Below are 72,089 nucleotides of genomic sequence, written 5' to 3'. Positions count from 1 at the left end.
AAGGACGATGTTAGAATTTGTATGTACGAGTTAATTTGTAATCACGGTGTTTCTTTTTCTTTTCTGTAAATTCTGTAAACTCATGTCAATTTAAATACTCTGTCCAATAGTACGAAATAAACATATATATATAATAGACATAAAAAATAGAAACACAACGATCCAAAGATTTTCATGAACTCCGACTCGGAGACGATTTTCAACCTGAGATCGTTGAAACGTGGTCGTAAGCTCCGACTCGGTGACTGCACTCGACCAGCGATCGTTGAAACACGAACGTGAGCATGAACTCCAACTCGGTGACGACGGCGACCAGACATCTTTGAAACGAGGACGTAAGCTCCGATTCGATGAAGATAATCGTCCAGATTTCTTGGCAACGCGATGGTGAACTCAATTATTCTATGACAAAATTGAACTGGGTCACACAATCCAGTACAGTGTAGAAGTGGAAAATGTCCCCCTGGAAAAAGTCTCCGTCCGTTTTGAATTCTGATGGATTGTATTATATGGTGCATAGAGGCCATGACCGTCAATAAAAGAAGATGCAAGCTGAAACCTCCGAATATCGCTTTCTTTCACTTTCAATTTACAACTATTACGTTGTATTGCAATAACAGTTTAGTGGTCGAACTGACTCTTTCCATACTCTCATTTGAAAGATGATCTCCAAAATACGGCGATCGTCATTCAAATAACAGTCTGTCTTCGACTTGCTCATAGTGTTTTTCATCTCGTCTGGCCGAGGGCACTTAGTTGAACTAAGGTATGTGACCACATCACGTTTATTAAAAGATAGTGGTGTTGCTCAGAACAAGATTACTTAGTATCCTTGGGATTTGCCTGACCAGAGTCTTTCAACCAGTCTGAAAGTCTTTCAATTTTTTTATTTAAAGACTCTTGCCTAACCAATGCTCCTTTATGGTGTCAACTAAACCTGGTCAACTATGACACCGGCTGCCCAAGGCTGCGTTTCATTACTATAATATTGGTGATCACACTATTACAATGCAGTGACAAGAGAAGAGCCAAGTAAATATGGCCAGATCTAAAATAATCCGAAATACACTTGTACTGCATGTGTAATTTCCCTCAATATACTTATTGCGACAATTATATCTCCCGGAATATCAATGAATTTATTTATGCAACACGGAAATTCCTTACGGTAGAGAGTGGAATGCTATGATGTCTGTTTCGATTTCGCGTAGATATAAGGATTTAGACAAAGATTCTAGTGTGCAAATTCCGAAAAATTAACGTAGTGAATTATTAGACATAGTAGCAGTCAGAAATATTGCATCCATAGCTGTGCCGTATCCGTCTCATCTTAGTTTCTTAATCAGCTACTGTGAGATTTGTTCGTACAGCTCAGCTTTATAAACAATATAAGTCCACCCGAGTACTTTGTTACAGAGTAAATACCTTTGCGGTCATTTGCTTACCAGTAGCGAATTTGGGCCAGGCAAATAATCTTTTATTCGCATCGACTATTAACCAATGGCTGGAGACAAAAGGGTCACGTAAGGTCATCAATAACGTATTCTTAGCTTCCACCTCGGATTCATCCAGGCATGGCCCCAATTGCAACCTAAACAGAAATAGAGCGTGATTCTTAGGATTCAGCCTAAAGCTCTCCTTAGGAGGCTTACTTAAAAATATGTTAACGAACTTCGCCCGATGAACCTCAACGACGACATTATATGATCCTAGCAAAGACAGAATTGCGGAGTCTCCCAATTTTCTGAACAAATCATCACGTAAGATAATCGACGTGGATTTATTATACTCGTACGGTTTTTCTAAGATGGTGATGGAGTGTGTTCTAGCTGATGATTTATAGAGATAACCATTCAAATCACATCGGATATCCTCTAACATGATGTCATCCATATCAGATAATAAAGCACTTTCGGCTTCAGGCATAAGAGAGTAATTTATCTCTTTTAGGCTTTTAACATACCGAAGTTTAAGAACAAACCCTATGTTTACTATTTTATACCAATTTAACCAAGACATAAACAGGTCTTTTCCCCTGTTTTTGTGCTGCTGAAATTTGCATCGAAAGGTCAACTCCAAGAAAACATTCTCACCACATGAAACCATTTTGAAATATTTGAACCTCGAATTCTTTGGACCGACGCTTTTCTCAAGTTCACCATACGGTAGAATCAACTCTCGGCAATTGCTACTTTCAATCAAATCGAATTGAAATGCTCGCAACTTTTCAGCGACATATTTCCGTCCACGACGAGTGCTAACACCTATGACATCATTGCCATATTCGCCAGCAATGTATGTGAGCTCGTTAAAATGAAAATGATACGTCAGTTTAAAATCTCCGCTGTTATCATCTTGGCTGTAGACGTAGACATTACGATAAGGACTCAAGGAGTAATGAAAAAGAGCCACTGTGACTATGACACTTAGCCCTGTGTGGTAAAATACCGATGCCGCCCACGGTGGGAACTGGCCATAGATCCTTACATCACGGTACGACCGATAGGTGCCCCTCTGCTAGTTCGGCGTGGCGGTTAAAAGTTAAGATATGACAGCTTTAAATGAAGTGGATAAAATTGTTGAAATTAGGTTTTAATACATTACATTGTGGGAGAGATGGAAGGCTGTCTCTCTCTGTTGATTAGACAATCTTCATAAGTAATGCGCTCATCTTGTTTATACAAACCCATTATTAACGTATAGGTGGATACAGCCTTTTTGGTATACCCTGTATATATTATAGACAGGTTGGCAACAATGAGCGCCACTCTGAAAATCATCCTGACGGCCAGGGCAATTAAGCGGAATCTACGAAAACTGCGGAAAACTGGGAAATATGGTAAAATTGAGCGGAAACACCCAAAAACAATGCACATGAAAAGATCGCTATAGAATATGTATATGATAATTATTTGTAAAAATTGCTACGTTTGGCCTTCTCCCCCACCACAGCCGATGTGGAAATGGTCCGAGAAGAATGATGCAGATCATTTTGTCATGCATGTTGGTTGTTTTTTTTCCGAAGTCGATGAATATATGGGTTTCAGCAAATTGATACTAATAGAACTTTTGAAATGTTTATTGCAGATTCCGCTAAATCTGAGCCTTGGCCCGTTCCGAGTCCCACTCCGACCTCATCTCCGATATTGAATTACGTACGGTTATCTAATATTCAGTTAATCGACGAACGTTTTCATTGTGCCATTCCATCTGGATTTTTCCAGTAATGTTTATAATATCAAATTGGATCAGTGCATCAGATGGCTACAACGAAGTGGTTATCCAAATTGCAGTGCACGACTTAAAATACGACTTCATTATAGACAGGTACGCCTAAAGCAGAGGTCGGTCTGAATTTGAAAGTAGTATTGTGCAGTTTCACGTAATTTATCATATATTTGTGAAAAATGTTTACCAGTTCAGTTGAATCGAAGTAATCATCAGACGACCATAATTTACCCTCAAAGTTGAAGTGTAGGTGTACACCTTATTCCTCAGTTGACTATACGCCATGCATTCGCACGAGAATTAGGTTTTTGTTTCAACAGCTGCATAAAGTTGCATATTCTAGTCACGGGCGACCAGTTAACGTCGTTGAAGAAAATTTGAGTTCTAAGAATTATGGGCGCAATGCGCGGATGATGGAGATCGTTCCATAGAACGAGTAATTCATACTAGCTGTAAATAAACCCAACACACTAAATATACTAAATATGGCTTCTTTAGCCCTGGTAGGCAACCAGTCTAGGACTAACGAAATTCCGATATCAAACAGTCCAGCGCGAGCTTGTCAGTAGGGCAAGCAACGCCGTCCTAGTGTCTAACCGGTTGCGCACGCAACAACAGCAAATTATGTCTTTATTGCAAAATAGGTTGCGAATATAAAAACCGAAATATTGGCTACCTGCTTTTTCCAAAGCCGATGTCCTGTTTTCCCGTCTCTACAAGTCCAGTAATTGGTCGCAGCATCCTTGTGAAGATGGCAGGTTTCCGTTTGATCATGGCCGTCATGGCCGTTCTTGGGGGTGGTGAAAAAGGCATCGCACATCTGAATATTCGAGCATGCCATACCACATCGAAGAATTGACTGAACTCGTAAGATTGCGAAAGTTAAATGGTTATCATTTCCGTCAATGTCCATTGTCATGAATTGAAATGAGGAAAAGACTAAACTTGCTGAAGCTCTGTCCATGTTGATCAGGACCAGCAATAATTCCCATTTAGTCATGAATTGCATTCACAGGGTTTACGAACTCAACATTTAGAATTCTTGACGACCTTCTTTCTCAAGATATTGATGGTGTTATCGCAAATTAATGCCACAGACAAAACTCTCTGTTGCAAATCTTTAAAGAAAATGGTCAAAAGGCTATATAGAATCTAAACCGTTATAGCATCTGTATAGGGTTTGTAAAGGACAACCTATATACTATAAGATGAACAAATTCTATAGGCTTTTAGTGTATTTTATGTGGTGAAAAAGGCAACACACATCTGAATATCGTCGAGCATAGCTCTCCATATCGAAGAATTGACTGAACTCGTAAGATTTTAAGGGGGAAATAGAGCAAATGTTCAGATTTGCTTCAATTCAAGACAAACATACCATTTTCAACCGGTTTTTAAGAGGTGCGAATTTCAAACTGGGTGCACCCGGGACCAAAGATTCTTGGGCACTATTCAAGACGTGTGGAATTAGAGGTTTTTAGGAGTCATTACGATACGTGCTAATTGCGAAGGGTACACTATATACACTATATACGCAGTCTCTTTAATCACCTCGATCGAAATAGGGCCTGTAGCTGGATGCAGTGCAATTATGGCAACAATGACATGGAATTCTTGCTGAAAAGGAAAGGATTTTCCCGGCTGAATGTTTTCGCGATCATGACCTACTCGCGAAATTTGTGTAAACTTCCTGAACGCGAAATTTTCTGAAAGAAGCATATTTCGGGAATGGATCAATGACGATTTGATTGTTGAAGTGGCATTCAAAAATACATTAGTGTCACAAATCATATTTGGCCTCTTTCTCTTTTTACGGAACTGAGAGTTTTTTGAAACTCAAACAATGGCCTCCTGCATGGTTATGTCAAAATGCAGCATTTTGCATGGCACGTGCGTACATGAATATCTCGAATGCATTTGTGTTCAAATTAAATACGCTAAGACTGCAGTCAGCGCTGACCCCAAACATTCGTCGGTAAAATGCCAGACACATCTGCTGAAACCGAGGACGTTTTATACAGGGTGGCCCAAAAATTATTTTCCTTCACGCAATGGATACACAATAGAATTCTATTGTCCAAAGGAAAATAATTCAGGGCCTGTAGAGCGTACACGTGATTCATAACAACATATATCAAAGGTAAAAGCACACATTTACCATGCGAAAAGAATTATTTGGCATATCCGGCTTTGTTTGGTCAATAGCTTGCCAAAAGTAAATCAATTCCAAAATATATTAATCTCACAAATTTTGAATACTGAAAAAAATGTATTTTAGATTTGAAAAACGGCGCGGGTTTCGACGAAATTTTTGCAACAAGGTAAAAGGTATTGGTATCTCAATATAGACCCTAAGCCTTGGATCCTATTCCGAAGCACAATTAGCCTATTTAATTCCTGATCCGCGCCTCTGTAGAGCCGGAGCTGCTGTTGTGACTCTCTGTTGTCGCGGAAAACAGTCGACATGATGACGGAAAGAAATATTTTTCCCCACATCATCAGACTGGCTCCGCTACAACACTGATCAGGAAAAAGGCCGAAAATAGCATTCTTAGTCACCTCCTAGTTCTGCTGCAACAGACACAATCGATGCAATAGATCCTCATGACACGATATGATTAAATTGAATCATCAAAGAAAACCTTTATATTTTGACGTCGAGTGCATTGAAAATCGATATCGCAGATTAGAATCAGACCCCATGCGCATGTTGATATATACAAAATGTAGTTACGTAGCTATTTGTGATCCAGATCATTGAACCTAAAGCAGACTAGTGCTTTTTGTCACTACGACCGGTGATCATGATTGCATGTGACAAAACTCACTCATTTACCATGTTTACGGTGGTCATCGCAGGTAACTGCATGCGACAGGAATCAATTATAGAGGCTCTCAAGGGCCAAAATCGAGATAAGTTATGTATGAGATCGTTAAGATCTTATTCAGTTTTGTGAACAAGTATATATTATCTCTATCGTTTTATCAGTCGTTTAATCGGGTATAGCATAAACGTCTAAACATCTGCTTCCTACTTTTAAAATCCTGTTTGCATTCCAGCAGGGGTTATGTTTTATGAGGTGCCCAATTAAGACTTTAAAGCGGGTTGGCATTAAAACCGTCCATACCTTTAAGCAATTCAGATTTAAAATTCCGCCATAGGAGCAGAAATATCAGTCTCTCACTGTCACACGTCATTCAAGGTCATTTAGCATAATACAGTATCTCAAAGGGACAACTCGGGCGTGGATTGTAGCTTGCCATGAGGATAGTAAAAGCGCCATTGGGTTGAGGACAGGCTCATGGTCAAATCCAACATCTGCTCCTGGATAGGTCCTGGTCTCAGCCATGCTGATGCTGCTCACGAAAACTTTCGTAACCGTAATGTACTCGATCATGTTGTGTGTGTTACCAATAGGAGAATGCCAAGTTGCTTTTCGACTGAGTTTTTGAGGAAATTCAATTATCCGGAGGCCCCGCTTGTTTGTTACTCCTGAGCAAAATCTCCCGACGTTGCCTTTCCATTGGTCCTAGGCATCGGTGCCGATTTTTGCGTCACAGCCCCCTACTACCATAATAATGTCCTGCTTTGGGAGAGACTGCATAGTAGCCATGATGTCTTCGTAAAATCCATTCATCCTGTCCTCGGATCCAAAGCTTGTTGGAGCGTAGATCTGGACAACTGACAGGTTGAATGGTTTTGCGCTGATCCTCACAGTCATCATACGGTTGGAGACTGGTCAATACTCTTTTTAAAATTAAATAGTGAAAGTAACTAATTATTGTTATGTTTTACTACTCTGGTACATGTAGTTGCTATTGCACTGACTGTGGAATTATTTGTTTTAACTATCAAAATGGTAATTCTTAACCATTTTGATGGTAGTTTTACTACCTATTTTAGTTGGAACCACTAATTAATGGTTAGTTTTTACTAATTTCACAGTTGGTGCACTAGGGACTACCAATAGGTTGCTTTTAGAACTGCTGGTGCCGTTTCCTTATGAATCATGGCTGCCATCCCATATCCACGCTTGGAATGTTTACCACTAAAGAAGAGTCTGTGTCCATCGGCTGTTGTCATCTCACCTGTACCAGTGAGCCTTGCCTCAGCCAGACCAACACTGTTCGACCTATATCGCCTAACTTCATACTCGAGCTGTTCGATCTTGCCCGCATGGGAATGGAGTAATAAAATTAGATAGCAGACGCTAGCTCACCTGAACACTCATACTTGAACGCGTACGTCAGGGAGAACAAGGCACAAAGAAAAATGCAGCCGAAACTATGACCCTCAAAAATAAGAAACGGCGGGCATGTTATTACTCAATTCCTGATTTTAAGGTTTCGATCGGATCTCAATCACACTTCAACTGACTGGTAAGTGTCTTCTATTATAACTATTAATCATGCTCATCAAATGATCCCAAGAGGCTTGAAAGCCTCGTGTCTGAATGATGACCAGAACCATAGGTTTAATGATAACATAACAGCAAGCCATGCATCTAGCCAGCATTGAGAAGTAGTCTAAAATAGACATAAAAAATAGAAACACAACGATCCAAAGATTTTCATGAACTCCGACTCGGAGACGATTTTCAACCTGAGATCGGTGAAACGTGGTCGTAAGCTCCGACTCGGTGACTGCACTCGACCAGCGATCGTTGAAACACGAACGTGAGCATGAACTCCAACTCGGTGACGACGGCGACCAGACATCTTTGAAACGAGGACGTAAGCTCCGATTCGATGAAGATAATCGTCCAGATATCTTGGCAACGCGATGGTGAACTCAATTATTCAATGACAAAATTGAACTGGGTCACACAATCCAGTACAGTGTAGAAGTGGAAAATGTCCCCCTGGAAAGAGTCTCCGTCCGTTTTGAATTCTGATGGATTGTATTATATGGTGCATAGAGGCCATGACCGTCAATAAAAGAAGATGCAAGCTGAAACCTCCGAATATCGCTTTCTTTCACTTTCAATTTACAACTATTGCATTGTATTGCAATAACAGTTTAGTGGTCGAACTGACTCTTTCCATACTCTCATTTGAAAGATGATCTCCAAAATACGGCGATCGTCATTCAAATAACAGTCTGTCTTCGACTTGCTCATAGTGTTTTTCATCTCGTCTGGCCGAGGGCACTTAGTTGAACTAAGGTATGTGACCACATCACATTTATTAAAAGATAGTGGTGTTGCTCAGAACAAGATTACTTAGTATCCTTGGGATTTGCCTGACCAGAGTCTTTCAACCAGACTGAGAGTCTTTCAAATTTTTTATTTAAAGACTCTTGCCTAACCAATGCTCCTTTATGGTGTCAACCAAATACACTTTACTGCATGTGTAATTTCCCTCAATATACTTATTGCGACAATTATATCTCCCGGAATATCAATGAATTTATTTATGCAACACGGAAATTCCTTACGGTAGAGAGTGGAATGCTATGATGTCTGTTTCGATTTCGCGTAGATATAAGGATTTAGACAAAGATTCTAGTGTGGAAATTCCGAAAAATTAACGTAGTGAATTATTAGACATAGTAGCAGTCAGAAATATTGCATCCATAGCTGTGCCGTATCCGTCTCATCTTAGTTTCTTAATCAGCTATTGTGAGATTTGTTCGTGCAGCTCAGCTTTATAAACAATATAAGTCCACCCGAGTACTTTGTTACATAGTAAATACCTTTGCGGTCATTTGCTTACCAGTAGCGAATTTGGGCCAGGCAAATAATCTTTCATTCGCATCGACTATTAACCAATGGTTGGAGACAAAAGGGTCACGTAAGGTCATCAATAACGTATTCTTAGCTTCCACCTCGGATTCATCCAGGCATGGCCCCAATTGCAACCTAAACAGAAATAGAGCGTGATTCTTAGGATTCAGCCTAAAGCTCTCCTTAGGACGCTTACTTAAAAATATGGTAACGAACTTCGCCCGATGAACTTCAACGACGACATTATATGATCCTAGCAAAGACGGAATTGCGGAGTCTCCCAATTTTCTGAACAAATCATCACGTAAGATAATCGACGTGGATTTATTATACTCGTACGGTTTTTCTAAGATGGTGATGGAGTGTGTTCTGGATGATGATTTATAGAGATAACCATTCAAATCACATCGGATATCCTCTAACATGATGTTATCCATATCAGATAATAAAGCACTTTCGGCTTCAGGCATAAGAGAGTAATTTATCTCTTTTAGGCTTTTAACATACCGAAGTTTAAGAACAAACCCTATGTTTACTATTTTATACCAATTTAACCAAGACATAAACAGGTCTTTTTCCCTGTTTTTGTGCTGCTGAAATTTGCATCGAAAGGTCAACTCCAAGAAAACATTCTCACCACATGAAACCATTTTGAAATATTTGAACCTCGAATTCTTTGGACCGAGGCTTTTCTCAAGTTCTCCATACGGTAGAATCAACTCTCGGCAATTGCTACTTTCAATCAAATCAAATTGAAATGCTCGAAACTTTTCAGAGACAGATTTCCGTCCACGACGAGTGCTAACACCTATGACATCATTGCCATATTCGCCAGCAATGAATGCGAGCTCGTTAAAATGAAAATGATACATCAGTTTAAAATCTCCGCTTATATCATCTTGGCTGTAGACGTAGACGTTACGATAAGTACTCAAGGAGTAATGAAAAAGAGCCACTGTGACTATGACACTTAGCCCAGTGTGGTAAAATACCGATGCCGCCCACGGTGGGAACTGGCCATAGATCCTTACATCACGGTACGACCGATAGGTGCCCCTCTGCTAGTTCGGCGTGGCGGTTAAAAGTTAAGATATGACATCTTTAAATGAAGTGGATGAAATTGTTGAAATTAGGTTTTAATACATTACATTGTGGGAGAGATGGAACGCTGTCTCTCTCTGTTGATTAGACAATCTTCATAAGTAATGCACTCATCTTGTTTATACAAACCCATTATTAACGTATGGGTTGATACAGCATTTTTGGTATACCCTGTATATATTATAGACAGGTTGGCAACAATGAGCGCCACTCTGAAAATCATCCTGACGGCCAGGGCAATTAAGCGGAATCTACGAAAACTGCGGAAAACTGGGAAATATGGTAAAATTGAGCGGAAACACCCAAAAACAATGCACATGAAAAGATCGCTATAGAATATGTATATGATAATTATTTGTAAAAATTGCTACGTTTGGCCTTCTCCCCACCACAGCCGATGTGGAAATGGTCCGAGAAGAATAATGCAGATCATTTTGTCATGCATGTTGGTTGTTTTTTTTCCGAAGTCGATAAATATATGGGTTTCAGCAAATCGATACTAATAGAACTATTTAAATGTTTATTGCAGATTCCGCAAGATCTGAGCCTTGGCCCGTTCCGAGTCCCACTCCGAGTCCCACTCCGACCTCATCTCCGATATTGAATTACGTACGGTTATCTAATATTCAGTTAATCGACGAACGTTTTCATTATGCCATTCCATCTGGATTTTTACAGTAATGTTTATAATATCAAATTGGATCAGTGCATAAGATGGCTACAACGAAGTGGTTATCCAAATTGCAGTGCACGACTTAAAATACGACTTCATTATAGACAGGTACGCCTAAAGCAGAGGTTGGTCTGAATTTGAAAGTAGTATTGTGCAGTTTCACGTAATTTATCATATATTTGTGAAAAATGTTTACCAGTTCAGTTGAATCGAAGTAATCATCAGACGACCATAATTTACCCTCAAAGTTGAAGTGTAGGTGTACACCTTATTCCTCAGTTGACTATACGCCATGCATTCCCACGAGAATTAGGTTTTTGTTTCAACAGCTGCATAAAGTTTTATATTCCAGTCTCGGGCGCTCCGGTTAACGTCGTTGAAGAAAATTTGAGTTCTAACAATTATGGGCGCAATGCGCGGATGATGGAGATCGTTCCATAGAACGAGTAATTCATACTAGCTGTAAATAAACCCAACACACTAAATATACTAAATATGGCTTCTTTAGCCCTGGTAGGCAACCAGTCTAGGACTAACGAAATTCCGATATCAAACAATCCAATGCGAGCTTGTCAGTAGGGCAAGCAACGCCGTCCTAGTGTCTAACCGGTTGCGCACGCAACAACAGCAAATTATGTCTTTATTGCAAAATAGGTTGCGAATATAAAAACCGAAATATTGGCTACCTGCTTTTTCCAAAGCCGATGCCCTGTTTTCCCGCCTCTGCAAGTCCAGTCCTTGGTAGCAGCATCCTTGTGAAGATGGCAGGTTTCCGTTTGATCATGGCGGTCATGGCCGTTCTGGGGGGTGGTGAAAAAGGCATCGCACATCTGAATATTCGAGCATGCCATACCACATCGAAGAATTGACTGAACTCGTAAGATTGCGAAAGTTAAATGGTTATCATTTCCGTTAATGTCTATTGTCATGAATTGAAATGAGGAAAAGACTAAACTTGCTGAAGCTCTGTCCATGTTGGTCAGGACCAGCAATAACTCCCATATAGTCATGAATTGCATTCACAAGGTTTACGAACTCAACATTTAGAATTCTTGACGACCTTCTTTCTCAAGATATTGATGGTGTTATCGCAAATTAATGCCACAGACAAAACTCTCTGTTGCAAATCTTTAAAGAAAATGGTCCAAAGGTTATATAGAATCTAAACCGTTATAGCATCTGTATAGGGTTTGTAAAGGACAACCTATCTACTATAAGATGAACAAATTCTATAGGCTTTTAGTGTATTTTATGTGGTGAAAAAGGCAACACACATCTGAATATATCGTCGAGCATAGCTCTCCATATCGAAGAATTGACTGAACTCGTAAGATTTTAAGGGGGAAATAGAGCAAATGTTCAGATTTGCTTCAATTGAAGACAAACATACCATTTTTAACCGGTTTTTTAATCGGTGCCAATTTCAAACTGGGTGTGCATAAGGAACCTTATTGTAGTTAAGGACACCCAAATTAAGGTGCACCCGGGACCAAAGATTCTTGGGCACTATTCAAGACGTGTGGAATCAGAGGTTTTTAGTACGATACGTGCTAATTGCGAAGGGTACACTATATACGCAGTCTCTTTAATCACCTCGATCGAAATAGGGCCAGTGGCTGGATGAAATGCCATTATGGCAACAATGACATGGAATTCTTGCTGAAAAGGAAAGGATTTTTGCGGTGGAATGTTTTCGCGATCATGACCTACTCGCGAAATTTGTGTAAACTTCCTTAACGCGAATTTTCTGTTAAAAGAAGCATATTTCGGGAATGGATCAATGACGATTTGATTGTCGAAGTGGCATTCAAAAATACATTTAGTGTCACAAATCATATTTGGCCTCTTTCTCTTTGCGGAACTGAGAGTTTTTTGAAACTCAAACAAGAGCCTCCTGGTTATGTTAAAATGCAGCATTTTGCATGGCACGAGCGTACATGTATATCTCAAATGCATTTGTGTACAAATAACATACTTTAACACTGCTGTCAGCGCTGACCCCAAACATTCGTCGGTCAAATGCCAGACACATCAACTGAAACCAAGGACGTTTTATACAGGGTGGCCCAAAAATTATTTTCCTTCACACAATGGATACACAATAGAATTCTATTGTCCAAAGGAAAATAATTCAGGGCCTGTAGAGCGTACACGTGATTCATAACAACATATATCAAAGGTAAAAGCACACATTTACCATGCGAAAAGAATAATTTGGCATATCCGGCTTTGTTTGGTCAATAGCTTGCCAAAAGTAAATCAATTCCAAAATATATTAATCTCACAAATTTTGAATACCGAAAAAAAGGTATTTTAGATTTGAAAACCAGCGCAGGTTTCGACGAAATTTTAGCAACAAGGTAAATGGTTTTGGTATCTCAATATAGACCCTAAGCCTCGGATCCTATTCCGAAGCACAATTAGCCTCTTTAATTCCTGATCCGCGCCTCTATAGAGCCGGAGCTGCTGTTGTGACTCTCTGTTGTCGGGGAAAACAGTCGACATGATGACGGAAAGAAATATTTTTCCCCACATCATGAGACTGGCTGCGCTACCACACTGATCAGGAAAAAGGCCGAAAATAGCATTCTTAGTCACCTCCTAGTTCTGCTGCAACAGACACAATCGATGCAATAGATTCTCATGACACGATAACTGTAGCTTTAACAAGACAACGTTTAATGAATAACAACACAACCAGCGTCAATAATTGCATTTGATTAAATTGAATTATCAAAGAAAACCTTAATTTTTTGTCGTCGAGTGCTTTGAAAATCGATATCGCAGATTAGAATCAGACCCCATGCGCATGTTGATATACAAAATGTAGTTACGTAGCTTGCGTATCCAGATCATTGAAACTAAAGCAGACTAGTGCTTTTTGTCACTACGACCGGTGATCATGACTGCATGTGACAAAACTCACACATTTACCATGTTTACGGTGGTCATCGCAGGTAACTGCATGCGACAGGAATCAATTATAGAGGCTCTCACGGGCCAAAATCGAGATAAGTTATGTATGAGATCGTTAAGATCTTATTCAGTTTTGTGAACAAGTATATATTATCTCTATCGTTTTATCAGTCGTTTAATCGGGTATAGCATAAACGTCTAAACATCTGCTTCCTACTTTTAAAATCCTGTTTGCATTCCAGCAGGGGTTATGTTTTATGAGATGCCCAATTAAGACTTTAAAGCGGGTTGGCATTAAAAGACCATTGGCATTATTAAGGGCAATATTATTCAGCTGTCGGCTGCCCAGTCACTTATTTTTAATCTATATAGTAAGTAGTTTCCATCAACAAATTGCACAAAAAGAGGAAATTTCAAAATCTGACTGAATTATCACCCTTTTTCGATTTTGACTCCGATTTGACCCGAGTTAGCTCTCCGTGCGTCGACCATTTCCACGTGGAACGATGCACTAGTAAGGCGTTTCCTGGAGCCATGGATCTACCCTGTGACCTCTTGGTGCTGATCTCGAATTTCTGTCGTCACGCTGATGGCGCTTGGTTACCCCGCAAGTGCGAAGATAAATGGAAATGACGTTGCGTCTTGATAGCGGGGTTCATATGTGAACTCGAATATCAGCGTGCACTCACGTGGCGGGAAAAGCCTTTCGCGCCAAGACGTGTACGTACCAGAAATAACGAATGACGCATTTTTCTACTATCTAAGAGCTGGAATAAAAATTGGAAAAGCATCAAACTCGTTGAGAAAAATAGTTTACTCATTATGAACCTGAGGAAAAAAAAACAAACTGCAATAAAAAGCCGCCAATTCCTTTAAGCAATTAACATTTGAAATTCCGCCATATGAGCAGAAATATCAGTCTCTCACTGTCACACGTTATTCAAGGTCATTTAGCATAATACAGTATCTCAAAGGGACAACTCGGGCGTGGATTGTAGCTTGCCATGAGGATAGTAAAAGCGCCATTGGGTTGAGGATAGGCTCATGGTCAAATCCAACATCTGCTCCTGGATAGGTCCTGGTCTTAGCCATGTTGATGCTGCTCATGAACCTTTTCGTAACCATAAGGTAGTCGATCTTGTTGTGTGTATTACCACTAGGTGAATGCCAGGTTGTCTTTCGACTGAGTTTTTGAGGCTGGAAGGTGTTGGCTATATGGCGAGTTCGTGGAATCTAGCAAATTCAGTTAGCCGGAGGCCCCTCTTAATGTTACTCCTGAGGAAAATCTCCCGACGTTGCCTTTCAATAAGTCTGAGGCGTCAGTGCCGATTATTGCGTTACAGCCCCCGACTACCAGAATAATGTCCTGCTTTGAGAGAGACTGCATAGTAGCCATGAAATCGTCGTAAAAGCCATTCATCCTGTCCTCGGATCCATAGCTTGTTGGAGCGTAGATCTGGACAACTGACAGGTTGAATGGTTTTGCACTGATCCTCACAGTCATCATACGGTTGGAGACTGGTCAGTACTCTTTTTAAAATTAAATAGTAAAAGTAACTAATTGTAGCTATGTTTTACTACTCTGGTACATGTAGTTGCTATTGCACTGACTGTGAAATTAGTTGTTTTAACTATCAAAATGGTAATTCTTAACCATTTTAATGGTAGTTTTACCTCCCTTTTTTTGGAACAACTGAATACTGGTTAGTTTTTAGTAATTTCACAGTTGGTGCAATAGGGGCTACCAATTAGTTGCTTTCAGAACTGCTGGGGCGGTGTCCTTATGAACCAAACCTGTCGTTCCATGCCCACGCTAGGAATGTTGACCACTCAAGAAGAGTCTGGAGTCCGGTATGGATTTCGTTGTTTCCTTGCCATGTTGATTCACGGGCTGGGTAACTCCTTGTGGAGCCCATCTCCACTACAGGAGTCGATAGATGGCCAAGGGCTGGACAATGAGCTCATCAGCTCTGAAGATGGAGATTGGTTTTAGTTCCATCTGGGTGTCTGGCCACCCTCCACCCAAAAGTCAAAGACTGTGGTTGGGGTACCGGTTTAGTCGCCGATTGTCGGACTCTGAGCAGGTTGCACTGGTCTGCAGGTTTGCCAGTGGCAAACTGGTCTCCACTGGCCGGACCTGACAGAATCGCAAGCCATACAATTTAAAAAAGTCCAATGAGTAGAGTTGAGCTAAACGATGCGATTCCATGGGACCCTCAATCGGGAATGGAGTGATGACATGAGATAGCAGACGCTAGCTGACCTGACCATATATACGTGAATGAACGCGGACGTCGGAAGGTTTAGATCGAATCTAAATCACACTTCAACTTACTGGCAAATGTCTTCTATCTCACCAATTATTCATGCTCATCAAGTGATCCCAGGACGCTTGTAAGCCTCGCGATTAAATGATGACCAAAACCACAGGATTAATGATAACATTACAGCAAATCATGCATCTAGCCAACATTGAGAAGTAGTCTAAAATAGACATAAAAAATACAAACACAACGATCAAAAGATTTGCATGAACTCCGACTCGGTGACGATAATCAACCTGAGATCGTTGAAACGTGGTCAGAAGCTCCGACTCGGTGACTGCACTCGACCAGCGATCGTTGAAACACGAACGTTAGCATGAACTCCAACTCGGTGACGACGGCGACCAGACATCTTTGAAATGAGGACGTAAACTCCGATTCGATGAAGATGATCGACCAGATATCTTTGCAACGCGATGGTGAACTCAATTGATCGATGACAAAATTGAACTGGGTCACACAATCCAGTGTAGAAGTGGAAAATGTCCCCCTGGAAAAGGTCTCCGGCCGTATTGTATTCTGATGGATTGTATTATATGGTCCATAGAGGCCATGACCGTCAATAAAAGAAGATGCAAGCTGAAACCTCCGAATAACGCTTTCTTTCACTTTCAATTTCAAACTATTGCGTTGTATTGCAATAACAGTTTAGTGTTCGAACTGACTCTTTCCAGACTCTCATTTGAAAGATGATCTTTCAAATACGGCGACCGTCATTCAAATGAGAGTCATCGACTTGCTCATAGTGTTTTCATATCGTTCTGACCAAGGGCACTTAGTTGAACTCCGGAATGTGACCACATCACATTTATTAAAAGATAGTGGTGTTGCTCAGAACAAGATTACTTAGTATCCTTGGGATTTGCCTGACCAGAGTCTTTCAACCAGTCTGAGAGTCTTTCAAATTTTTTATTTAAAGACTCTTGCCTAACCAATGCTCCTAAACCTGGTCAACTATAATATGACACCGGCTGCCCAAGGCTGTGTTTCATTACTATAATATATAGTAGATATAAGAATTTAGACAAAGATTCTAGTGTGCAAATTCCGAAAAGATAACGTAGTGAATTATTAGACATAGTAGCAGTCAGAAATATTGCATCCATAGCTGTGCCGTATCCGTCTCATCTTAGTTTCTTAATCAGCTACTGTGAGATTTGTTCGTGCAGCTCAGCTTTATAAACAATATAAGTCCACCCGAGTACTTTGTTACAGAGTAAATACCTTTGCGGTCATTTGCTTACCAGTAGCGAATTTGGGCCAGGCAAATAATCTTTCATTCGCACCGACTATTAACCAATGGTTGGAGACAAAAGGGTCACGTAAGGTCATCAATAACGTATTCTTAGCTTCCACCTCGGATTCATCCAGGCATGGTCCCAATTGCAACCTAAACAGAAATTGAGCGTGATTCTTAGGATTCAGCCTAAAGCTCTCCTTAGGACGCTTACTTAAAAATATGGTAACGAACTTCGCCCGATGAACCTCAACGACGACATTATATGATCCTAACAAAGACAGAATTGCAGAGTCTCCCAATTTTCTGAAAAAATCATCACGTAAGATAATCGACGTGGATTTATTATACTCGTACGGTTTTTCTAAGATGGTGATGGAGTGTGTTTTAGCTGATGATTTATAGAGATAACCATTCAAATCACATCGGATATCCTCTAACATGATGTTATCCACATCAGATAATAAAGCACTTTCGGCTTCAGGCACAAGAGAGTAATTTATCTCTTTTAGGCTTTTAACATACCGAAGTTTAAGAACAAACCCTATGTTTACTATTTTATACCAATTTAACCAAGACATAAACAGGTCTTTTCCCCTGTTTTTGTGCTGCTGAAATTTGCATCGAAAGGTCAACTCCAAGAAAACATTCTCACCACATGAAACCATTTTGAAATATTTGAACCTCGAATTCTTTGGACCGAGGCTTTTCTCAAGTTCACCATACGGTAGAATCAACTCTGGGCAATTGCTACTTTCAATCAAATCGAATTGAAATGCTCGCAACTTTTCAGCGACAGATTTCCGTCCACGACGAGTGCTAACACCTATGACATCATTGTCATATTCGCCAGCAATGTATGTGAGCTCGTTAAAATGAAAATGATACGTCAGTTTAAAATCTCCGCTGATATCATCTTGGCTGTAGACGTAGACGTTACGATAAGGACTCAAGGAGTAATGAAAACGAGCCATTGTGACTATGACACTTAGCCCTGTGAGGTAAAATACTGATGCCGCCCACGGTGGGAACTGGCCATAGATCCTTACATCACGGTACGACCGATAGGTGCCCCTCTGCTAGTTCGGCGTGGCGGTTAAAAGTTAAGATATGACAGCTTTAAATGAAGTGGATGAAATTGTTGAAATTAGGTTTTAATACATTACATTGTGGGAGAGATGGAAGGCTGTCTCTCTCTGTTGATTAGACAATCTTCATAAGTAATGCACTCATCCTGTTTATAAAAACCCATTATTTACGTATAGGTGGATACATCCTTTTTGGTACACCCTGTATATATTATAGACAGGTTGGCAACAATGAGCGCCACTCTGAAAATCATCCTGACGGCCAGGGCAATTAAGCGGAATCTACGAAAACTGCGGAAAACTGGGAAATATGGTAAAATTGAGCGGAAACACCCAAAAACAATGCACATGAAAAGATCGCTATAGAATATGTATATGATAATTATTTGTAAAAATTGCTACGTTTGGCCTTCTCCCCACCACAGCCGATGTGGAAATGGTCCGAGAAGAATAATGCAGATCATTTTGTCATGCATGTTGGTTGTTTTTTTTCCGAAGTCGATAAATATATGGGTTTCAGCAAATTGATACTAATAGAACTTTTCAAATGTTTATTGCAGATTCCGCTAAATCTGAGCCTTGGCCCGTTCCGAGTCCCACTCCGAGTCCCTCTCCGACCTCATCTCGATATTGAATTACGTACAGTTATCTAATATTCAGTTAATCGACGAACGTTTTCATTATGCCATTCCATCTGGATTTTTACAGTAATGTTTATAATATCAAATTGGATCAGTGTATAAGATAACTACAATGAAGTGGTTATCCAAATTGCAGTGCACGACTTAAAATACGACTTCATTATAGACAGGTACGCCTAAAGCAGAGGTCGGTCTGAATTTGAAAGTTGTATTGTGCAGTTTCACGTAATTTATCATATATTTGTGAAAAATGTTTACCAGTTCAGTTGAATCGAAGTAATCATCAGACGACCATAATTTACCCTCAAAGTTGAAGTGTAGGTGTACACCTTATTCCTCAGTTGACTATACGCCATGCATTCGCACGAGAATTAGGTTTTTGTTTCAACAGCTGCATAAAGTTGCATATTCCAGTCTCGGGCGACCAGTTAACGTCGTTGAAGAAAATTTGAGTTTTAACAATTATGGGCGCAATGCGCGGATGATGGAGATCGTTCCATAGAACGAGTCATTCATACTAGCTGTAAATAAACCCAACACACTAAATATACTAAATATGGCTTCTTCAGCCCTGGTAGGCAGCCAGTCTAGGACTAACGAAATTCCGATATCACACAGTCCAGTGCGAGCTTGACAGTAGGGCAAGCAGCGCCGTCCTAGTGTCTAACCGGTTGCGCACGCAACAACAGCAAATTATGTCTTTATTGCAAAATAGGTTGCGAATATAAAAACCGAAATATTGGCTACCTGCTTTTTCCAAAGCCGATGCCCTGTTTTCCCGTCTCTGCAAGTCCAGTCCTTGGTAGCAGCATCCTTGTGAAGATGGCAGGTTTCCGTTTGATCATGGCGGTCATGGCCGTTCTGGGGGGTGGTGAAAAAGGCAACGCACATCTGAATATTCGAGCATGCCATACCACATCGAAGAATTGACTGAACTCGTAAGATTGCGAAAGTTAAATTGCTATCAGTTCCGTTAATGTCCATTGCCATGAATTGAAATGAGGAAAACACTAAACTTGCTAGAGCTCTGTCAATGTTGGTCAGGACCAGCAATAACTCCCATATAGTCATGAATTGCATTTACACGCAATATAATTCTTGATTGGATTACCTGCTTTCTCGAGATATTGATGGTGTCATTGCAAACTTATACCACAGACAAAATCCTCCGGAGCAAATATTTAAAGAAAATGGCCAAAAATGGCCAAAAAAGGCTATATAAAATCTATACCGGTATAGCACCTGTATAGGGTTTGTAAAGGACAACCTATAAACTATAAGATCCCATGTGAAAAAAAATCTATATAGTATATACAGTGTAGTCTATGTATTTTATAAACATAGAAACTCTATATAACTAAAATAACTTTTTAAATCATACATGAAAAACCTATATAGCACCTATCAAAATCCGTTTAGAATACTGTAAAGGTAATGGGTTTCTCAACAGATTTTCTTCAGAAATTTTTTTGCATGTGATTGTTTCTTTCATTTTTGAATACACGATATAGCTAAAACAAATTAACTAGTGTCACCTACATCTACATGTAGGTGTCTATCCTTCACAATATTTCAGTCGACCTAACACATGCAATACAGTCAGTGTCGTCGAAAGGGCAAATGTCGTCATGGGTGCACCTTAGGTGTACCAAGGACCAAGCTGGGTGTACCTTAACAGCATGGCACCCAGGATGCTCCTGGGTGCTGCTTTAAAAGGATCATTATGTGCAAACAGATTGAAATACGCGCCGATTAAAAAACCTGTGTCCGATGTGGGGTACGCGTGCTTTTGCTCTACATCCGTAATTTTGCTGAACACTAACTGTAAACGAGGTGTCAAAATGTCAGTTCGACATCAGTGGCAGGATCTAGGGGGTCATTGCGCACACGTGTGCTATGAACGGATGTATGTATGGATGGGGGAATCATCTCATACAGCATACCTAATGACATAGTAAATAGTATTATGTTCTTAAAAATACTTTTTCTTTATTTCTTACCACCATCTGTCATACATGTATATTTATACACTTTTTAAGCGAAAAATAGAGCAAATGTTCGACACGAGATGACAAACAAACAAGACAAACATACCATTTTCAACCTTGGACACAGGTTTTTAATCGGCGCGAATTTCACACTGGGTGCACATACGGATCTTTAAGTGAAGTTAAGGTACACCAAGATTGGTCCTGGGTGCACTTAAGGTGCACACAGGACCAACGATTGTTGGGCACTATTCAAGACATGTGGAATTTGTGGTTATTAGGAGTCATTACGATACGTGCTAATTTCGAAGGGCACACTGTAAACGCAGTCTCTTTAAACACCTCGATCGCAATAAGGCCTGTAGCTGGATGCAATGCCAACAATGACATGGAATTCTTGCCAGAAAGGAAAGGATTTTCGCGGCAGAATGCTTTCGCGATCATGACCTACTCGCCAAATTTGTGAAAACCTCCTAAACGCGAAATTTTCTATTAAAACAAGCATATTTCGACAATGGATCAATGACGATTTGATTATCGAAGGGACATTCTGAAATACATTGCTATCACAAATCATAGTTAGCCTCTTTCTGTTTGCGGAACTGAGAGTTTTTGGAAACTCAACCAACAGCCTCCTGGGATATGTTAAAATGCAGAATTTTGCATGGCACGAGCGTACATGTATATCTCAAATGCATTTGTGTACAAATAACATACTTTAAGACTGCTGTCAGCGCTGACCCCAAACATTCGTCGGTCAAATGCCAGACACATCAACTGAAACCAAGGACGTTTAATAGAGCGTTCACGTAATTCACAACACCATATATCAAAGGTAAAATCACACAATTACCATGCGACAAGAATAATTAGGCATATCAAGCTTCGTTTGGTCAATAGTTCGCCAAAAGTAAATCAATTTCGAAGTAATTGAGGACGTCAGCGTCTACGTCTCAGAGCTCCGCTACAAGAGGCGCTGATCAGGAAATGGTGAATTTCGAAGATAGCATGTTTAGTCACCTCTCTGAACTTGTGTCCTTAGTTCTTCTGCGACAGACACAACCGATGCAATAGAGCCTGATTTTAGCAAGATAACTGTGGCTTTAACAAGACAACGTTTAATCAATAACAACACAACCAGCGTCAATAACTGTATTTGTTAAATTTGATTCAAAGAAAACAGTGCATAAACTTATTTTGGCATCGATTGCTTTTAAAATGGATATCGTGGAATAGAATCCGACCCCATACGCATGTTCACATATAAAAAATGTAGTTACGTAGCTATTTGTGATCCGGATCCTTGAACCTAAATAAGACTTATGCTTTTTGTCACTACGACCTGTGATCATGATTGCATGCAACAAAAATCGCTCGTTTACCATGTTTACGGTGGTCATCGTAGGTCCTTGCATGGGACAGGAATCGATTATCGCGGCTCTGATCTCCCCGGCCAAAATCAAGAATTAAGATTTGTATAAGATTTTAAAGATATTATTCAGTTTTGTGAACGAGTGCATGTACATTTCGTTGCAAGATTTCTCAGTTTAGATCTTAACTATATTAGGAATCTGGCAAGAATCCTCTTACGAATGTACAGTGTAGCTCGTAATAAAGGACGGTACAATACTATTATATTATCTCTATCGTCTTATCAGTTGTTTAATCGGGAATAGCATAGAAACTTCTTAACCTGTTTCCTACTTTTATCATCCTGTTTGCATTCCTGACTTGCTGGACTAGTATGGGTTATATTTTATGAGATGCCTATAATCAAGTTGTTCACTGACATGATAATTATGATTAGACGTAAAAAGAATTTAGAGCGGGTTGGCATTTATCAAGCAATTACAATTTGAAATTCAGCCTTTGGAGCAGAAATATCAGTCTCAAGGGACAACTTGGATTGTAGCCTGGATTGTAGCTGGTAACCTGGATTGTAGCTTGTCATGAGGATAGTAAAAACGCGATTGGGGTAAGGACAGGGTCATGGTCAATTCCAACATCTGCTCCTGGATAGGTCCTGGTCTCAGCCATGCTGATGCTGCTCACGAAAACTTTCGTAACCGTAATGTACTCGATCATGTTGTGTGTGTTACCAATAGGAGAATGCCAAGTTGCCTTTCGACTGAGTTTTTGAGGAAATTCAATTATCCGGAGGCCCCTCTTGTTTGTTACTCCTGAGCAAAATCTCCCGACGTTGCCTTTCCATTGGTCCTAGGCATCGGTGCCGATTTTTGCGTACAGCCCCCTACTACCATAATAATGTCCTGCTTTGGGAGAGACTGCATAGTAGCCATGATGTCTTCGTAAAATCCATTCATCCTGTCCTCGGATCCAAAGCTTGTTGGAGCGTAGATCTGGACAACTGACAGGTTGAATGGTTTTGCGCTGATCCTCACAGTCATCATACGGTTGGAGACTGGTCAATACTCTTTTTAAAATTAAATAGTGAAAGTAACTAATTATTGTTATGTTTTACTACTCTGGTACATGTAGTTGCTATTGCACTGACTGTGGAATTATTTGTTTTAACTCTCAAAATGGTAATTCTTAACCATTTTGATGGTAGTTTTACTACCTATTTTAGTTGGAACCACTAATTAATGGTTAGGTTTTACAAATTTCACAGTTGGTGCACTAGGGACTACCAATAGGTTGCTTTTAGAACTGCTGTTGCCGTGTCCTTATGAATCATGGCTGCCATCCCATATCCACGCTTGGAATGTTTACCACTAAAGAAGAGTCTGTGTCCATCGGCTGTTGTCATCTCACCTGTACCAGTGAGCCTTGCCTCAGCCAGACCAACACTGTTCGACCTACATCGCCTAACTTCATACTCGAGCTGTTCGATCTTGCCCGCATTGGAATGGAGTAATAAAATTAGATAGCAGACGCTAGCTCACCTGAACACTCAGACTTGAACGTGTACGTCAGGGAGAACAAGGCACAAAGAAAAATGCAGCCGAAACTATGACCCTCAAAAATAAGAAACGGCGGGCATGTTATTACTCAATTCCTGATTTTAAGGTTTCGATCGGATCTCAATCACACTTCAACTGACTGGTAAGTGTCTTCTATTATAACTATTAATCATGCTCATCAAATGATCCCAAGAGTCTTGAAAGCCTCGTGTCTGAATGATGACCAGAACCACAGGTTTAATGATAACATAACAGCAAGCCGTGCATCTAGCCAGCATTGAGAAGTAGTCTAAAATAGACATAAAAAATAGAAACACAACGATCCAAAGATTTTCATGAACTCCGACTCGGAGACGATTTTCAACCTGAGATCGTTGAAACGTGGTCGTAAGCTCCGACTCGGTGACTGCAGTCGACCAGCGATCGTTGAAACACGAACGTGAGCATGAACTCCAACTCGGTAACGACGGCGACCAGACATCTTTGAAACGAGGACGTAAGCTCCGATTCGATGAAGATAATCGTCCAGATATCTTGGCAACGCGATGGTGAACTCAATTATTCAATGACAAAATTGAACTGGGTCACACAATCCAGTACAGTGTAGAAGTGGAAAATGTCCCCCTGGAAAGAGTCTCCGTCCGTTTTGAATTCTGATGGATTGTATTATATGGTGCATAGAGGCCATGACCGTCAATAAAAGAAGATGCAAGCTGAAACCTCCGAATATCGCTTTCTTTTACTTTCAATTTACAACTATTGCATTGTATTGCAATAACAGTTTAGTGGTCGAACTGACTCTTTCCATACTCTCATTTGAAAGATGATCTCCAAAATACGGCGATCGTCATTCAAATAACAGTCTGTCTTCGACTTGCTCATAGTGTTTTCATATCGTTCTGACCAAGGGCACTTAGTTGAACTCCGGAATGTGACCACATCACATTTATTAAAAGATAGTGGTGTTGCTCAGAACAAGATTACTTAGTATCCTTGGGATTTGCCTGACCAGAGTCTTTCAACCAGTCTGAGAGTCTTTCAAATTTTTTATTTAAAGACTCTTGCCTAACCAATGCTCCTTTATGGTGTCAACCAAATACACTTTACTGCATGTGTAATTTCCCTCAATATACTTATTGCGACAATTATATCTCCCGGAATATCAATGAATTTATTTATGCAACACGGAAATTCCTTACGGTAGAGAGTGGAATGCTATGATGTCTGTTTCGATTTCGCGTAGATATAAGGATTTAGACAAAGATTCTAGTGTGCAACTTCCGAAAAATTAACGTAGTGAATTATTAGACATAGTAGCAGTCAGAAATATTGCATCCATAGCTGTGCCGTTCCGTCTCATCTTAGTTTCTTAATCAGCTACTGTGAGATTTGTTCGTGCAGCTCAGCTTTATAAACAATATAAGTCCACCCGAGTACTTTGTTACAGAGTAAATACCTTTGCGGTCATTTGCTTACCAGTAGCGAATTTGGGCCAGGCAAATAATCTTTCATTCGCATCGACTATTAACCAATGGTTGGAGACAAAAGGGTCACGTAAGGTCATCAATAACGTATTCTTAGCTTCCACCTCGGATTCATCCAGGCATGGCCCCAATTGCAACCTAAACAGAAATAGAGCGTGATTCTTAGGATTCAGCCTAAAGCTCTCCTTAGGACGCTTACTTAAAAATATGGTAACGAACTTCGCCCGATGAACCTCAACGACGACATTATATGATCCTAGCAAAGACAGAATTGCGGAGTCTCCCAATTTTCTGAACAAATCATCACGTAAGATAATCGACGTGGATTTATTATACTCGTACGGTTTTTCTAAGATGGTGATGGAGTGTGTTCTAGCTGATGATTTATAGAGATAACCATTCAAATCACATCGGATATCCTCTAACATGATGTTATCCATATCAAATGATAAAGCACTTTCGGCTTCAGGCACAAGAGAGTAGTTTATCTCTTTTAGGCTTTTAACAAACCGAAGTTTAAGAACAAACCCTATGTTTACTATTTTATACATGTACCAATTTAACCAAGACATAAACAGGTCTTTTTCCCTGTTTTTGTGCTGCTGAAATTTGCATCGAAAGGTCAACTCCAAGAAAACATTCTCACCACATGAAACCATTTTGAAATATTTGAACCTCGAATTCTTTGGACCGACGCTTTTCTCAAGTTCACCATACGGTAGAATCAACTCTCGGCAATTGCTACTTCCAATCAAATCGAATTGAAATGCTCGCAACTTTTCAGTGACAGATTGCCGTCCCTGACGAGTGCGAACAGCTATGACATCATTGCCATATTCGCCAGCAATGTATGTGAGCTCGTTAAAATGAAAATGATACGTCAGTTTAAAATCTCCGCTTATATCATCTTGGCTGTAGACGTAGACGTTACGATAAGTACTCAAGGAGTAATGAAAAAGAGCCACTGTGACTATGACACTTAGCCCTGTGTGGTAAAATACCGATGCCGCCCATGCTGGGAACTGGCCATTGATCCTTACATCACGGTACGACCGATAGGTGCCCCTCTGCTAGTTCGGCGTGGCGGTTAAAAGTTAAGATATGACATCTTTAAATGAAGTGGATGAAATTGTTGAAATTAGGTTTAATACATTACATTGTGGGAGAGATGGAAGGCTGTCTCTCTCTGTTGATTAGAAAATCTTCATAAGTAATGCGCTCATCTTGTTTATACAAACCCATTATTAACGTATAGGCGGAGACAGCCTTTTTGGTATACCCTGTATATATTATAGACAGGTTGGCAACAATGAGCGCCACTCTGAAAATCATCCTGACGGCCAGGGCAATTAAGCGGAATCTACGAAAACTGCGGAAAACTGGGAAAACTGGAAAATTATTGGTGATCACACTATTACAATGCAGTGACAAGAGAAGAGCCAAGTAAATATGGCCAGATCTAAAATAATCCGAAATACACTTAAACTGCATGTGTAATTTCCCTCAATATACTTATTGCGACAATTATATCTCCCAGAATATCAATGAATTTATTTATGCAACACGGAAATTCCTTACGGTAGAGAGTGGAATGCTATGATGTCTGTTTCGATTTCGCGTAGATATAAGGATTTAGACAAAGATTCTAGTGTGCAAATTCCGAAAAATTAACGTAGTGAATTATTAGACATAGTAGCAGTCAGAAATATTGCATCCATAGCTGTGCCGTATCCGTCTCATCTTAGTTTCTTAATCAGCTACTGTGAGATTTGTTCGTGCAGCTCAGCTTTATAAACAATATAAGTCCACCCGAGTACTTTGTTACAGAGTAAATACCTTTGCGGTCATTTGCTTACCAGTAGCGAATTTGGGCCAGGCAAATAATCTTTCATTTGCACCGACTGTTAACCAATGGTTGGAGACAAAAGGGTCACGTAAGGTCATCAATAACGTATTCTTAGCTTCCACCTCGGATTCATCCAGGCATGGCCCCAATTGCAACCTAAACAGAAATTGAGCGTGATTCTTAGGATTCAGCCTAAAGCTCTCCTTAGGACGCTTACTTAAAAATATGGTAACGAACTTCGCCCGATGAACCTCAACGACGACATTATATGATCCTAACAAAGACAGAATTGCGGAGTCTCCCAATTTTCTGAAAAAATCATCACGTAAGATAATCGACGTGGATTTATTATACTCGACGTACGGTTTTTCTAAGATGGTGATGGAGTGTGTTCTAGCTGATGATTTATAGAGATAACCATTCAAATCACATCGGATATCCTCTAACATGATGTTATCCACATCAGATAATAAAGCACTTTCGGCTTCAGGCACAAGAGAGTAATTTATCTCTTTTAGGCTTTTAACATACCGAAGTTTAAGAACAAACCCTATGTTTACTATTTTATACCAATTTAACCAAGACATAAACAGGTCTTTTCCCTGTTTTTGTGCTGCTGAAATTTGCATCGAAAGGTCAACTCCAAGAAAACATTCTCACCACATGAAACCATTTTGAAATATTTGAACCTCGAATTCTTTGGACCGAGGCTTTTCTCAAGTTCACCATACGGTAGAATCAACTCTCGGCAATTGCTACTTTCAATCAAATCGAATTGAAATGCTCGCAACTTTTCAGCGACAGATTTCCGTCCACGACGAGTGCTAACACCTATGACATCATTGCCATATTCGCCAGCAATGTATGTGAGCTCGTTAAAATGAAAATGATACGTCAGTTTAAAATCTCCGCTGATATCATCTTGGCTGTAGACGTAGACGTTACGATAAGGACTCAAGGAGTAATGAAAACGAGCCATTGTGACTATGACACTTAGCCCTGTGTGGTAAAATACAGATGCCGCCCACGGTGGGAACTGGCCATAGATCCTTACATCACGGTACGACCGATAGGTGCCCCTCTGCTAGTTCGGCGTGGCGGTTAAAAGTTAAGATATGACAGCTTTAAATGAAGTGGATGAAATTGTTGAAATTAGGTTTTAATACATTACATTGTGGGAGAGATGGAAGGCTGTCTCTCTCTGTTGATTAGACAATCTTCATAAGTAATGCGCTCATCCTGTTTATAAAAACCCATTATTAACGTATAGGTGGATACATCCTTTTTGGTATACCCTGTATATATTATAGACAGGTTGGCAACAATGAGCGCCACTCTGAAAATCATCCTGACGGCCAGGGCAATTAAGCGGAATCTACGAAAACTGCGGAAAACTGGGAAATATGGTAAAATTGAGCGGAAACACCCAAAAACAATGCACATGAAAAGATCGCTATAGAATATGTATATGATAATTATTTGTAAAAATTGCTACGTTTGGCCTTCTCCCCACCACAGCCGATGTGGAAATGGTCCGAGAAGAATAATGCAGATCATTTTGTCATGCATGTTGGTTGTTTTTTTTCCGAAGTCGATAAATATATGGGTTTCAGCAAATTGATACTAATAGAACTTTTCAAATGTTTATTGCAGATTCCGCTAAATCTGAGCCTTGGCCCGTTCCGAGTCCCACTCCGAGTCCCTCTCCGACCTCATCTCGATATTGAATTACGTACGGTTATCTAATATTCAGTTAATCGACGAACGTTTTCATTATGCCATTCCATCTGGATTTTTACAGTAATGTTTATAATATCAAATTGGATTAGTGTATAAGATGGCTACAATGAAGTGGTTATCCAAATTGCAGTGCACGACTTAAAATACGACTTCATTATAGACAGGTACGCCTAAAGCAGAGGTCGGTCTGAATTTGAAAGTAGTATTGTGCAGTTTCACGTAATTTATTATATATTTGTGAAAAATGTTTACCAGTTCAGTTGAATCGAAGTAATCATCAGACGACCATAATTTACCCTCAAAGTTGAAGTGTAGGTGTACACCTTATTCCTCAGTTGACTATACGCCATGCATTCGCACGAGAATTAGGTTTTTGTTTCAACAGCTGCATAAAGTTGCATATCTCAGTCTCGGGCGACCAGTTAACGTCGTTGAAGAAAATTTGAGTTTTAACAATTATGGGCGCAATGCGCGGATGATGGAGATCGTTCCATAGAACGAGTAATTCATACTAGCTGTAAATAAACCCAACACACTAAATATACTAAATATGGCTTCTTCAGCCCTGGTAGGCAACCAGTCTAGGACTAACGAAATTCCGATATCAAACAGTCCAGTGCGAGCTTGTCAGTAGGGCAAGCAGCGCCGTCCTAGTGTCTGACCGGTTGCGCACGCAACAACAGCAAATTATGTCTTTATTGCAAAATAGGTTGCGAATATAAAAACCGAAATATTGGCTACCTGCTTTTTCCAAAGCCGATGCCCTGTTTTCCCGTCTCTGCAAGTCCAGTCCTTGGTAGCAGCATCCTTGTGAAGATGGCAGGTTTCCGTTTGATCATGGCGGTCATGGCCGTTCTGGGGGGTGGTGAAAAAGGCAACGCACATCTGAATATTCGAGCATGCCATACCACATCGAAGAATTGACTGACCTGGTAAGATTGCGAAAGTTAAATTGCTATCAGTTCCGTTAATGTCCATTGCCATGAATTGAAATGAGGAAAACACTAAACTTGCTAGAGCTCTGTCAATGTTGGTCAGGACCAGCAATAACTCCCATATAGTCATGAATTGCATTTACACGCAATATAATTCTTGATTGGATTACCTGCTTTCTCGAGATATTGATGGTGTCATTGCAAACTTATACCACAGACAAAATCCTCCGGAGCAAATCTTTAAAGAAAATGGCCAAAAATGGCCAAAAAAGGCTATATAAAATCTATACCGGTATAGCACCTGTATAGGGTTTGTAAAGGACAACCTATAAACTATAAGATCCCATGTGAAAAAAAATCTATATAGTATATACAGTGTAGTCTATGTATTTTATAAACATAGAAACTCTACATAACTAAAATAACTTTTTAAATCATACATGAAAAACCTATATAGCACCTATCAAAATCCGTTTAGAATACTGTAAAGGTAATGGGTTTCTCAACAGATTTTCTTCAGAAATTTTTTTGCATGTGATTGTTTCTTTCATTTTTGAATACACGATATAGCTAAAACAAATTAACTAGTGTCACCTACATCTACATGTAGGTGTCTATCCTTCACAATATTTCAGTCGACCTAACACATGCAATACAGTCAGTGTCGTCGAAAGGGCAAATGTCGTCATGGGTGCACCTTAGGTGTACCAAGGACCAAGCTGGGTGTACCTTAACAGCACCGCACCCAGGATGCTCCTGGGTGCTGCTTTAAAAGGATCATTATGTGCAAACAGATTGAAATACGCGCCGATTAAAAAACCTGTGTCCGATGTGGGGTACGCGTGCTTTTGCTCTACATCCGTAATTTTGCTGAACACTAACTGTAAACGAGGTGTCAAAATGTCAGTTCGACATCAGTGGCAGGATCAAGGGGTCATTGCGCACACGTGTGCTATGAACGGATGTATGTATGAATGGGGGAATCATCTCATACAGCATACCTAATGACATAGTAAATAGTATTATGTTCTTAAAAATACTTTTTCTTTATTTCTCACCACCATCTGTCATACATGTATATTTATACACTTTTTAAGCGAAAAATAGAGCAAATGTTCGACACGAGATGTTCTGATTTGCTACAAGACAAACATACCATTTTCAACCTTGGACACAGGTTTTTAATCGGCGCGAATTTCACACTGGGTGCACATACGGATCTTTAAGTGAAGTTAAGGTACACCAAGATTGGTCCTGGGTGCACTTAAGGTGCACACAGGACCAACGATTGTTGGGCACTATTCAAGACATGTGGAACTTGTGGTTTTTAGGAGTCATTACGATACGTGCTAATTGCGAAGGGTACACTGTATACGTAGTTTCTTTAAACACCTCGATCAAAATAGGGGCTGTAGCTGGATGCAATGCCAACAATGACATGTAATTCTTGCCGAAAAGGAAAGGATTTTCGCGGCAGAATGCTTTCGCGATCATGACCTACTCGAGAAATTTGTGAAAACCTCCTTAACGCGAAATTTTCCGTTAAGACAAGCATATTTCGACAATGGATCAATGACGATTTGATTATCGAATTAACATTCTGAAATACATTGCTATCACAAATCATAGTTAGCCTCTTTCTGTTTGCGGAACTGAGAGTTTTTGGAAACTCAACCAACAGCCTCCTGGGATATGTTAAAATGCAGAATTTTGCATGGCACGAGCGTACATGTATATCTCAAATGCATTTGTGTACAAATAACATACTTTAACACTGCTGTCAGCGCTGACCCCAAACATTCGTCGGTCAAATGCCAGACACATCAACTGAAACCAAGAACGTTTAATAGAGCGTTCACGTAATTCACAGCAACACATCAAAGGTAAAAGCACACATTTACCATGCGGAAATAATAATTAGGCATATCAAGCTTCGTTTGGTCAATAGTTCGCCAAAAGTAAATCTCTTAAGTAAGTGAGGACGTAAGTGAGGACGTCAGCGTCTACGTCTCAGAGCTCCGCTACAAGAGGCGCTGATCAGGAAATGGTGAATTTCGAAAATAGCATGTTAAGTCACCTCTCTGATCTGGTGTCCCTAGTTCTGCTGCGACAGACACAACCGATGCAATAGAGCCTGATATTAGCAAGATAACTGTGGCTTTAACAAGACAACGTTTAATCAATAACAACACAACCAGCGTCAATAACTGTATTAGTGAAAATTGATTCAAAGAAAACAGTGCATAAACTTATTTTGACATCGATTGCTTTGAAAATGGATATCGTGGAATAGAATCCGACCCCATACGCATGTTCACATATAAAAAATGTAGTTACGTAGCTATTTGTGATCCTAAACCTTGAAACTGAAGTAGACTTATGCTTTTTGTCACTACGACCTGTGATCATGATTGCATGCTACAAAAATTGCTCGTTTACCATGTTTACGGTGGTCATCGTAGGTCCTTGCATGGGACAGGAATCGATTATCGCGGCTCTGATCTCCCCGGCCAAAATCCAGAATTAAGATTTGTATAAGATTTTAAAGATATTATTCAGTTTTGTGAACGAGTGCATGTACATTTCGTTGCAATATTTCTTAGTTTAGATCTTAACTATATTAGGAATCTGGCAAGAATCCTCTTACGAATGTACAGTGTAGCTCGTAATAAAGGACGGTACAATACTAGTATATTATCTCTATCATTTTATCAGTTGTTTAATCGGGAATAGCATAGAAACTTCTTAACCTGTTTCCTACTTATATCATCCTGTTTGCATTCCTGACTTGCCGGACTAGTATGGGTTATATTTTATGAGATACCTATAATCAAGTTGTTCACTGGCATGATAATTATGATTAAACGTAAAAAGAATTTAGAGCGGGTTGGCATTTATCAAGCAATTACAATTTGAAATTCAGCCTTTGGAGCAGAAATATCAGTCTCAAGGGACAACTTGGGCGTGGATTGTAGCTTGTCATGAGGTTAGTAAAAGCGCCATTTTAAAGGACAGGCTCATGGTCAAATCCAACATCTGCTCCTGGATAGATCATGGTCTTAGCCATGTTGATGCTGCTCATGAACCTTTTCGTAACCATAATGTAGCCTATCTTGTCGTGTGTGTTACCTACCACTAGGAGAATGCCAGAGGTTGTCTTTCGACTGAGTTTTTGAGGCTGGAAGGTGTTGGCTATGGCGAGTTCGTGGAATCTAGCAAATTCAATTATTCGGAGGGCCCTCTTGTTTGTTATCCTGAGCACAATCTCCCGACGTTGCCTTTCAATTGGTCCTAGGCGTCGGTGCCGATTTTTGCGTTACAGCCCCCTACTACCAGAATTATGTCCTGTTTTGGGAGAGACTGCATAGTAGCCATGAAATCGTCGTAAAAGCCATTAATCCTGTCCTCGGATCCATAGCTTGTTGGAGCGTAGATCTGGACAACTGACAGGTTGAACGGTTTTGCGCTGATCCTCACAGTCATCATACGGTTGGAGACTGGTCAGTACTCCATTTAAAATTAAATACACGTAGTAAAAGTAACTAATTGTAGTTATGTTTTACTACTCTGGTACATGTAGTTGCTTTTATACTGACTGCGAAATTAGTTGTTTTAACTATGGTAATTCTTAACCATTTTTATGGTAGTTTTACTATCCTTTTTAGTTGGAACAACTAATAATAATTGGTTAGTTTTTAGTAATTTCACAGTTGGTGCAATAGGAGCTACCAATTAGTTGATTTTAGAACTGCTGGAGCTGTGTCTTTATGAACCAAGCCTGCCGTTCCATACCCGCACACTAGGAATGTTGACCACTCAAGAAGAGTCTGTGTCCATCAGCTTTTGTCATCTCACCTGTACCAGTGAGCCTGGCCACAGCCAGACAAACAGTATTTCACCTGTACCGCTGGAGTTCATACTCGAGCTGTACGACCTTGTCCGCAGCTGGCATTCAGGGTCCGCACATGACATTTTCCGATAACGATGTTCTGTCGCCGAAGGCAGATTATGGGTGTCTGGATGCCAGTTGCACATTTATCAACTCCACCCTGGCTTGTGGTAGGCGCGAACGTTCATAACCCAGGACACATCCGATCCGGTATGGATTTCGTTGTTTTCCTTGCTATGTTGATTCACGGGCTGGGTAACTCCTTGCAGAGCCCATCTCCTCTCATGGAGTCGATAGATGACCAAGGTTTCGACGATGAGCTCATCAGCTCTTAAGATGAATATTGGTTTTAGTTCCATCTGGGTGTCTGGCCACCCTCACCACCAAAGTCAAAGACTCTGGTTGGGATACCGGTTTAGTCGCCGATTGTCCGACCCTGAGCAGGTTGCACTGGTCTACAGGTTTGCCAGTGGCAAACTGGTCTCCATTGGCCGGACCTGACAGAATCGCAAGCCATACAATTTTAAAAAATACAATGAGCAGAGTGGAGCTAAACGTTGCGATTCCATGGGACCCTCAATCGGGAATGGAGTAATTGCATGAGATAACAGACGCTAGCTGACCTGACCATATATACATGATTGAACGCGGACGTCGAAAGGCTTCGATCGAATCTATATCACACTTCAACTTACTGGCAAATGTCTTCTATCTCACCAATTATTCATGCTCATCAAGTGATCCCAGGACGCTTGAAAGCCTCGCGATTAAATGATGACCAGAACCACAGGATTAATGATAACATTACAGCAAATCATGCATCTAGCCAACATTGAGAAGTAGTCTAAAATAGACATAAAAATACAAACACAACGATCAAAAGATTTGCATGAACTCCGACTCGGTGACGATAATCAACCTGAGATCGTTGAAACGTGGTCAGAAGCTCCGACTCGGTGACTGCACTCGACCAGCGATCGTTGAAACACGAACGTGAGCATGAACTCCAACTCGGTGACGACGGCGACCAGACATCTTTGAAATGAGGACGTAAACTCCGATTCGATGAAGATGATCGACCAGATATCTTTGCAACGCGATGGTGAACTAAATTGATCGATGACAAAATTGAACTGGGTCACACAATCCAGTGTAGAAGTGGAAAATGTCCCCCTGGAAAAGGTCTCCGGCCGTATTGTATTCTGATGGATTGTATTATATGGTCAATAGAGGCCATGACCGTCAATAAAAGAAGATGCAAGCTGAAACCCGTCGAATAACGCTTTCTTTCACTTTCAATTTCAAACTATTGCGTTGTATTGCAATAACAGTTTAGTGTTCGAACTGACTCTTTCCAGACTCTCATTTGAAAGATGATCTTTCAAATACGGCTACCGTCATTCAAATGAGAGTCATCGACTTGCTCATAGTGTTTTCATATCGTTCTGACCAAGGGCACTTAGTTGAACTCCGGAATGTGACCACATCACATTTATTAAAAGATAGTGGTGTTGCTCAGAACAAGATTACTTAGTATCCTTGGGATTTGCCTGACCAGAGTCTTTCAACCAGTCTGAGAGTCTTTCAATTTTTTTATTTAAAGACTCTTGCCTAACCAATGCTCCTAAACCTGGTCAACTATAATATGACACCGGCTGCCCAAGGCTGTGTTTCATTACTATAATATATAGTAGATATAAGAATTTAGACAAAGATTCTAGTGTGCAAATTCCGAAAAGATAACGTAGTGAATTATTAGACATAGTAGCAGTCAGAAATATTGCATCCATAGCTGTGCCGTATCCGTCTCATCTTAGTTTCTTAATCAGCTACTGTGAGATTTGTTCGTGCAGCTCAGCTTTATAAACAATATAAGTCCACCCGAGTACTTTGTTACAGAGTAAATACCTTTGCGGTCATTTGCTTACCAGTAGCGAATTTGGGCCAGGCAAATAATCTTTCATTCGCACCGACTATTGCCCAATGGTTGGAGACAAAAGGGTCACGTAAGGTCATCAATAACGTATTCTTAGCTTCCACCTCGGATTCATCCAGGCATGGCCCCAATTGCAACCTAAACAGAAATTGAGCGTGATTCTTAGGATTCAGCCTAAAGCTCTCCTTAGGACCCTTTCTTAAAAATATGGTAACGAACTTCGCCCGATGAACCTCAACGACGACATTATATGATCCTAACAAAGACAGAATTGCAGAGTCTCCCAATTTTCTGAAAAAATCATCACGTAAGATAATCGACGTGGATTTATTATACTCGTACGGTTTTTCTAAGATGGTGATGGAGTGTGTTCTAGCTGATGATTTATAGAGATAACCATTCAAATCACATCGGATATCCTCTAACATGATGTTATCCATATCAGATAATAAAGCTCCTTCGGCTTCAGGCACAAGAGAGTAATTTATCTCTTTTAGGCTTTTAACATACCGAAGTTTAAGAACAAACCCTATGTTTACTATTTTATACCAATTTAACCAAGACATAAACAGGTCTTTTCCCCTGTTTTTGTGCTGCTGAAATTTGCATCGAAAGGTCAACTCCAAGAAAACATTCTCACCACATGAAACCATTTTGAAATATTTGAACCTCGAATTCTTTGGACCGAGGCTTTTCTCAAGTTCACCATACGGTAGAATCAACTCTCGGCAATTGCTACTTTCAATCAAATCGAATTGAAATGCTCGCAACTTTTCAGCGACAGATTTCCGTCCACGACGAGTGCTAACACCTATGACATCATTGTCATATTCGCCAGCAATGTATGTGAGCTCGTTAAAATGAAAATGATACGTCAGTTTAAAATCTCCGCTGATATCATCTTGGCTGTAGACGTAGACGTTACGATAAGTACTCAAGGAGTAATGAAAACGAGCCATTGTGACTATGACACTTAGCCCTGTGTGGTAAAATACCGATGCCGCCCACGGTGGGAACTGGCCATAGATCCTTACATCACGGTACGACCGATAGGTGCCCCTCTGCTAGTTCGGCGTGGCGGTTAAAAGTTAAGATATGACAGATTTAAATGAAGTGGATGAAATTGTTGAAATTAGGTTTTAATACATTACATTGTGGGAGAGATGGAAGGCTGTCTCTCTCTGTTGATTAGACAATCTTCATAAGTAATGCGCTCATCCTGTTTATAAAAACCCATTATTTACGTATAGGTGGATACATCCTTTTTGGTATACCCTGTATATATTATAGACAGGTTGGCAACAATGAGCGCCACTCTGAAAATCATCCTGACGGCCAGGGCAATTAAGCGGAATCTACGAAAACTGCGGAAAACTGGGAAATATGGTAAAATTGAGCGGAAACACCCAAAAACAATGCACATGAAAAGATCGCTATAGAATATGTATATGATAATTACCACCCCCCAGGGTGGTGAAAAAGGCAACGCACATCTGAATATTCGAGCATGCCATACCACATCGAAGAATTGACTGAACTCGTAAGATTGCGAAAGTTAAATTGCTATCAGTTCCGTTAATGTCCATTCCCATGAATTGAAATGAGGAAAACACTAAACTTGCTAGAGCTCTGTCAATGTTGGTCAGGACCAGCAATAACTCCCATATAGTCATGAATTGCATTTACACGGAATATAATTCTTGATTGGATTACCTGCTTTCTCGAGATATTGATGGTGTCATTGCAAACTTATACCACAGACAAAATCCTCCGGAGCAAATATTTAAAGAAAATGGCCAAAAATGGCCAAAAAAGGCTATATAAAATCTATACCGGTATAGCACCTGTATAGGGTTTGTAAAGGACAACCTATAAACTATAAGATCCCATGTGAAAAAAAATCTATATAGTATATACAGTGTAGTCTATGTATTTTATAAACATAGAAACTCTATATAACTAAAATAACTTTTTAAATCATACATGAAAAACCTATATAGCACCTATCAAAATCCGTTTAGAATACTGTAAAGGTAATGGGTTTCTCAACAGATTTTCTTCAGAAATTTTTTTGCATGTGATTGTTTCTTTCATTTTTGAATACACGATATAGCTAAAACAAATTAACTAGTGTCACCTACATCTACATGTAGGTGTCTATCCTTCACAATATTTCAGTCGACCTAACACATGCAATACAGTCAGTGTCGTCGAAAGGGCAAATGTCGTCATGGGTGCACCTGCTTTAAAAGGATCATTATGTGCAAACAGATTGAAATACGCGCCGATTAAAAAACCTGTGTCCGATGTGGGGTACGCGTGCTTTTGCTCTACATCCGTAATTTTGCTGAACACTAACTGTAAACGAGGTGTCAAAATGTCAGTTCGACATCAGTGGCAGGATCTAGGGGTCATTGCGCACACGTGTGCTATGAACGGATGTATGTATGGATGGGGGAATCATCTCATACAGCATGCTTAATGACATATTCTAAAAGGCCTTAGTCACAGTATATCATTGTTTCTAATACAAAATACATTACGCCTCGTTTTGATCGGAGCGGTCTTGGTATCGTAACCAATGACCGCCTGGGTAGGTATAAAATTCTGAATTTTAGCAGACGAATTATTTTCACCAAGAAGCAACGACTCAGCCCCACAAAACAATGTCAAGAACACGAGATTTTGAAGTATTCCCCGATATATTGGGATTTGTGAAGTAGGGAGGATACCCGAGGACTCTTTCGAGGTCGTCAGTCAGGATTCAGAAGAGGTCAAAGACGAGGAAATGGTAGAAATCGAGCTAGCAGACTGGGAATTCCCTTGCTGCGTGACGTCATCTTCACAAGCAACAATATGGCGGAGTTCCGGACACCAGGTTGGATCATTCTTTGACGAAAACGGAACATATATACCTTTCAAATCGTATTTAATTTGTTTAATTTTGAAACCTTTTAGAATAGAAATTAATACCTCGCTGTCGGTCATTGGTTGTATAATCAAGACCGCTCGGGTAGACCTCAAATTACGTCCAAAACCCTCGGCGAAGCGCCTCGGGTTTTGGACTGCATTTTCGGTCTACCCGAGCGGTCTTGATTATACAACCAATGACCGCCAGCTGGGTATTAATTCCTTAAGTAAATAGTATTATGTTCTTAAAAATACTTTTTCTTTATTTCTCACCACCATCTGTCATACATGTATATTTATACACTTTTTAAGCGAAAAATAGAGCAAATGTTCGACACGAGATTTTGTGATTTGCTACAAGACAAACATACCATTTTCAACCTTAGACACAGGTTTTTAATCGACGCGAATTTCACACTGGGTGCACATACGGATATTTAAGTGAAGTTAAGGTACACCAAGATTGGTCCTGGGTGGGCACTATTCAAGACATGTGGAATTTGTGGTTATTAGGAGTCATTACGATACGTGCTAATTTCGAAGGGCACACTGTAAACGCAGTCTCTTTAAACACCTCGATCGCAATAAGGCCTGTAGCTGGATGCAATGCCAACAATGACATGGAATTCTTGCCGAAAAGGAAAGGATTTTCGCGGCAGAATGCTTTCGCGATCATGACCTACTCGCCAAATTTGTGAAAACCTCCTAAACGCGAAATTTTCTGTTAAAACAAGCATATTTCGACAATGGATCAATGACGATTTGATTGTCGAAGGGACATTCTGAAATACATTGCTATCACAAATCATAGTTAGCCTCTTTCTGTTTGCGGAACTGAGAGTTTTTGGAAACTCAACCAACAGCCTCCTGGGATATGTTAAAATGCAGAATTTTGCATGGCACGAGCGTACATGTATATCTCAAATGCATTTGTGTACAAATAACATACTTTAACACTGCTGTCAGCGCTGACCCCAAACATTCGTCGGTCAAATGCCAGACACATCAACTGAAACCAAGGACGTTTAATAGAGCGTACACGTAATTCACAACAACACATCAAAGGTAAAAGCACACATTTACCATGCGGAAATAATAATTAGGCATATCAAGCTTCGTTTGGTCAATAGTTCGCCAAAAGTAAATCTCTTAAGTAAGTGAGGACGTAAGTGAGGACGTCAGCGCCTACGTCTCTGAGCTCCGCTACAAGAGGCGCTGATCAGGAAATGGTGAATTTCGAAAATAGCATGTTTAGTCACCTCTCTGATCTTGTGTCCCTAGTTCTGCTGCGACAGACACAACCGATGCAATAGAGCCTGATATTAGCAAGATAACTGTGGCTTTAACAAGACAACGTTTAATCAATAAAACCACAACCGGCGTCAATAACTGTATTTGTTAAATTTGATTCAAAGAAAACAGTGCATAAACTTATTTTGACATCGATTGCTTTGAAAATGGATATCGTGGAATAGAATCCGACCCCATACGCATGTTCACATATGAAAAATGTTGTTACGTAGCTATTTGTGATTCTGATCCTTGAACCTAAAGTAGACTTATGCTTTTTGTCACTACGACCTGTGATCATGATTGTATGCAACAAAAATTGCTCGTTTACCATGTTTACGGTGGTCATCGTAGGTCCTTGCATGGGGGACAGGAATCGATTATCGCGGCTCTGATCTCCCCGGCCAAAATCCAGAATTAAGACTTGTATAAGATTTTAAAGATATTATTCAGTTTTGTGAACGAGTGCATGTACATTTCGTTGCAAGATTTCTTAGTTTAGAGCTTAACTATATTAGGAATCTGGCAAGAATCCTCTTACGAATGTACAGTGTAGCTCGTAATAAAGGACGGTAAAATACTAGTATATTATCTCTATCATTTTATCAGTTGTTTAATCAGGAATAGCATAGAAACTTCTTAACCTGTTTCCTACTTTTATCATCCTGTTTGCATTCCTGACTTGCTGGACTAGTATGGGTTATGTTTGATGAGATACCTATAATCAAGTTGTTCACTGACATGATAATTATGATTAGACGTAAAAAGAATTTAGAGCGTTTTGGCATTTATTAAACAATTACAATTTGAAATTCAGCCTTTGGAGCAGAAATATCAGTCTCAAGGGACAACTTGGGCGTGGATTGTAGCTTGTCATGAGGTTAGTAAAAGCGCCATTTTAAAGGACAGGCTCATGGTCAAATCCAACATCTGCTCCTGGATAGATCATGGTCTTAGCCATGTTGATGCTGCTCATGAACCTTTTCGTAACCATAATGTAGCCTATCTTGTCGTGTGTGTTACCTACCACTAGGAGAATGCCAGAGGTTGTCTTTCGACTGAGTTTTTGAGGCTGGAAGGTGTTGGCTATGGCGAGTTCGTGGAATCTAGCAAATTCAATTATTCGGAGGGCCCTCTTGTTTGTTATCCTGAGCACAATCTCCCGACGTTGCCTTTCAATTGGTCCTAGGCGTCGGTGCCGATTTTTGCGTTACAGCCCCCTACTACCAGAATTATGTCCTGTTTTGGGAGAGACTGCATAGTAGCCATGAAATCGTCGTAAAAGCCATTAATCCTGTCCTCGGATCCATAGCTTGTTGGAGCGTAGATCTGGACAACTGACAGGTTGAATGGTTTTGCGGTTTTGGTCAGTACTCCATTTAAAATTAAATACACGTAGTAAAAGTAACTAATTGTAGTTATGTTTACTACTCTGGTACATGTAGTTGCTTTTATACTGACTGCGAAATTAGTTGTTTTAACTATGGTAATTCTTAACCATTTTAATGGTAGTTTTACTATCCTTTTTAGTTGGAACAACTAATAATTGGTTAGTTTTTAGTAATTTCACAGTTGGTGCAATAGGAGCTACCAATTAGTTGATTTTAGAACTGCTGGAGCCGTGTCCTTATGAACCAAGCCTGCCGTTCCATACCCGCACACTAGGAATGTTGACCACTCAAGAAGAGTCTGTGTCCATCAGCTTTTGTCATCTCACCTGTACCAGTGAGCCTGGCCACAGCCAGACAAACAGTATTTCACCTGTACCGCTGAAGTTCATACTCGAGCTGTACGACCTTGTCCGCAGCTGGCATTCAGGGTCCGCACATGACATTTTCCGATAACGATGTTCTGTCGCCGAAGGCAGATTATGGGTGTCTGGATGCCAGTTGCACATTTATCACCTCCACCCTGGCTTGTGGTAGGCGCGAACGTTCATAACCCAGGACGCATCCGATCCGGTATGGATTTCGTTATTTTCCTTGCTATGTTGATTCACGGGCTGGGTAACTCCTTGCCCATCTCCTCTCAAGGAGTCGATAGATGACCAAGGTTTCGACGATGAGCTCATCAGCTCTTAAGATGAATATTGGTTTTAGTTCCATCTGGGTGTCTGGCCACCCTCACCACCAAAGTCAAAGACTCTGGTTGGGATACCGGTTTAGTCGCCGATGGTCCGACCCTGAGCAGGTTGCACTGGTCTACAGGTTTGCCAGTGGCAAACTGGTCTCCATTGGCCGGACCTGACAGAATCGCAAGCCATACAATTTTAAAAGATACAATGAGCAGAGTGGAGCTAAACGTTGCGATTCCATGGGACCCTCAATCGGGAATGGAGTAATTGCATGAGATAACAGACGCTAGCTGACCTGACCATATATACATGAATGAACGCGGACGTCGAAAGGCTTCGATCGAATCTAAATCACACTTCAACTTACAGGCAAATGTCTTCTATCTCACCAATTATTCATGCTCATCAAGTGATCCCAGGACGCTTGAAAGCCTCACGATTAAATGATGACCAGAACCACAGGATTAATGATAACATTACAGCAAATCATGCATCTAGCCAACATTGAGAAGTAGTCTAAAATAGACATAAAAAATACAAACACAACGATCAAAAGATTTGCATGAACTCCGACTCGGTGACGATAATCAACCTGAGATCGTTGAAACGTGGTCAGAAGCTCCGACTCGGTGACTGCACTCGACCAGCGATCGTTGAAACACGAACGTGAGCATGAACTCCAACTCGGTGACGACGGCGACCAAACATCTTTGAAATGAAGACGTAAACTCCGATTCGATGAAGATGATCGACCAGATATCTTTGCAACGCGATGGTGAACTCAATTGATCGATGACAAAATTGAACTGGGTCACACAATCCAGTGTAGAAGTGGAAAATGTCCCCCTGGAATAAGTCTCCGGCCGTTTTGTATTCTGATGGATTGTATTATATGGTCCATAGAGGCCATGACCGTCAATAAAAGAAGATGCAAGCTGAAACCTCCGAATAACGCTTTCTTTCGTGGTCGAACTCACTCTTTCCAGACTCTCATTTGAAAGATGATCTTTCAAATACGGCGACCGTCATTCAAATGAGAGTCATCGACTTGCTTATAGTGTTTTCATATCGTTCTGACCAAGGGCACTTAGTTGAACCCCGGAATGTGACAGCATCACATTTATTAAAAGATAGTGGTGTTGCACAAAACTAGATTACTAAACATCCTTTAGGTTGGCCTAACCAATGCTCCTTTTGGGTGACAACTAAACCCGGTCAACTAGCTGCCCAATGCTGTGTAACATTACTATAATCTTGGTGATCACACTATTACAATTTCTAGCGTTACGCTCTAGAAAATTCTACCACATTGGATAATACCAGAGGTAGTATAACAATATGCCATATCCCCTTTAAATCTGCACGTGTCTACAGGTAAACAAAAAGTGACGTCACACTGCGCATGCTCACTTGGCACCGCCTCTATAACCTCACACCCACCAGCCCTTCAATCATCCTTCTTTCCTGTAGACACGCTCCTGCACGGACGTGTCTTAACCTGTAGTCTACAGTATATTAATAGTTAAGAAGGTTTTTTGCATTTTATATGTGGTTTTGGGAAGTTTTCTTGTGCTTTTGACCGGTTTAGATCAGCTACCGCCTTGAGGCTGTCGGGGTACTTCTGTTTAGTACCGTCTACGAAATCGATCAGGGTCACGCCGTCGATCTTGGTTTCGCCTCAGCTAGACAGCCAGCCCGCTGGGAAGCCCATTGAACCACATTCAGGTATTGTTTTTCTTTTTTGTGCTTGCTAGTTCTGCTTCTTTAGGTAGTCTTTACGGCGACCAAAGCTGCAGGTTCTGAGGGCTATAGCTCAGCTTCGACGCTGGTGCATGGTGCTTCGTTTTGCAAGCTTGCTGCTTTCACGGGCATTTTGGTGTATTACATGCTACACTCTACGGCAGTGTTCTGCATACGCAGCATCTGTTAGAATGGTTAGGAATTCTACTGGTAAGGGTACCACTGCAGGCTCTCAACAGAAGAGTAGGCAGGGTTCTTCCTCCACCACTTTTACTGCTGGTAGGGCCTCAAATTCTAGAGTGTCCACCAGTAGTCAGAGTCAATCTGATAAACCAAGCGTCGGGTCCTCAGGGAAGGAACAGTCGCTCTCTAAGGCCTCAGGAAGTAGTGCTACGAGCAATTTACTTTCTGGTCGGGATAAGTTGGAGTTTCTGCCGCCATTGCCGTCAGAAGATCCTAAGGTTCCGGAGCCCCCCCCCCCCCCCCCAGTTACCTCTGGGTCCTCCCCCTGTCTCGAGTCTGGGAGTCTCGCCTCGTACCCGTAGGTCTTCTTCCTTGTCGCACACGAGGCAAAGGTCCCGCTCTCGCGCTCGTTCAAGGTCACGTAGGAGGTCCAGGAAGCTTTCCTCAGACAATGTTTCATCTAGTTCAGATGATGAGTGGAGATCTCGTCGCAGGCGCCAGAGACGCAGTCGTTCTCCAGCACCGGGCATTAACCAGTTCACCGAGATGATGGGGTCATTTTTGGCCATGGTAAAGCCACTGATGTCAGCTGGTCGGACGTCACAATCGCCCCAGGCTGCTCTGGAAGCCCCGGCTACCCAACCTCCTCAGGCTGAGGTCCCATCCACAGTATTTAGGTCGGAATCACCAGACCCAGAGGGGATGGTGACCTTTTTGACTTCCGCGCTCCCAGCCATACTGGATTTTCAGTAGCTGGGGACGGGATGGATTTAGATGTCTCTTCCAACCATCCCTCCAACCCAGATGAGGATGGTAGTCCCAAACTCGATTCTGAGTTTTATGCAGTCATTGAGAACCTGCACGCGGTTCTCGGTGATGATCTGCCTCGTAGACCGTGCAGACCTCATCCGTCCGGGCTTTGTCACAATTACAGTCGGACGATATACCGGCCCAAAAGCCCTCTGTCGCTTTTCCGCATTCTGGGATGATGGCGTCTACCTTCGACGTCATCCATGACCAAATGTGGGGCATGAAGGGTGCCAAGTTGGATGATCCAAATTTACTGCCATCTAGTTTGAAGGGGTCTAAAAAAGTTGGGCGCGGGAGAATTCCTCATTACAAGGAGAAATTTTACTCTACACCAACTGATTCTGTACAGGCCAAGCCCCCGGACGTAGGGGAGAGCCTGGAGACATATACTGGGCTTAAGGAGTCCACAGGCTTTATTAAGAGTGCAGAGATGAAGGATGTGGAGCGTCAGTCAAGGAAGGCACTGTTGGCACTCAATGCTATTGACGTGTTGGTTGGGGGTATTCGGCGCATCGAGGCCGCAGGGGACCCCTCGGCCAGAGATTTACAGGCCAAGCTTGCTATGTCAGCTAGTTTGGTTTGGTTGGTAAAGCACGCCACTGAGTTTGCCGCCACATCTGTGGCTCTCTCCACGCTGGCTAGGCGGCGCTCTTTTATTGAGTCTGCACCGGCGTCTTTGGTTCCCCCTGCAGCCAAGAAGTGGCTGGTAAATCAGCCTATTGTACAGAAGGAAGGTGTTCCTCCTTCTCTGTTTGGGGAGGTGGTGCCTACCCTGCAGAAATTCACAGCTCAACACAATAAGTTACATGCTGTTGCACAACCTAGTAGGTCACAGCCTAGGTTTAAGTCCTCCTCGAATTCTGTCTCTGGGAGGTCTCAGCCTTATCATACGAGTTCGTCTCAGTCTTTCACTGCGACGCCTCCTCTAGCTCCTAGGGGGCGTGGGCGCGGTAGCTCTCGTCCAGCTAGGGCTGGCAACAATAACAGCTTTAGGGGTGGCAGGGGTGGCAGGACACAGATGCTGCCTCCACCAAAGCAGCGTCCCTGATATCAGGGGACCCTCCCTGCTCCCACTGGGTTCGGGTTCTCCAGTGGGGGCCAGACTGGCGGAGTTTGCGGGCATGTGGGCTCGAATAGGCTCCGACCAGTGGGTCATGGATGTAGTAACTCACGGTTTAAGGCTGAAGTTCCAATCCTTACCCCCCTTAACAAAACACCCTCGTCCCATTGCCTTACCAAGGGACTTTCCCAAGAGACGAGTCTTGCTAGGAGAAGTAGACTTGATGTTAGCCAAGAAAGCCATAGAGATCGTCCCCGCCTCAGGTTTGGAGGCAGGGTTTTACTCTCATATGTTCGTAACTCCAAAAAAGTTGGGGGGCCACCGGCCTGTGATAGATCTAAAAGCGTTAAATCAACACCTTTCGGTGCCCCATTTCAAGATGGAGTCCGTCCATTCGATAAGGGCACAGCTGAACAAGGGGGAATATGTGGTGTCCCTAGACACGAAGGATACATATTACCATGTGCCAGTGCATCCTCAGTTCCGCAAATACCTAATGTTTTGTATAGGGGACACCATTTTTCGCTTCCGAGCAATGTGCTTCGGTCTGGCGACTGCTCCCTTCATTTTCACAAAGGTGTTGAGAGCGATGGCGATTTATCTCAGGAGGCTGGCATTTCTAATCCATCTCTATCTGGACGACTGGCTCCTCAGGAACAAGTGTCAAGCAACCCTGTGTTGTCAGCTTCAGCTTCTCCTCAAGCTAGCCGACACTCTAGGCATTTTGATCAATTTCGAGAAGTCACATTTGACTCCCAGACAGGTTTTCGAACATCTAGGGGTCCTGTTCGACTTGATTCAAGGACTAGTTTTCCCAACGGAACAGTCAGTTCAGAAGGTCCGCTTGTGGATCGTATATCTGAAGAGGTACAGGAAGGTCACGGCGAAGAGCTTCTTGTCGTTCCTGGGGCTCCTCAACTTCATGGCAGATTTCATCCCACTGGGAAGGCTTCATCTACGCCCACTGCAGTTTTATCTCAAGTGCTTTTTCAAAACCCATCAAGATCACATAGAAAAAGTGGTGCCGCTGCAGCCCAAATTTTTCCAGTATCTTCTGTGGTGGGAGTCCGATGACAATCTGATGGCCGGAGATCCGTTGCATCCTCCCGAGCCAGTCGTGACCCTTATTACCGATGCCAGTCTATCGGGTTGGGGTGCCCACTTAGGCACTCAGACGGTGTCCGGTCAGTGGTCAGAGCAGGAAGCCAGCCTTCACATCAATCTCCTGGAGCTGAAGGCGGTCCTGTTAGCAATCAAGGCTTTGTTGAATCAGATTCGAGGCAAATGCATCAGAATTCTGTCGGACAACACCACTGTGGTGTCCTACATTCGTCAACAAGGGGGCACCCAGTCGTTGAGTCTCTACCTGCTCACCAGGGAGCTTTTTCTATTCTGTCAGGTACATGGGATCTTTCTCAGAGTAGCCTTTATACCAGGCAAGAGAAACGTTCTGGCCGACAGTCTCAGTCGACAGAATCGTGTCTTGGAGACAGAGTGGACACGGGCGAAATCAGTCTTCAGTCAGATCTTTGCTCTGTTCCCTTTTCTGCAAGTAGACCTGTTTGCGACTTACAAGAACAATCAGCTACCTCTTTATGTCAGCCCCTTCCCGGACGATTAAGCATGAGGGGTCGATGCCATGTCTCTTTCTTGGGACAACCTGATGGCTTACGCGTTTCCGCCGAGAATTCTGATTCGCTACATTCTCAGGAAAGTCAACGAATCCGACTCGATAATAATCCTGATTGCACCGGCTTGGCCGGCGCAGTCTTGGTTTCCAGCTCTCCTTCAGCTGCTGGTGGAGTTTCCACTAACGTTACCTCCTCACCGTCGGTTATTCCGACAACCGGGGTCGGTCGTGTTTCACTCCCAGCCCCAGTCCCAGGCTCTTCACGCCTGGTCTTTATCGATAATTCCTTGGTACAGAGAGGGTTTTCTCAGAAGGTTGCGGCTAGGGCAGCTAGACCTCAGAGAAAGTCTTCTCTGTCCGTCTACGAGAGCCATTTCGGTACATTCTCGGCTTGGCTCTCTTCAAGGGACGAGCCTCTACAGTCGGTCTCTATTTCATTGATTACTGACTATTTTTTATATATGTTTGAAGAGTTGGGCAGATTGCCAGCAACTATTGCGAACCACCGGTCAGCGTTATCGGCTGCTCTGGGGTTTTTTTATGGTTATTCGGTGGGAAGTCACCCCGTTTTAACCGCGAATTTTTCAGTTGAAAGGCCTCAATTGAGGAATAGAGTCCAAGAGTGGGATCTTTTAAAGGTGTTATCAATGCTCACGAAAGCTCCGTTCGAGCCTGTTAAGTTTGATACTGTCCAGCAAAGAGTTTTTGCGACATGGAAAACTGTATTTCTGCTTGCCTTGGCTTGTACAAAGCGGGCAAGCGAGCTTTATGCTATTTCGCGAGATAAGCGAGACTTAATTTTTTCGGATGATGGGGTACATCTTCGGACGGTCCCTGGGTTTTTAGCTAAGACCCAGGCGGCAAACACGGATTCGAAACCATTTTTCGTTCCAAGACATGATAGGTTCTCAGGTCGAGACAGCTCAGATAGGTTGCTCTGTCCTGTGAGGATGCTTAAGTTTTATCTTTCATGTACAAATGGGTGGGCCAGTGGCTCCCGTTTGTTTGTTAAATGTAGGGGGGGGGGAAGGGTCTGTGTGTACCAGAACTATCTCTTCCTGGCTTAAAAAGGTGATAAAGTTTGCCTATGCGGGCAATGTCTCAGCCGGGGGCCACGAGGTGCGTAGGATGACAGCATCTTGGCTTTCGCGGCGGGTCTGGCAGTGGAGGACATTCTGCAGGCAGGTTCTTGGGCCAGGCAGACTACATTCACGTCTCATTACCTGGTGGATGTTCAAACACAGGTTGACGGATCCAGCAGACAACATCCGACCTTAGCAGGAAGGAGAAATCACTGATCTTTTGGTGAATAGCCTTTTAAAATTTTCCTTCCTTGGTCAGAAAGAGGGGGGGGGGCATGCTCTTCTGAGCTCCTCACACTCATGCCTTCGTTTTGTTTTGGTTGGTGGTTTGGGTATAAAATCCCACCTTCCGCTGACAAGTCTGGCATATTGTTATACTACCTCTGGTATTATCCAATATGGTAGAATTTTCTAGAGCGTTACGCCAGAAAGCCCTTCGTAGTAAGGGCTCTATTTCTAAGCTAACGCCTAGAAAATTCTACGAATTTATCCCACCCGTCCTCCCCACATTTTATCCTGTTGGGGATCGGTCTCCATGAAAGAAGGATGATTGAAGGGCTGGTGGGTGTGAGGTTATAGAGGCGGTGCCAAGTGAGCATGCGCAGTGTGACGTCACCTTTTGTTTACCTGTAGACACGTGCAGATTTAAAGGGGATATGGCATATTGTTATATTACCTCTGGTATTATCCAATATGGTAGAATTTTCTAGGCGTTAGCTTAGAAATAGAGCCCTTACTACAAAGGGCTTAAATTTAGTGACAAGAGAAGAGCCAAGTAAATATGGCCAGATCTAAATGATCCGAAAAACAATTGACTGCATTTGTAATTTCCCTCACAATACTTATTGCGACAATCATATCTCCCGGAATATCAATGAATTTATTTATGCAACACGGCAATGACTTACGGTGGAGAGTGAAATGCTACGATGTCTGTTTCGATCTTGCGTAGAAGGATTTAAACAAAGATTCTCATGTGCAAGCTCCGAAAAATGAACGTTAGTAATGAATTATTAGACATAGTAGCAGTCTGAAATATTGCATCCACAACTGTGCCGTATCCGTCTCACCTTAATTTCATAATCAGCCACTGTGAGATTTGTTCGTGCAGCTCAGCTTTATAACAATATAAGTCCACCCGAGTACTTTGTTATAGAGTAAATACCTTTGCGGTCATTTGCTTACCAGTATCGAATTTGGGCCAGGCAAATAATCTTTCATTCGCACCGACTATTAACCAGTGGTTGGAGACAAGAGGGTCACGTAAGGTCATCAATAACGTATTCTTAGCTTCCACCTCGAATTCATCCAGGCATGGCCCAAATTGCAACCTAAACAGAAATAGAGCGTGATTCTTAGGATTAAGCCTGAAGTCATCCTTATGGCCCTGACTTGAAAATATGGTAACGAACTTTGCCCGATGAACCTCAACGACGACGTTATATGATCCTAGCAAAGACAGAATTGCGGAGTCTCCCAATTTTCTGAACAAATCATCACGTAAGATAATCGACGTGGATTTATTATACTCGTACGGTTTTTCTAAGATGGTGATGGAGTGTGTTCTAGCTGATGATTTATAGAGATAACCGTTCAAATCACATCGGATATCCTCTAACATGATGTTATCCATATCAGATAATAAAGCACTTTTGGCTTCAGGCACAAGAGAGTAGTTTATCTCTTTTAGGCTTTTGACATACCGAAGTTTAAGAACAAACCCTATGTTTACTATTTTATACCAATTTAACCAAGACATAAACAGGCCTTTTCCCCTGTTTTTGTGCTGCTGAAATTTGCATCGAAAGGTCAACTCCAAGAAAACATTCTCACCACATGAAACCATTTTGAAATATTTGAACCTCGAATTCTTTGGACCGACGCTTTTCTCAAGTTCACCATACGGTAGAATCAACTCTCGGCAATTGCTACTTCCAATCAAATCGAATTGAAATGCTCGCAGCTTTTCAGCGACAGATTTCATTCCATGACGAGTGCTAACACCTATGACATCATTGCCATATTCGCCAGCAATGTATGTGAGCTCGTTAAAATGAAAATGATACATCAGTTTAAAATCTCCGCTTATATCATCTTGGCTGTAGACGTAGACATTACGATGAGGTGTCAAGGAGTAATGAAAACGAGCCATTGTGACTATGACACTTAGCCCTGTGTGGTAAAATACTGATGCCGCCCACGGTGGGAACTGGCCATTGATCCTTAGATCACGGTACGACCGATAGGTGCCCCTCTGCTAGTTCGGCGTGGCGGTTAAAAGTTAAGATATGACATCTTTAAATTAAGTGGATGAAATTGTTGAAATTAGGTTTTAATACATTACATTGTGGGAGAGATGGAAGGCTGTCTCTCTCTGTTGATTAGACAATTTTCATAAGTAATGCGCTCATCTTTTTTATATAAACCCATTATTAACGTATAGGCGGATACAGCCTCTTTGGTATACCCTGTATATATCATAGATAGGTTGGCAACCATGAGCGCCACTCTGAAAATCATCCTGACGGCCAGGGCAATTAAGCGGAATCTACGAAAACTGCGGAAAACTGGGAAAACTGGGAAATATGGTAAAATTGAGCGGAAACACCCTAAAACAATGCACATGAAAAGATCGATATAGAATATGTATATGATAATTATTTGTAAAAATTGCTACGTTTGGCCTTCTCCCCCACCACAGCCGATGTGGAAATGGTCCGAGAAGAATAATTCAGATCATTTTGTCATGCATGTTAGGTTTTTTTTCCTTAAAGTCGATAAATATATGGGTTTCAGCAAATTGATACTAATGGAACTTTTCAAATGTTTATTGCAGATTCCGCTAAATCTGAGCCTTGGCCCGTTCCGAGTCCCACTCCGACCTCATCTCCGATATTGAATTACGTACGGTTATCTAATATTCAGTTAATCGACGAACGTTTTCATTATGCCATTCCATCTGGATTTTTACAGTAATGTTTATAATATCAAATTGGATCAGTGTATAAGATGGCTACAACGAAGTGGTTATCCAAATTGCAGTGCACGACTTAAAATACGACTTTATCATAGACAGGTACGCCTAAAGCAGAGGTCGGTCTGAATTTGAAAGTAGTATTGTGCAGTTTCACGTAATTTATCATATATTTGTGAAAAATGTTTACCAGTTCAGTTGAATCGAAGTAATCATCAGACGACCATAATTTACCCTCAAAGTTGAAGTGTAGGTGTACACCTTATTCCTCAGTTGACAATACGCCATGCATTCGCACGAGAATTAGGTTTTTGTTTCAACAGCTGCATAAAGTTGCATATTACAGTCTCGGGCGACCAGTTAACGTCGTTGAAGAAAATTTGAGTTTTAACAATTATGGGCGCAATGCGCGGATGATGGAGATCGTTCCATAGAACGAGTCATTCATACTAACTGTAATTAAACCCAACACACTAAATATACTAAATATGGCTTCTTTAGCCCTGGTAGGCAACCAGTCTAGGACTAACGAAATTCCGATATCAAACAGTCCAGTGCGAGCTTGTCAGTAGGACAAGCAACGCCGTCCTAGTGTCTAACCGGTTGCGCACGCAACAACAGCAAATTATGTCTTTATTGCAAAATAGGTTGCGAATATAAAAACCGAAATATTGGCTACCTGCTTTTTCCAAAGCCGATGCCCTGTTTTCCCGCCTCTGCAAGTCCAGTCCTTGGTAGCAGCATCCTTGTGAAGATGGCAGGTTTCCGTTTGATCATGGCGGTCATGGCCGTTCTTGGGGGTGGTGAAAAAGGCAACGCACATCTGAATATTCGAGCATGCCATACCACATCGAAGAATTGACTGAACTCGTAAGATTGCGAAAGTTAAATTGCTATCAGTTCCGTTAATGTCCATTGTCATGAATTGAAATGAGGAAAATACTAAACTTGCTGGAGCTCTGTCAATGTTGGTCAGGACCAGCAATAACTCCCATATAGTCATGAATTGCATTTACACGCAATAGAATTCTTGATTGGATTACCTGCTTTCTCGAGATATTGATGGTGTCATTGCAAACTTATACCACAGACAAAATCCTCCGGAGCAAATCTTTAAAGTAAATGGCCAAAAATGGCCAAAAAAGACTATATAAAATCTATACCGGTATAGCACCTGTATAGGTTTTGTAAAGAACAACCTATAAACTATAAGATCCCATGTGAAAAAAATCTATATAGTATATACAGTGTATAGTCTATGTATTTTATAAACATAGAAACTCTATATAACTAAAATAACTTTTTAAATCATACATGAAAAACCTATATAGCACCTATTAAAATCCGTTTAGAATACTGTAAAGGTAAAGGCTTTCTCAACAGATTTTCTTCAGAAAAATATTTGCATGTGATTGTTTCTTAGCATTTTTGAATACACGATATAGCTAAAACAAATTAACTAGTGTCACCTACATCTACATGTAGGTGTCTATCCGTCACAATATTTCAGTCGACCCAACACATGCAATACAGCCAGTGTCGTCAAAAGGGCAAATGTCGTCATGGGTGCACCTTAGGTGTACCAAGGACCAAGCTGGGTGTACCTTAACAGCACCGCACCCAGGATGCTCCTGGTAAGAAATAAAGAAAGGATGCTCCTGGGTGCTGCTTTAAAAGGATCATTATGTGCAAACAGATTGAAATACGCGCCGATTAAAAAACCTGTGTCCGATGTGGGGTACGCGTGCTTTTGCTCTACATCCGTAATTTTGCTGAACACTAACTGTAAACGAGGTGTCAAAATGTCAGTTCGACATCAGTGGCAGGATCTAGGGTCATTGCGCACACGTGTGCTATGAACGGATGTATGTATGAATGGGGGAATCATTTCACACAGCACACTTAATGACATAGTAAATAGTATTATGTTCTTAAAAATACTTTTTCTTTATTTCTTACCACCATCTGTCATACATGTATATTTATACACTTTTTAAGCGAAAAATAGAGCAAATGTTCGACACGAGATTTTGTGATTTGCTACAAGACAAACATACCATTTTCAACCTTAGACACAGGTTTTTAATCGGCGCGAATTTCACACTGGGTGCACATACGGGTATTTAAGTGAAGTTAAGGTACACCAAGATTGGTCCTGGGTGGGCACTATTCAAGACATGTGGAATTTGTGGTTATTAGGAGTCATTACGATACGTGCTAATTTCGAAGGGCACACTGTAAACGCAGTCTCTTTAAACACCTCGATCGCAATAAGGCCTGTAGCTGGATGCAATGCCAACAATGACATGGAATTCTTGCCGAAAAGGAAAGGATTTTCGCGGCAGAATGCTTTCGCGATCATGACCTACTCGCCAAATTTGTGAAAACCTCCTAAACGCAAAATCTTCTGTTAAGACAAGCATATTTCGACAATGGATCAATGACGATTTGATTATCGAAGTAACATTCTGAAATACATTGCTATCACAAATCATAGTTAGCCTCTTTCTGTTTGCGGAACTGAGAGTTTTTGGAAACTCAACCAACAGCCTCCTGGGATATGTTAAAAAGCAGAATTTTGCATGGCACGAGCGTACATGTATATCTCAAATGCATTTGTGTACAAATAACATACTTTAACACTGCAGTCAGCGCTGAACCCAAACATTCGTCGGTCAAATGCCAGACACATCAACTGAAACCAAGAACGTTTAATAGAGCGTTCACGTAATTCACAACAACACATCAAAGGTAAAAGCACACATTTACCATGCGGAAATAATAATTAGGCATATCAAGCTTCGTTTGGTCAATAGTTCGCCAAAAGTAAATCTCTTAAGTAAGTGAGGACGTAAGTGAGGACGTCAGCGCCTACGTCTCTGAGCTCCGCTACAAGAGGCGCTGATCAGGAAATGGTGAATTTCGAAAATAGCATGTTTAGTCACCTCTCTGATCTTGTGTCCCTAGTTCTGCTGCGACAGACACAACCGATGCAATAGAGCCTGATATTAGCAAGATAACTGTGGCTTAACAAGACAACGTTTAATCAATAACAACACAACCAGCGTCAATAACTGTATTAGTGAAAATTGATTGAAAGAAAACAGTGCATCAACTTATTTTGACATCGATTGCTTTGAAAATGGATATCGTGGAATAGAATCCGACCCCATACGCATGTTCACATATAAAAAATGTAGTTACGTAGCTATTTGTGATCCTGATCCTTGAACCTAAAGTAGACTTATGCTTTTTGTCACTACGACCTGTGATCATGATTGCATGCTACAAAAATTGCTCATTTACCATGTTTACGGTGGTCATCGTAGGTCCTTGCATGGGACAGGAATCGATTATCGCGGCTCTGATCTCCCCGGCCAAAATCCAGAATTAAGATTTGTATAAGATTTTAAAGATAATATTCAGTTTTGTGAACGAGTGCATGTACATTTCGTTGCAAGATTTCTTAGTTTAGATCTTAACTATATTAGGAATCTGGCAAGAATCCTCTTACGAATGTACAGTGTAGCTCGTAATAAAGGACGGTACAATACTAGTATATTATCTCTATCATTTTATCAGTTGTTTAATCGGGAATAGCATAGAAACTTCTTAACCTGTTTCCTACTTTTATCATCGTGTTTGCATTCCTGACTTGCCGGACTAGTATGGGTTATATTTTATGAGATGCCTATAATCAAGTTGTTCACTGACATGATAATTATGATTAGACGTAAAAAGAATTTAGAGCGGGTTGGCATTTATCAAGCAATTACAATTTGAAATTCAGCCTTTGGAGCAGAAATATCAGTCTCAAGGGACAACTTGGATTGTAGCCTGGATTGTAGCTTGTAACCTGGATTGTAGCTTGTCATGAGGATAGTAAAAACGCGATTGGGGTAAGGACAGGGTCATGGTCAATTCCAACATCTGCTCCTGGATAGGTCCTGGTCTCAGCCATGCTGATGCTGCTCACGAAAACTTTCGTAACCGTAATGTACTCGATCATGTTGTGTGTGTTACCAATAGGAGAATGCCAAGTTGCCTTTCGACTGAGTTTTTGAGGAAATTCAATTATCCGGAGGCCCCTCTTGTTTGTTACTCCTGAGCAAAATCTCCCGACGTTGCCTTTCCATTGGTCCTAGGCATCGGTGCCGATTTTTGCGTCACAGCCCCCTACTACCATAATAATGTCCTGCTTTGGGAGAGACTGCATAGTAGCCATGATGTCTTCGTAAAATCCATTCATCCTGTTCTCGGATCCAAAGCTTGTTGGAGCGTAGATCTGGACAACTGACAGGTTGAATGGTTTTGCGCTGATCCTCACAGTCATCATACGGTTGGAGACTGGTCAATACCCTTGTTAAAATTAAATAGTGAAAGTAACTAATTATTGTTATGTTTTACTACTCTGGTACATGTAGTTGCTATTGCACTGACTGTGGAATTATTTGTTTTAACTATCAAAATGGTAATTCTTAACCATTTTGATGGTAGTTTTACTACCTATTTTAGTTGGAACCACTAATTAATGGTTAGGTTTTACAAATTTCACAGTTGGTGCACTAGGGACTACCAATAGGTTGCTTTTAGAACTGCTGGTGCCGTGTCCTTATGAATCATGGCTGCCATCCCATATCCACGCTTGGAATGTTTACCACTAAAGAAGAGTCTGTGTCCATCGGCTGTTGTCATCTCACCTGTACCAGTGAGCCTTGCCTCAGCCAGACCAACACTGTTCGACCTATATCGCCTAACTTCATACTCGAGCTGTTCGATCTTGCCCGCATGGGAATGGAGTAATAAAATTAGATAGCAGACGCTAGCTCACCTGAACACTCATACTTGAACGTGTACGTCAGGGAGAACAAGGCACAAAGAAAAATGCAGCCGAAACTATGACCCTCAAAAATAAGAAACGGCGGGCATGTTATTACTCAATTTCTGATTTTAAGGTTTCGATCGGATCTCAATCACACTTCAACTGACTGGTAAGTGTCTTCTATTATAACTATTAATCATGCTCATCAAATGATCCCAAGAAGCTTGAAAGCCTCGTGTCTGAATGATGACCAGAACCACAGGTTTAATGATAACATAACAGCAAGCCATGCATCTAGCCAGCATTGAGAAGTAGTCTAAAATAGACATAAAAATAGAAACACAACGATCCAAAGATTTTCATGAACTCCGACTCGGAGACGATTTTCAACCTGTGATCGTTGAAACGTGGTCGCAAGCTCCGACTCGGTGACTGCACTCGACCAGCGATCGTTGAAACACGAACGTGAGCATGAACTCCAACTCGGTGACGACGGCGACCAGACATCTTTGAAACGAGGACGTAAGCTCCGATTCGATGAAGATAATCGTCCAGATATCTTGGCAATGCGATGGTGAACTCAATTATTCAATGACAAAATTGAACTGGGTCACACAATCCAGTACAGTGTAGAAGTGGAAAATGTCCCCCTGGAAAAAGTCTCCGTCCGTTTTGAATTCTGATGGATTGTATTATATGGTGCATAGAGGCCATGACCGTCAATAAAAGAAGATGCAAGCTGAAACCTCCGAATATCGCTTTCTTTCACTTTCAATTTACAACTATTGCGTTGTATTGCAATAACAGTTTAGTGGTCGAACTGACTCTTTCCATACTCTCATTTGAAAGATGATCTCCCAAATACGGCGATCGTCATTCAAATAACAGTCTGTCTTTGACTTGCTCATAGTGTTTTTCATCTCGTCTGGCCGAGGGCACTTAGTTGAACTAAGGTATGTGACCACATCACGTTTATTAAAAGATAGTGGTGTTGCTCAGAACAAGATTACTTAGTATCCTTGGGATTTGCCTGACCAGAGTCTTTCAACCAGTCTGAAAGTCTTTCAATTTTTTTATTTAAAGACTCTTGCCTAACCAATGCTCCTTTATGGTGTCAACTAAACCTGGTCAACTATGACACCGGCTGCCCAAGGCTGTGTTTCATTACTATAATATTGGTGATCACACTATTACAATGCAGTGACAAGAGAAGAGCCAAGTATATATGGCCAGATCTAAAATAATCCGAAATACACTTTCCCTCAATATACTTATTGCGACAATTATATCTCCCGGAATATCAATGAATTTATTTATGCAACACGGAAATTCCTTACGGTAGAGAGTGGAATGCTATGATGTCTGTTTCGATTTCGCGTAGATATAAGGATTTAGACAAAGATTCTAGTGTGCAAATTCCGAAAAATTAACGTAGTGAATTATTAGACATAGTAGCAGTCAGAAATATTGCATCCATAGCTGTGCCGTATCCGTCTCATCTTAGTTTCTTAATCAGCTACTGTGAGATTTGTTCGTACAGCTCAGCTTTATAAACAATATAAGTCCACCCGAGTACTTCGTTACAGAGTAAATACCTTGGCGGTCATTTGCTTACCAGTAGCGAATTTGGGCCAGGCAAATAATCTTTCATTCGCATCGACTATTAACCAATGGCTGGAGACAAAAGGGTCACGTAAGGTCATCAATAACGTATTCTTAGCTTCCACCTCGGATTCATCCAGGCATGGCCCCAATTGCAACCTAAACAGAAATAGAGCGTGATTCTTAGGATTCAGCCTAAAGCTCTCCTTAGGAGGCTTACTTAAAAATATGGTAACGAACTTCGCCCGATGAACCTCAACGACGACATTATATGATCCTAGCAAAGACAGAATTGCGGAGTCTCCCAATTTTCTGAACAAATCATCACGTAAGATAATCGACGTGGATTTATTATACTCGTACGGTTTTTCTAAGATGGTGATGGAGTGTGTTCTGGATGATGATTTATAGAGATAACCATTCAAATCACATCGGATATCCTCTAACATGATGTCATCCACATCAGATAATAAAGCACTTTCGGCTTCAGGCATAAGAGAGTAATTTATCTCTTTTAAGCTTTTAACATACCGAAGTTTAAGAACAAACCCTATGTTTACTATTTTATACCAATTTAACCAAGACATAAACAGGTCTTTTTCCCTGTTTTTGTGCTGCTGAAATTTGCATCGAAAGGTCAACTCCAAGAAAACATTCTCACCACATGAAACCATTTTGAAATATTTGAACCTCGAATTCTTTGGACCGACGCTTTTCTCAAGTTCACCATACGGTAGAATCAACTCTCGGCAATTGCTACTTTCAATCAAATCGAATTGAAATGCTCACAACTTTTCAGCGACAGATTTCCGTCCACGACGAGTGCTAACACCTATGACATCATTGCCATATTCGCCAGCAATGTATGTGAGCTCGTTAAAATGAAAATGATACGTCAGTTTAAAATCTCCGCTGATATCATCTTGGCTGTAGACGTAGACATTACGATAAGGACTCAAGGAGTAATGAAAAAGAGCCACTGTGACTATGACACTTAGCCCTGTGTGGTAAAATACCGATGCCGCCCACAGTGGGAACTGGCCATAGATCCTTACATCACGGTACGACCGATAGGTGCCCCTCTGCTAGTTCGGCGTGGCGGTTAAAAGTTAAGATATGACAGCTTTAAATGAAGTGGATGAAATTGTTGAAATTAGGTTTTAATACATTACATTGTGGGAGAGATGGAAGGCTGTCTCTCTCTGTTGATTAGACAATCTTCATAAGTAATGCGCTCATCTTGTTTATACAAACCCATTATTAACGTATAGGTGGATACAGCCTTTTTGGTATACCCTGTATATATTATAGACAGGTTGGCAACAATGAGCGCCACTCTGAAAATCATCCTGACGGCCAGGGCAATTAAGCGGAATCTACGAAAACTGCGGAAAACTGGGAAATATGGTAAAATTGAGCGGAAACACCCAAAAACAATGCACATGAAAAGATCGCTATAGAATATGTATATGATAATTATTTGTAAAAATTGCTACGTTTGGCCTTCTCCCCCACCACAGCCGATGTGAAAATGGTCCGAGAAGAATAATGCAGATCATTTTGTCATGCATGTTGGTTTTTTTTTTCCGAAGTCGATAAATATATGGGTTTCAGCAAATTGATACTAATAGAACTTTTCAAATGTTTATTGCAGATTCCGCTAAATCTGAGCCTTGGCCCGTTCCGAGTCCCACTCCGACCTCATCTCCGATATTGAATTACGTACGGTTATCTAATATTCAGTTAATCGACGAACGTTTTCATTGTGCCATTCCATCTGGATTTTTACAGTAATGTTTATAATATCAAATTGGATCAGTGTATAAGATGGCTACAACGAAGTGGTTATCCAAATTGCAGTGCACCACTTAAAATACGACTTCATTATAGACAGGTACGCCTAAAGCAGAGGTCGGTCTGAATTTGAAAGTAGTATTGTGCAGTTTCACGTAATTTATCATATATTTGTGAAAAATGTTTACCAGTTCAGTTGAATCGAAGCAATCATCAGACGACCATAATTTACCCTCAAAGTTGAAGTGTAGGTGTACACCTTATTCCTCAGTTGACTGTACGCCATGCATTCCCACGAGAATTAGGTTTTTGTTTCAACAGCTGCATAAAGTTGCATATTCCAGTCTCGGGCGCTCCGGTTAACGTCATTGAAGAAAATTTGAGTTTTAACAATTATGGGCGCAATGCGCGGATGATGGAGATCGTTCCATAGAACGAGTAATTCATACTAGCTGTAAATAAACCCAACACACTAAATATACTAAATATGGCTTCTTTAGCCCTGGTAGGCAACCAGTCTAGGACTAACGAAATTCCGATATCAAACAGTCCAGTGCGAGCTTGTCAGTAGGGCGAGCAACGCCGTCCTAGTGTCTAACCGGTTGCGCACGCAACAACAGCAAATTATGTCTTTATTGCAAAATAGGTTGCGAATATAAAAACCGAAATATTGGCTACCTGCTTTTTCCAAAGCCGATGCCCTGTTTTCCCGCCTCTGCAAGTCCAGTCCTTGGTAGCAGCATTCTTGTGAAGATAGCAGGTTTCCGTTTGATCATGGCGGTCATGGCCGTTCTTGGGGGTGGTGAAAAAGGCAACGCACATCGGAATATTCGAGCATGCCATACCACATCGAAGAATTGACTGAACTCGTAAGATTGCGAAAGTTAAATTGCTATCAGTTCCGTTAATGTCCATTGTCATGAATTGAAATGAGGAAAACACTAAACTTGCTAGAGCTCTGTCCATGTTGGTCAAGACCAGCAATAACTCCCATATAGTCATGAATTGCATTTACACGCAATAGAATTCTTGATTGGATTACCTGCTTTCTCTAGATATTGATGGTGTCATTGCAAACTTATACCACAGACAAAATCCTCCGGAGCAAATCTTTAAAGAAAATGGCCAAAAATGGTTAAAAAAGGCTATATAAAATCTATACCGGTATAGCACCTGTATAGGTTTTGTAAAGGACAACCTATAAACTATAAGATCCCATGTGAAAAAAAATCTATATAGTATATACAGTGTAGTCTATGTATTTTATAAACATAGAAACTCTATATAACTAAAATAACTTTTTAAATCATACATGAAAAACCTATATAGCACCTATTAAAATCCGTTTAGAATACTGTAAAGGTAAAGGGTTTCTCAATAGATTTTCTTCAGAAAAATATTTGCATGTGATTGTTTCTTAGCATTTTTGAATACACGATATAGCTAAAACAAATTAACTAGTGTCACCTACATCTACATGTAGGTGTCTATCCTTCACAATATTTCAGTCGACCTAACACATGCAATACAGCCAGTGTCGTCAAAAGGGCAAATGTCGTCATGGGTGCACCTTAGGTGTACCAAGGACCAAGCTGGGTGTACCTTAACAGCACCGCACCCAGGATGCTCCTGGGTGCTGCTTTAAAAGGATCATTATGTGCAAACAGATTGAAATACGCGCCGATTAAAAAACCTGTGTCCGATGTGGGGTACGCGTGCTTTTGCTCTACATCCGTAATTTTGCTGAACACTAACTGTAAACGAGGCGTCAAAATGTCAGTTCGACATCAGTGGCAGGATCTAGGGGTCATTGCGCACACGTGTGCTATGAACGGATGTATGTATGGATGGGGGAATCATCTCATACAGCATACTTAATGACATAGTAAATAGTATTATGTTCTTAAAAATACTTTTTCTTTATTTCTCACCACCATCTGTCATACATGTATATTTATACACTTTTTAAGCGAAAAATAGAGCAAATGTTCGACACGAGATTTTGTGATTTGCTACAAGACAAACATACCATTTTCAACCTTAGACAAAGGTTTTTAATCGACGCGAATTTCACACTGGGTGCACATACGGATATTTAAGTGAAGTTAAGGTACACCAAGATTGGTCCTGGGTGGGCACTATTCAAGACATGTGGAATTTGTGGTTATTAGGAGTCATTACGATACGTGCTAATTTCGAAGGGCACACTGTAAACGCAGTCTCTTTAAACACCTCGATCGCAATAAGGCCTGTAGCTGGATGCAATGCCAACAATGACATGGAATTCTTGCCAGAAAGGAAAGGATTTTCGCGGCAGAATGCTTTCGCGATCATGACCTACTCGCCAAATTTGTGAAAACCTCCTAAACGCGAAATTTTCTGTTAAAACAAGCATATTTCGACAATGGATCAATGACGATTTGATTATCGAAGGGACATTCTGAAATACATTGCTATCACAAATCATAGTTAGCCTCTTTCTGTTTGCGGAACTGAGAGTTTTTGGAAACTCAACCAACAGCCTCCTGGGATATGTTAAAATGCAGAATTTTGCATGGCACGAGCGTACATGTATATCTCAAATGCATTTGTGTACAAATAACATACTTTAACACTGCTGTCAGCGCTGACCCCAAACATTCGTCGGTCAAATGCCAGACACATCAACTGAAACCAAGGACGTTTAATGAGCGTTCACGTAATTCACAACAACACATCAAAGGTAAAAGCACACATTTACCATGCGAAAATAATAATTAGGCATATCAAGCTTCGTTTGGTCAATAGTTCGCCAAAAGTAAATCTCTTAAGTAAGTGAGGACGTAAGTGAGGACGTCAGCGTCTACGTCTCTGAGCTCCGCTACAAGAGGCGCTGATCAGGAAATGGTGAATTTCGAAAATAGCATGTTTAGTCACCTCTCTGATCTTGTGTCCCTAGTTCTGCTGCGACAGACACAACCGATGCAATAGAGCCTGATTTTAGCAAGATAACTGTGGCTTTAACAAGACAACGTTTAATCAATAACAACACAACCAGCGTCAATAACTGTATTTGTTGAATTTGATTAAAAGAAAACAGTGCATAAACTTATTTTGGCATCGATTGCTTTTGAAATGGATATCGTGGAATAGAATCCGACCCCATACGCATGTTCACATATAAAAAATGTAGTTACGTAGCTATTTGTGATCCGGATCCTTGAACCTAAATAAGACTTATGCTTTTTGTCACTACGACCTGTGATCATGATTGCATGCTACAAAAATTGCTCGTTTACCATGTTTACGGTGGTCATCGTAGGTCCTTGCATGGGACAGGAATCGATTATCGCGGCTCTGATCTCCCCGGCCAAAATCCAGAATTAAGATTTGTATAAGATTTTAAAGATATTATTCAGTTTTGTGACCGAGTGCATGTACATTTCGTTGCAAGATTTCTTAGTTTAGATCTTAACTATATTAGGAATCTGGCAAGAATCCTCTTACGAATGTACAGTGTAGCTCGTAATAAAGGACGGTAAAATACTAGTATATTATCTCTATCATTTTATCAGTTGTTTAATCGGGAATAGCATAGAAACTTCTTAACCTGTTTCCTACTTTTATCATCCTGTTTGCATTCCTGACTTGCCGGACTAGTATGGGTTATATTTTATGAGATACCTATAATCAAGTTGTTCACTGGCATGATAATTATGATTAAACGTAAAAAGAATTTAGAGCGGGTTGGCATTTATCAAGCAATTACAATTTGAAATTCAGCCTTTGGAGCAGAAATATCAGTCTCAAGGGACAACTTGGGCGTGGATTGTAGCTTGTCATGAGGTTAGTAAAAGCGCCATTTTAAAGGACAGGCTCATGGTCAAATCCAACATCTGCTCCTGGATAGATCATGGTCTTAGCCATGTTGATGCTGCTCATGAACCTTTTCGTAACCATAATGTAGCCTATCTTGTCGTGTGTGTTACCTACCACTAGGAGAATGCCAGAGGTTGTCTTTCGACTGAGTTTTTGAGGCTGGAAGGTGTTGGCTATGGCGAGTTCGTGGAATCTAGCAAATTCAATTATTCGGAGGGCCCTCTTGTTTGTTATCCTGAGCACAATCTCCCGACGTTGCCTTTCAATTGGTCCTAGGCGTCGGTGCCGATTTTTGCGTTACAGCCCCCTACTACCAGAATTATGTCCTGTTTTGGGAGAGACTGCATAGTAGCCATGAAATCGTCGTAAAAGCCATTAATCCTGTCCTCGGATCCATAGCTTGTTGGAGCGTAGATCTGGACAACTGACAGGTTGAATGGTTTTGCGCTGATCCTCACAGTCATCATACGGTTGGAGACTGGTCAGTACTCCATTTAAAATTAAATACACGTAGTTAAAGTAACTAATTGTAGTTATGTTTTACTACTCTGGTACATGTAGTTGCTTTTATACTGACTGCGAAATTAGTTGTTTTAACTATGGTAATTCTTAACCATTTTAATGGTAGTTTTACTATCCTTTTTAGTTGGAACAACTAATAATGATTGGTTAGTTTTTAGTAATTTCACAGTTGGTGCAATAGGAGCTACCAATTAGTTGATTTTAGAACTGCTGGAGCCGTGTCCTTATGAACCAAGCCTGCCGTTCCATACCCGCACACTAGGAATGTTGACCACTCAGGAAGAGTCTGTGTCCATCAGCTTTTGTCATCTCACCTGTACCAGTGAGCCTGGCCACAGCCAGACAAACAGTATTTCACCTGTACCGCTGGAGTTCATACTCGAGCTGTACGACCTTGTCCGCAGCTGGCATTCAGGGTCCGCACATGACATTTTCCGATAACGATGTTCTGTCGCCGAAGGCAGATTATGGGTGTCTGGATGCCAGTTGCACATTTATCAACTCCACCCTGGCTTGTGGTAGGCGCGAACGTTCATAACCCAGGACGCATCCGATCCGGTATGGATTTCGTTGTTTTCCTTGCTATGTTGATTCACGGGCTGGGTAACTCCTTGCAGAGCCCATCTCCTCTCAAGGAGTCGATAGATGGCCAAGGTTTCGACGATGAGCTCATCAGCTCTTAAGATGAATATTGGTTTTAGTTCCATCTGGGTGTCTGGCCACCCTCACCACCAAAGTCAAAGACTCTGGTTGGGATACCGGTTTAGTCGCCGATTGTCCGACCCCGAGCAGGTTGCACTGGTCTACAGGTTTGCCAGTGGCAAACTGGTCTCCATTGGCCGGACCTGACAGAATCGCAAGCCATACAATTTTAAAAAATACAATGAGCAGAGTGGAGCTAAACGTTGCGATTCCATGGGACCCTTAATCGGGAATGGAGTAATTGCATGAGATAACAGACGCTAGCTGACCTGACCATATATACATGAATGAACGCGGACGTCGAAAGGCTTCGATCGAATCTAAATCACACTTCAACTTACTGGCAAATGTCTTCTATCTCACCAATTATTCATGCTCATCAAGTGATCCCAGGACGCTTGAAAGCCTCGCGATTAAATGATGACCAGAACCACAGGATTAATGATAACATTACAGCAAATCATGCATCTAGCCAACATTGAGAAGTAGTCTAAAATAGACATAAAAAATACAAACACAACGATCAAAAGATTTGCATGAACTCCGACTCGGTGACGATAATCAACCTGAGATCGTTGAAACGTGGTCAGAAGCTCCGACTCGGTGACTGCACTCGACCAGCGATCGTTGAAACACGAACGTGAGCATGAACTCCAACTCGGTGACGACGGCGACCAGACATCTTTGAAATGAGGACGTAAACTCCGATTCGATGAAGATGATCGACCAGATATCTTTGCAACGCGATGGTGAACTAAATTGATCGATGACAAAATTGAACTGGGTCACACAATCCAGTGTAGAAGTGGAAAATGTCCCCCTGGAAAAGGTCTCCGGCCGTATTGTATTCTGATGGATTGTATTATATGGTCGATAGAGGCCATGACCGTCAATAAAAGAAGATGCAAGCTGAAACCTCCGAATAACGCTTTCTTTCACTTTCAATTTCAAACTATTGCGTTGTATTGCAATAACAGTTTAGTGTTCGAACTGACTCTTTCCAGACTCTCATTTGAAAGATGATCTTTCAAATACGGCGACCGTCATTCAAATGAGAGTCATCGACTTGCTCATAGTGTTTTCATATCGTTCTGACCAAGGGCACTTAGTTGAACTCCGGAATGTGACCACATCACATTTATTAAAAGATAGTAGTGGTGTTGCTCAGAACAAGATTACTTAGTATCCTTGGGATTTGCCTGACCAGAGTCTTTCAACCAGTCTGAGAGTCTTTCAATTTTTTTATTTAAAAACTCTTGCCTAACCAATGCTCCTAAACCTGGTCAACTATAATATGACACCGGCTGCCCAAGGCTGTGTTTCATTACTATAATATATAGTAGATATAAGAATTTAGACAAAGATTCTAGTGTGCAAATTCCGAAAAGATAACGTAGTGAATTATTAGACATAGTAGCAGTCAGAAAATCTGCATCCATAGCTGGGACGTATCCGTCTCATTTTAGTTTCTTAATCAGCTACTGTGAGATTTGTTCGTGCAGCTCAGCTTTATAAACAATATAAGTCCACCCGAGTACTTTGTTACAGAGTAAATACCTTTGCGGTCATTTGCTTACCAGTAGCGAATTTGGGCCAGGCAAATAATCTTTCATTCGCACCGACTATTAACCAATGGTTGGAGACAAAAGGGTCACGTAAGGTCATCAATAACGTATTCTTAGCTTCCACCTCGGATTCATCCAGGCATGGCCCCAATTGCAACCTAAACAGAAATTGAGCGTGATTCTTAGGATTCAGCCTAAAGCTCTCCTTAGGAGGCTTACTTAAAAATATGGTAACGAACTTCGCCCGATGAACCTCAACGACGACATTATATGATCCTAACAAAGACAGAATTGCGGAGTCTCCCAATTTTCTGAAAAAATCATCACGTAAGATAATCGACGTGGATTTATTATACTCGTACGGTTTTTCTAAGATGGTGATAGAGTGTGTTCTAGCTGATGATTTATAGAGATAACCATTCAAATCACATCGGATATCCTCTAACATGATGTTATCCACATCAGATAATAAAGCACTTTCGGCTTCAGGCACAAGAGAGTAATTTATCTCTTTTAGGCTTTTAACATACCGAAGTTTAAGAACAAACCCTATGTTTACTATTTTATACCAATTTAACCAAGACATAAACAGGTCTTTTCCCCTGTTTTTGTGCTGCTGAAATTTGCATCGAAAGGTCAACTCCAAGAAAACATTCTCACCACATGAAACCATTTTGAAATATTTGAACCTCGAATTCTTTGGACCGACGCTTTTCTCAAGTTCACCATACGGTAGAATCAACTCTCGGCAATTGCTTCCAATCAAATCGAATTGAAATGCTCGCAACTTTTCAGCGACAGATTTCCGTCCACGACGAGTGCTAACACCTATGACATCATTGCCATATTCGCCAGCAATAAATGCGAGCTCGTTAAAATGAAAATGATACATCAGTTTAAAATCTCCGCTGATATCATCCTGGCTGTAGACGTAGACGTTACGATAAGGACTCAAGGAGTAATGAAAACGAGCCAATGTGACTATGACACTTAGCCCTGTGTGGTGAAATACTGATGCCGCCCACGGTGGGAACTGGCCATAGATCCTTAGATCACGGTACGACCGATAGGTGCCCCTCTGCTAGTTCGGCGTTGCGGTTAAAAGTTAAGATATGACATCTTTAAATGAAGTGGATGAAATTGTTGAAATTAGGTTTTAGTACATTACATTATGGGAGAGTTGGAAGGCTGTCTCTCTCTGTTGATTAGACAATCTTCATAAGTAATGCGCTCATCCTGTTTATAAAAACCCATTATTAACGTATAGGTGGATACAGCCTTTTTGGTATACCCTGTATATATTATAGACAGGTTGGCAACAATGAGCGTCACTCTGAAAATCATCCTGACGGCCAGGGCAATTAAGCGGAATCTACGAAAACTGCGGAAAACTGGGAAATATGGTAAAATTGAGCGGAAACACCCAAAAACAATGCACATGAAAAGATCGCTATAGAATATGTATATGATAATTATTTGTAAAAATTGCTACGTTTGGCCTTCTCCCCACCACAGCCGATGTGGAAATGGTCCGAGAAGAATAATGCAGATCATTTTGTCATGCATGTTGGTTGTTTTTTTCCGAAGTCGATAAATATATGGGTTTCAGCAAATCGATACTAATAGAACTATTTAAATGTTTATTGCAGATTCCGCTAAATCTGAGCCTTGGCCCGTTCCGAGTCCCACTCCGAGTCCCACTCCGACCTCATCTCCGATATTGAATTACGTACGGTTATCTAATATTTAGTTAATCGACGAACGTTTTCATTATGCCATTCCATCTGGATTTTTACAGTAATGTTTATAATATCAAATTGGATCAGTGTATAAGATGGCTACAATGAAGTGGTTATCCAAATTGCAGTGCACGACTTGAAATACGACTTCATTATAGACAGGTACGCCTAAAGCAGAGGTCGGTCTGAATTTGAAAGTTGTATTGTGCAGTTTCACGTAATTTATCATATATTTGTGAAAAATGTTTACCAGTTCAGTTGAATCGAAGTAATCATCAGACGACCATAATTTACCCTCAAAGTTGAAGTGTAGGTGTACACCTTATTCCTCAGTTGACTATACGCCATGCATTCGCACGAGAATTAGGTTTTTGTTTCAACAGCTGCATAAAGTTGCATATTCCAGTCTCGGGCGACCAGTTAACGTCGTTGAAGAAAATTTGAGTTTTAACAATTATGGGCGCAATGCGCGGATGATGGAGATCGTTCCATAGAACGATAATTCATACTAGCTGTAAATAAACCCAACACACTAAATATACTAAATATGGCTTCTTTAGCCCTGGTAGGCAACCAGTCTAGGACTAACGAAATTCCGATATCAAACAATCCAATGCGAGCTTGTCAGTAGGGCAAGCAACGCCGTCCTAGTGTCTGACCGGTTGCGCACGCAACAACAGCAAATTATGTCTTTATTGCAAAATAGGTTGCGAATATAAAAACCGAAATATTGGCTACCTGCTTTTTCCAAATCCGATGCCCTGTTTTCCCGCCTCTGCAAGTCCAGTCCTTGGTAGCAGCATTCTTGTGAAGATGGCAGGTTTCCGTTTGATCATGGCCGTCATGGCCGTTCTTGGGGGTGGTGAAAAAGGCAACGCACATCTGAATATTCGAGCATGCCATACTACATCGAAGAATTGACTGAACTCGTAAGATTGCGAAAGTTAAATTGCTATCAGTTCCGTTAATGTCCATTGCCATGAATTGAAATGAGGAAAACACTAAACTTGCTAGAGCTCTGTCAATGTTGGTCAGGACCAGCAATAACTCCCATATAGTCATGAATTGCATTTACACGCAATATAATTCTTGATTGGATTACCTGCTTTCTCGAGATATTGATGGTGTCATTGCAAACTTATACCACAGACAAAATCCTCCGGAGCAAATCTTTAAAGAAAATGGCAAAGAAAGGCTATATAAAATCTATACCGGTATAGCACCTGTATAGGGTTTGTAAAGGACAACCTAGAAACTATAAGATCCCATGTGAAAACAATTTTATATAGTATAGAGTATATAGTCTTTGTATCTTATAAACATAGAAACTCTATATAACTAAAATAACTTTTTGAATCATACATGAAAAACCTATATAGCACCTATTAAAATCCGTTTAGAATACTGTAAAGTTAAAGGGTTTCTCAAAAAAATTTCTTCAGAAAAATATTTGCATGTGATTGTTTCTTAGCATTTTGAATACACGATATAGCTAAAACAAATTAACTAGTGTCACCTACATCTACATGAAGTTGTCTATCCTTCACAATATTCCAGTCGACCTAACACATGCAATACAGTCAGTGTCGTCGAAAGGGCAAATGTCGTCATGGGTGCACCTTAGGTGTACCAAGGACCAAGCTGGGTGTACCTTAACAGCACCGCACCCAGGATGCTCCTGGGTGCTGCTTTAAAAGGATCATTATGTGCAAACAGATTGAAATACGCGCCGATTAAAAAACCTGTGTCCGATGTGGGGTACGCGTGCTTTTGCTCTACATCCGTAATTTTGCTGAACACTAACTCACACCTGTTAAGCTAGGCTTCCATTGAAATGAGTAGTACGATTAACTGATAATAGGGGGCTCCCATAGTGTTGGCCTACATTATGCTAATTAGGTAAACATAGGCAGCATGGCCAGGTTCACTGCATGGGGACTTTCTGTTGTTCATATATATTTGCCATGGGGATTGATTGTAGTAAGAGGGCCTAGAATGATATCTTTTCCTGTTTAGGAGTAAATATTTGCATCAGCATGACAAACGCGTGCTTTTGCTCTACATCCGCAATTTTGCTGAACACGAACTGTAAACGAGGCGTCAAAATGTCATTCTCAGTTCGACATCAGTGGCAGGATCTAGGGGTCATTGCGCACACGTGTGCTATGAACGGATGTATGTATGAATGGGGGAATCATTTCATACAGCACACTTAATGACATAGTAAATAGTATTATGTTCTTAAAAATACTTTTTCTTTATTTCTTACCACCATCTGTCATAAATGTATATTTATACACTTTTTAAGCGAAAAATAGAGCAAATGTTCGACACGAGATTTTGTGATTTGCTACAAGACAGACATACCATTTTCAACCTTGGACGCAGGTTTTTAATCGGCGCGAATTTCACACTGGGTGCACATAAGGATCTTTATGTGAAGTTAAGGTACACCAAGATTGGTCCTGGGTGCACTTAAGGTGCACCCAGGACCAACGATTGTTGGGCACTATTCAAGACATGTGGAATTTGTGGTTTTTAGGAGTCATTACGATACGTGCTAATTGCAAAGGGTACACTGTATACGCAGTCTCTTTAAACACCTCGATCATAATAGGACCTGTAGCTGGATGCAATGCCAACAATGGCATGGAATTCTTGCCGAAAAGGAAAGGATTTTCGCGGCAGAATGCTTTCGCGATCATGACCTACTCGCGAAATTTGTGAAAACCTCCTAAACGCGAAATTTTCTGTTAAGACAAGCATATTTCGGCAATGGATCAATGACGATTTGATTGTCGAAGGGACATTCTGAAATACATTGCTATCACAAATCATAGTTAGCCTCTTTCTGTTTGCGGAACTGAGAGTTTTTGGAAACTCAACCAACAGCCTCCTGGGATATGTTAAAATGCAGAATTTTGCATGGCACGAGCGTACATGTATATCTCAAATGCATTTGTGTACAAATAACATACTTTAAGACTGCTGTCAGCGCTGACCCCAAACATTCGTCGGTCAAATGCCAGACACATCAACTGAAACCAAGGACGTTTAATAGAGCGTTCACGTAATTCACAACAACACATCAAAGGTAAAAGCACACATTTACCATGCGAAAATAATAATTAGGCATATCAAGCTTCGTTTGGTCAATAGTTCGCCAAAAGTAAATCTCTTAAGTAAGTGAGGACGTAAGTGAGGACGTCAGCGTCTACGTCTCTGAGCTCCGCTACAAGAGGCGCTGATCAGGAAATGGTGAATTTCGAAAATAGCATGTTTAGTCACCTCTCTGATCTTTGTCCCTAGTTCTGCTGCGACAGACACAACCGATGCAATAGAGCCTGATTTTAGCAAGATAACTGTGGCTTTAACAAGACAACGTTTAATCAATAACAACACAACCAGCGTCAATAACTGTATTTGTTGAATTTGATTCAAAGAAAACAGTGCATAAACTTATTTTGGCATCGATTGCTTTTAAAATGGATATCGTAGAATAGAATCCGACCCCATACGCATGTTCACATATAAAAAATGTAGTTACGTAGCTATTTGTGATCCGGATCCTTGAACCTAAATAAGACTTATGCTTTTTGTCACTACGACCTGTGATCATGATTGCATGCTACAAAAATTGCTCGTTTACCATGTTTACGGTGGTCATCGTAGGTCCTTGCATGGGACAGGAATCGATTATCGCGGCTCTGATCTCCCCGGCCAAAATCCAGAATTAAGATTTGTATAAGATTTTAAAGATATTATTCAGTTTTGTGACCGAGTGCATGTACATTTCGTTGCAAGATTTCTTAGTTTAGATCTTAACTATATTAGGAATCTGGCAAGAATCCTCTTACGAATGTACAGTGTAGCTCGTAATAAAGGACGGTAAAATACTAGTATATTATCTCTATCATTTTATCAGTTGTTTAATCGGGAATAGCATAGAAACTTCTTAACCTGTTTCCTACTTTTATCATCCTGTTTGCATTCCTGACTTGCCGGACTAGTATGGGTTATATTTTATGAGATACCTATAATCAAGTTGTTCACTGG

At 41.0% G+C, this 72,089-nt stretch overlaps 1 protein-coding gene across 1 annotated transcript; it reads left to right on the top strand.

The window, feature by feature from the left end:
- The first annotated feature begins 46,332 nt into the window (after positions 1-46,332).
- LOC135497188 (uncharacterized) lies at positions 46,333-47,364 on the top strand. The gene has a single exon (XM_064786933.1). The coding sequence runs from the start codon at positions 46,333-46,335 to the stop codon at positions 47,362-47,364; it is 1,032 nt and encodes a 343-aa protein (XP_064643003.1).
- The last annotated feature ends 24,725 nt before the right edge of the window (positions 47,365-72,089 follow it).

This window comes from Lineus longissimus, chromosome 12, assembly GCF_910592395.1.
Source record: "Lineus longissimus chromosome 12, tnLinLong1.2, whole genome shotgun sequence".
Lineage (NCBI taxonomy): Eukaryota > Metazoa > Nemertea > Pilidiophora > Heteronemertea > Lineidae > Lineus > Lineus longissimus.
This window is presented reverse-complemented; position numbering and strand designations above follow the sequence as displayed.

Bases quoted from the DNA above. Each gene is read 5' to 3' on its own strand.
- LOC135497188 (XM_064786933.1), top strand. From the start codon at position 46,333: ATGGCGATTTATCTCAGGAGGCTGGCATTTCTAATCCATCTCTATCTG.